Source organism: Anthonomus grandis, chromosome 2 (genome assembly GCF_022605725.1).
Source record: "Anthonomus grandis grandis chromosome 2, icAntGran1.3, whole genome shotgun sequence".
Lineage (NCBI taxonomy): Eukaryota > Metazoa > Arthropoda > Insecta > Coleoptera > Curculionidae > Anthonomus > Anthonomus grandis.
The window spans coordinates 24,494,372-24,566,460 of NC_065547.1; positions in this window are offsets into that span (position 1 = coordinate 24,494,372).

The window sequence follows — 72,089 nt, forward strand, 5'->3', positions numbered from 1 at the left end:
ACAATTTGCAAGACAATTCTTATTAGTAAAAGTAAAAGGTTGAATCGGTTACTTCAGCGACCACCCTCATACATAAATGTAATAACAAATAGTGATGAAAAATCTAAATAGTGATAGCAAAACTAAAAGCTGCTGACAGGTTATTACTAAAGAAATGGCTAGTGTGAGTCTGATAACACTCTTGAATTTTCGGGTGATCCCTGGCATGTAAGTAATTCTCTAACATAAATAACAATTCCAAAAATGCAGCACCTAAATTAGTTAAAAACCCAAATATAACAAATTTTGTTTCTAAGATTCTATTTAATAATGAAAGAATGTTTTTGTTTCCAGTTACAACTATAAAAAATTTGACCTGAAAAATAAAAATTTTAGCCAGGGATGAAATATTTGCTAAATATATTAATAAAGTTCGTGCAGCCTTCATGTAATATAATAAACATCTTTTAGAGCAGGTATTTTTCTGAACATATTAGTGCTAGCTTTGTTGAATTCTAGATTTAAAAAGGGTTAGTCAATACCTTCTGAAAGCATGGTAAATAATTAGTCTTTTGTATTCATTTACAAAAATTTTCGAAAAAGTCATGAGTACGAGTTTGATCTATTTTTATAAAGTCCCAATTTCTGATTACCAATAGGAAGAAAATTGATAAAAACAGCTGTACATACATGGTTTTCTGAGTGAAATTGTTGCTTTTGAAATAGGTGATAGTGGAATAACTTTTTCCCTTGACCTCTCAAGTTGAGAGCACTTGATAGCTTTAATATTTCTATTTTGCTTCCTAAACTTGAACGCCATGGAATAAGAAGACTCCTTTGGACTGGTTGATGTCTTACTTGTAGGAGCGTTCACAAAAGGTTGCGTCATAGTAGCACCAACAATTGAGGAGGTAATAAAGCTAGATCGGGATAGTTTGAAAGAAGCTAAGTGAGATAAATTGAGCAGCTTTTTTTAAATGCTAGTCAATGTTTTTTTTGCTATTAAAAACTCACAAATCTTCTGCACAGTGCCTTAACCAAGATGAGATTTGGTTAAAAAATTAAGTTTTCCAGTTAGCTGAAGTTTTTGGATATATATACGTTCATTGTCATCTTGACTTGGTTGTCTCGAGTTAAAAAAAGGATCTACAGTATATCACACACAAATCTCAAAACATCAAATAAGTAATAAGTGTATCTTGTTGGAAGTGACCCTTATTTCATTCAGAAGTTTTTGTCATTTTGCAACTAACTTTAATGCAATTCTTACAGAGATTTTTAAATATATGAATTTTTTTTTTAGTTTTTATATGTTTTTAGGCTTAAGATTAGATTAAGCTAGCCTTTCAGTTTTATTTTTTTTAGCTTTTAAGTTTTCTATTTTATGTTATTTTAAATATATACAGGGTGTTCATTTGAAAACTTCCCACCACGGATTTATCGAAAACCACTGTTTAAAAAAAAAAACGCCGAAATACGTCAAAGGTCAAGGTTTGTCAAGGGGGACAACCTTCTAACCTAAAATTACTTCACCCTCTTTCACCCTCTGCCCCCCAGGGTCATCCCCCTAAAAATTAAATTTAAATGGCAAGGGATATCGAATAATAGCTTGTTTAAAAGGTCTTTCGAAGTCTTTTATTTTGAATTTTGATTTTTTTAAATCGGTCGATTCGTTTTCGAGAAAATTAGAAAAATCTTTGTTTAGAAGATAACTTCGCATAGGTATGTTTTGGACCTTGTTACTAAGTTTACTGAAATTGGATCTATTGCAAATAAAAAACGTGATCATCGGCAAATTTTAGATGAAGCCGCTCAAGTTGAAGTTTTGGGTCGTTTTGGAATAAATCCTAATACTTCATTACGCAAAATTGTTGCTGCCACTGGTATTTTATTAGGCTCTGTTCACACAGTTACCAAACTTCATAAATTTCATCCATTCAAAATGAAAATATTGGAAAAGTTAACCGGAGACGATTTCGATAGGCGAGTTGAGTTTTGTGAAATAATTATTGAAGCGATTAATGATAATAATATTCATGTAAAGAATATCTACTTCAGCGATGAATGCACAATTTATCTAAATGGATTTGTTAATAAGCATAACTGTAGATATTTAAGCAATGAAAATCATCATGCATTTATAGAAGGGCATACCCAGTACCCTCAAAAAATTAATGTATGGGCAAGCATTTTAGGAAATAAAGTAATTGGGCCATTATTTATTAACGGAAATTTAAATGGAGACATTTATTTGGATATGTCGGAAAATACCATCAATCCGCTTATCACTGAATCCATTGAAAACCAAATCGATGATGATGGAAACCATATACTTGATGAGGCTGAAATATATTTCCAGCAAGACGGCGCTTCTCCTCACTATGTTCTTCCCGTTCAGCAATGGCTAGACGACAAGTTTCCAGATAAATGGATAGGGCGAAGGGAGCCTATAGAATGGCCTACTAGATCTCCTGATATAACGCCTTTAGACTTAGACTTATTTCTATGGGGTCATTTGAAATCTATTGTGTTTACTCCCCAACCTGAAAGTTTGGATTAACTTCATCAACGCATCATCGACAGCTGCCATGATATCCCACATGTTTTTGAAAATGTCCGTTAGGAATTTGAACAACGCCTATATCATTGTTTGGCCAAAAACGGGAAACATTTTGAACACTTATTGAAATAAAAACTGATACATTCATGTTTTTGTTTTCTATCTGAACAAATTAATATTTTTCTAATTTTCTCGAAAACGAATCGACCAATTTAAAAAAATCAAACGTTAAAATAAGACTTCAAAAGACCTTTTAAACAAGCTGTTACTCGATACCCCTCGCTATTTAAAATTTTAAGGAGATGACCCTGGGGGGCAATGGGTGAAAGGATATGAAGTAATTTTAGGTTAGAAAGTTGTCCCCCTTAAAAAACCTTTTGACGTATTTCGGCGTTTTTTTTAAACAGAGGTTTTCGATAAATCCATGGTGGAAAGTTTTCAAATGAACACCCTGTATACTTATTGTATATAACAACCTAATTTATCGCGCCATTTAAATGCGCACCGTGATGTATTTTTTATAATTAAAAATATAATTAATTGATTGATAAAAACTAATGACATATCTTATAAAAACCTAAACATAATTTTAAAATTCTTCGTATGGATTTGTATTGAATCTATCAAATCTTTGTAATTTCATTCAATCTTCTGACCACCAATTTTTCCATTTTCCCATATTGCTGAAATTTAGAAAATTTTGTGAGCGTACGCCTTTGAACAATTCACACAAGAAGTGGTAAATGACAAAAGCTCAATCTGGATAAAATGAGCGAAGCTGTGAATTGATGCTGGGCTCCACTTAATCGGATTGATGGTGCTTATTTCATCGCCGCCACCCCTCCATCCAGTTTAATTAATTTAAAAGACAAAGATTAGAGCCCCTGTTGCTTGATATAATTAAATATATGTATATAAGAAGATTAGACCGCATATTATATAAAGCATAAAAAGGCAAATTCGTAGTAGGTGAAATGTTTAAATTTATTTTCATTAAACCTTATGACAGGTTTTACAATACCATAAACAGGTGATTGTTCGAAACCGCAACAAACCTACGGTAACAAAGGGATTATATCTGAAATGGACCCTTCCCCACTGGTTTGTTTTGGTTTATTTTCAAAAATTTGACACACTGGATCAGTTTCAATTCTGTGTCAAGGTATTTCACGTTTAAGTTGGGTTTTAATGCATTTTTAGAAAGCTGGCAGTTTTAGAGAAAATCCATTCTCAGTTAAGGTAAATTCCTTTTAAGTGAATTTTAAAAATTGAATTATTCGATTTTTTTCCAACTTTATATTGGTATACTTTTAGCATTCAATATTTTTTTTTTACTTAGACTTTAGAGTAAAAGATGGAGTGTTCAGTATTTTTCTGAAAGGTTAAAAAATAAAATTAGTATTGTATTAGAAACTTAATACAAACATAATAAAACTTTTTTAAATAAACTGTTAAAGCAACAAAATATTATAAAATCCAAATAACAAATACACCCAAAAAACTCTACTAATCTTAACAATAATAAAAAATTAATAAACTTCTCCATAAATGATGTGGATAATATTCCTTTTAGTGCAACTTAAAAATAGCTTACTACTGAAATCAATAAAATGGCGAAAAATACAACAACGCCTGACTAGATGATATCTCCATGAAATTATTATTTTCGTATGAAAACCAAATATTTTAGTTCTCATAGCTTATGTTATAAATTTAATTTTTAAAGCAGGTATAGATCCGGATTTATTTAGACAGTCCTCATATAGTTCCAGTTCATAAGTAAAACTCATAAAAGTGATTTGGACAAGATTTTAGACCAATTAGTCCAATCAAAAATTCTGCATAATTACATTTTTTAAACGTTTAAAATCCATTAAAACAAACAGTTTGGATTTATTTAAACTGTAATACTACTGATAGTACAGCATGACATCTGAAATTATTAATAATCTAAATGAAAACAGAAAATGCTTCGATATTTTCCTCAACTTCTCAAAAACTTTTGACATTCCTTCTCATAACTGATTGATTAATTCTTTGGAACAATATGTTGTGAGAGGTCCATCGCTCGACGTTTGTGAAAATTACTTAAATAATAGGAAACAATATATCAAGATTGATCAAATAAGATTTTCACTAAATATTAAAATAAGTATTCCACAGTAAAAAATTTTAGGACCTATTAGGTTTATAACGTATATTAATTAATTCACTATTGGGGTTAAATATAAATGGTAAAATTATATGATATGCTGACGACGGATGAGGTCAGAAGGAAGGCAATAAATGGAATGGATGTGGTAAAAAATTACTGAATTTGAATCATTAAATATTACAAAAACCAATTATATTCCTTTCATTATAACAAATAATGCCAACAGGTCAAATTTTAACTGAATTAACGAAATAAGCCGAAACATTGAAATTAAAGGGAAATATCTGAGTTTTGTGATTGACCAAAATCAGAAATGGACAAAACAGGTAGATTTGACAAGTAAAATTCGAAGACTCATTCATAAATTCTATATTCTTTAAGATTTTTTCAGCAGAAAATTACTCATACAAGTTGTATATCATTAATAGAATTAATACTTAGATATGGCCTTATAATAGGGGTGGAGCCTAACAATCTATTTTGAGACTATTAAAAATAATTCAAAATTATATTTGAAAAATAACCGACAGAGAGAGATATCATTGATATATCACTGCTATATATATAATTAACATGCTGATTTATCTATAAGAACAAAATTGTTTACAGATATAAAACACAATCACAAGACAAGACAGATATCTAACAATTTTCTTGCTTTACCTGTTAACAAAATCAAACAATTCAGCTTAAGTTTTTTAATTATATAGCTTCAAAACTTTATAATTTCTTTTCAATTCTGACAAGATCAATAAAACTTAAAACTGCTTAACAAATGATCTAGAATATTTATCAATGCGCATAGCATTTCCTTTGTTCGGATATTTTCTCAATAATTGTTAAAGGATATTGCTTTAGTTTGTTAGTTTTGGCTAAGTGTGTGTAGTGTGGAGGGGAATTCCTGGTAAACCAAAAATTAAAATAAATACACACATATGCTGGTTTAAATATTATATACCCTTTGGCGTACATACAGGTATAAATTATGCACAAGGTATCTAGGTACCCCAAAAATATTTTTTGACCTATATTTTTTTTTATTTGAATTTGAAGTATGACAAGAAGTGCTTCAATCAAGAAGATCAACTTTTTTGATCAATTTAATGATATTCTCGCACCTTCTCCTGATCAAAGGATAAAGCTAGGACATAATCATTTGTATTCTTCGAGAAATAATAGGGTCAACGACTTTATCATAATTATGGCGCAGAGCAGCGTTATGAAAAAACATATATAAAAATCTCTTCAAAGACTTATGTGCTAATATTACTGGAGCTTATAGGATAGAAATAGATATAAGCACATTACCACTAAAAACCTGGAATGAGTTTAGTTGGGTTCGATGGTAGAAATAAATCCCTAAAGATTAATTTGAGGAATCTAACTAGGAAATTTTAAAAATGCTCTAGAAGAGGTTGTAGAAATGATACCTTCTATACTTGGCAGGAGTACAGATCAGATAATCAATATGTAAGCAGAATTTCTCACAAGAAGGAAAGTTTTTTAGCTGCCATATTTGATAAGTGACAATCATTGAGCTGATAAGAAACTGTAAATGAAAAACAGATTTATTTTAGTAAATTAGCCCTATAAAAGCAATTGATAAAAAATAAAGCTATCCGAATATTGACTTAAACTAAGGTTATATGTATATTTGAACTGGGGTTAGTCATACTATTATGAAGTGTGAACCAAATGTTCTGCGACCAAGACTAAGATAAAAACTACAAGTATAAAAACCATTAAGTCATGATCTTCAAAAATAAAAAAGTCATAGTTTCAGTCTTTGCACATTAATGACCAAGCTAATCTTATACTTAAAGCTAGACCGACTCTATTTGCCTAAGTATAAGTCTATAAGTTAGTTTGGGAAATATGATATAAATTAGGAACTATTTAAAATATTGCTGCTTTATTAAAATATTTTTTTCTTTCTTCTTTTTCTATATACCAATTTGTAACAAAGATACAATTTTTTAGGAAATAGATGAATGTAAGTTCCTTGGATTAATGATTGATGAAGTGGGACCTAAAAATTATCAGTAAGGATACTAGGTTTTGAAAAAATAATTTTCTTATACCTGTTTCTGAGTCACACTTTGACCATGGATCTAATGTCTAAATCGCGTAAGCTAATTATTTTTGAAACTTGTCGTCCTATACTGAACTTATTGAGCTTCTAGTTCACAAATGAATTGCGATGTACTAATGTTAACATCTTATGATGATTATGTCCATCTTAAATAAATACAGAGACATCACTCAATAGTAAATTTTAAGATAATGACTTAGTTTTGTTCAGTTTTAATAGATATTGTAAAGTTAATGTTCTAGATGTGAATAATGAATCAATTAAAGAAAAGATTGTAAAGAGGCTTTTGTATTGTGTTCATGTACATTCTCCTAACTCTTCTTCTAAAATATGTCAAATCAATTGAAAACAGTGGCAATATGAAGCACACTTTATGTGTATTGCGGAGGACTATAATTTTTCAAAAATATCTTGGTTCAATTATTTAGTAGGAAGTCGATTCGTTGCCTTGCTGCAGAAGGTGTTCTAAAAACATTTTCTTTTCTGAACTTGATGCAGCTAATTAACGAGCCCAATGCTAATAGGGTTACTCTAGATCTTGCACTACGTCATAATAGTTATGATATAGTTACTTGTCTGGCTCAATCACTGTTTAAATGTGACAGACATCGCATTTAGCCCTTAAAATAATTTAAATTGTGATGTTTTGAATGCAAAAATAATGTTTTTCATTTTAATTCTTGTAATTTTTATCTTTTGAATGATTTAGATGCAAGATGGGATGACATTTAAAGTTTAAGGATTGAGAAAGAGAATGTTGCAAATTTTCATCCAAATATTGATGATAGTTCATTCTAACTAGATTATTTCATCTCTACTAAAAATGATTCATTTTAGTAAATTACACTAGGGTGCTTAAACTTATACATATCTCCAAGGTTTTTGATACCCTTGAACCATTAACTACTGTTAAATACAATTTTTTTCAGAATCAGGATTGCAGGTTTTTCTAAATTAATGTATCATCTGCAGCACTTTAAAAGTTGGAATTTTACACACTTTTATTTCAGTGTATTTATAGATATTTATGGCACATTACCAAATATTGCTTTATGCGAAGCGAAATGCATTTTTTCGTAAAAATAGAAAATTTTTTTCTATTATAGATATAATGTTTAGTATATATTACTAAACATTATATACTTATATATTATGACATTATTATGTTTTTTATAATCTGTACAACATATTTAAGTATTTAGTGTTTAAATATGCCTGAAACATCCTGTGCGTTTCGAAGAACTTCTTCATAAATAAGCTCAAGGTAATTAAACTTTGAAAATCCCCCTAAATCGACAAAAATATTTTGGCACCTGTAAATTGATTCTTCACGCGAACAAGTCAAACTTGACAGGTGACATTGTACTTGAAAACCGCAAACTGTGCGACAAACAAAAGAGCCCAAAGGTCCTATTGAGCGCAGTTGGAAATCCAATTTAATTCAGTTTATTTACGTTTCATTTAACTTGTTTTGTTGTGACAAGGTTTAGTGTTCAAACTGATTTGGTTCGCAGTTTGAAAGGAAGTTAAATATTTTTCTTCTAACTACCCTTGATATTTAGCAAAGCAGTCTAATAAAGCAGTAACTATACGTTGAGTTATTTGCCAAGAATATCAAGTGGTAGTTACATTTAAAAAAATACAAGCTAATTTATAAAAATTTTAAAATAAAAGCACATCAGTAATTTGGCCTTTGAATTAACGCTTTACAGCTTTATTGGCTGAAATTTTAAGGCGCCTACACAAAGTCCCGGTCTCAAAAAGTTGGTTACATGTGTTTCGCCCCTCATCACACCTAAAAATTAAAAATAAAGAAACGAATTACAATAAAAGATGGTACTTGAAAAATCTTGGGACAACAAACGATACAACATGGTTTCGGGTCATATTAAACATATACACTCTAAATAAAATAAAATTTTATAAATGTGATATGTCCCAAATTTAAATAAACTATAAATAAAAAACTATAAATAATAACTATAACATTCTTTCTAATAAAATTAAAAGATTTTTGTAATATTCGCGATATTATATTTATTCTTAAGAAAAATAAATGATACCTGCTTTATTTCTTTTATGATCATTTAGGCAAGGCTATAAAGAAACTAAAAAATAATACATTCAGTATCTAAAGCAGAAGGGAATAACGAATTGGGATGATCAGCTTTAACTCCTTAAATTGTGAAACATACAGATATTTTTTTCTTTAGAATGAATGACCTTCATGATAAATTCAAGTATAAGCTTAAATTCTAAAACTTTTCAAATCATACGAGAGTAAAACTTCATTTCCACTTAAATAGATTACGTAAAAAAACCTAATTGAATAACTACAAAGATAATAAGAAAATACCATTCAATAACCACATCAGTCTAAGATCATTCGCTTCAAGAAAACAAAATTAATTGATTATTTCAGACAGAGCGTCTTCATTATAGAGTCTACCTCGCCATCTCTCAGCGTTCTCACAAACTAAATAATAAAGAACAAGGAGGGGGGCGATGGGGGGATAAAAGGGGACCATCAACGTGTGTGGTCCCTCTCAGCGCGAGCCGATTAACAAACCGCCGCGCTTCGTGAATGTTGATGATGATGATGATCGCGATGATGATGATGCGAGAGAAAAGGCAGGACCGGATTTCCAATGTTGGACAGCTAATTATCTTCTTCTTCTTCTTCGGTTATATGTCTTTTTTTTAAGTGTTTTGTATGTTTAACATTTTTGGGTGCTTGTTATGGTATTCGTTCCGATCTTATGATTACCATCGGTCAAGTTTTTTTTGTTAAGTTCTAGTATTCAATTTGTTATTTAAATTGATCAAATCATATGATTCAGTCGGAATTTGTTTTTATTATATTAAACTTTGTTAAATAGGAAAATTAGTACAGAAAATTAAATGACAAAAGGATAGTTCTAAATGGGATATTCCGTAAGTTGGAAGCAGAAAAAGTAAGGGTGGCAGTTGCCGACGCTTCTTTTTACTTATTGGGTTCTCTATACAAGACCGATCAGAACCACCCCGATAGCCGCCATGGAATACTTGGACTGACTTCTCTGTACATATACCTGTAGAAGGAAGCAATAAGAACTATTTACAGGCTACACCATGTCATAAATAGCATCTCGGCAAACAAAGTCTGGATGAAATCAAATAAACTGGTTGAGAAGGTGCGCGATCATAGCACACTTGGTATGCCATCAGACCTAATGTAAACACGAGTTCATACTCGGTGAGCCTACCAGACCAAGTGGACTGGGATCAGAAACGGATGAAACTAGAGAAAGCGGACATCCGAGTATAATCGGACAGCTCCAAAGCCAATTTTGGAGTAGGAGCTGGAATATACTGCACTAACCCAAGGAAGATCTATCTACCTTGTGAAACATTCAAAAAATGCAACTTAAAAAACAGAACCATCAAAATCTACAGTGACATTCAGGCGGCACTAAAAGCGCTAGAATCCCCGATCTGCACATCTAGAGCAATATGGAGCTGCAAAAATGAGCTCATACTGCTTAAGGAAGGGAACAAAATTACCTCAACATGGATTCCGGGACATACTGGGCTTACAGGAAACGAGGCGGCTGACAAGACAGCCAAAAAAAGAGCAGAATCCAACCTGATAGTTCCAGAACCCGCATTAGGCATTGCCTACAATATGGCAAAACACACAAATCTGGTGCACAATAAAGCAAACCACTACTGGAAAGGATTACGAGGACACAGCCAGATATCATAAGGGAACTCAACAGAAGGAACCTAAAAGTCCTAATGGGAATGTATACCGGCCACTGCAGACTGCATCATCATATTAACAGGATGGTTTGGCAAAAGTCGCCGAATGCAGACTATGCATGGAGGAAGACGAGACTGCAGAGCACATCCTATGCAGATGTCCGGCACTAGAGAGAATTCGGCAGGGAATCTTCGGCAATACCCTACCTAAGACGGAAGACTTTAAAAATGCTTCTCCCAGCTAAATTATCAAACTCTTAAAGAGGGCAGACTTGATTGGGGAAGTATAAATACCTAGGAGTAAGCCACAATAGACCTAGGGTCATAGTGGAGGGACACAAGGTGTCCCTAACCTAACCTATACTTGGGTTCTTAAGGTAAGCATACCTTATCCTGAAGTCCTGGCCTTCTGCTGAAGGCCAAAAGAAGAAAAATTACTACAACCTCATACGATTTGTAAGTTAATAATTATCTTCCATCTGATGTTGTTTTGCTCTGTCCTGAGCATAAATTTTATTGCATGTAAATTTAAGGCCGGTGGTGACTCCTTATTTTTCAAATTCCAGAAGTTTTCAACAAGATTAAGGTCTGGAAAATGTACTGCTCACTCTAATATTTTACTTATAAACGAATTCAGTAACTATCCTAGCAGTCTAGGGCCTCTATCATATTGCAAAGTAAGTTTTAGATCATTCATGTTCGCAAATAGAAATATAGCTGTATTCTGACATTCCAAAGAATTATCATTTTAAATTCACCTTTAAATATGAAAGTTGCTTTCTTGTACCAACTTTAATAAACCACCTATATAAATTATTTATCCAAGCGAGCCATATTGCTGTTTAATATATTATTTGTTGATATACTATAAAGTAGAGAATTGATGCAATGTCAATAGACTAAATAGTCTATATTTAAATGTTAATAAATGCTGTATTCTCTTATTTTCTAGAAAACTGTTGTCAATCAATTTTGACTATAGAGCAAATAATGTTGTGTTAGCCAGAGTGGATGAGGCGATTGATCTGAGAGTTACTTATGATGCGAAATTAAGTTTTGCCATTAGATGATATTGAGCGCATTCAGCGCAAGTTTATGAAGTATCTCTGGTTTAGAGACGAGGGTGTCTTTCCAGCCAGAGGTTTGGATAGTCAATTATACTTAAATAAATTTAATACTATACTCTTAGCAAAAAGAAGAGAAATTCTTTCCATAAAATTCTTATATAACCTTATTTATAATAGGATTGACTGTCCCATCCTTTTGCCTGGTTTAAATTTTCGGGTACCAAGAATAAAGTCTAGGCGTTTTAGATTATTTTATGTAAATCCCGCTAGGACTAATATTTTGTTTAAATCCCCTAATAATATAATGTGTCAGAATTATATTAATAATAAATTACATGAACGGTTCGATATTTTTGTTGACAGTTTAAGGTATATTATAGAAGGTATAAAGTAAATAGGCAATGCAGAGTCTTTCTAGTATGTATATAGATAGTCTGTTTAAGTACATAGAATGTTAAGCATTTTGATTTTTCATTTTTATACATATATTGATAATTCATTTATTTTTTATTCTTTCCTGTAACTGGGTAAAAACCCTGTTCGAAATAAATGCCTCTTTTTTCTTTTTTTTATATACTGTAATATGATCTAAAAAGATATTCTATTGCTCTCCCACTAAAAATATTTTAAATTTATAATGCTACAATGTTTCTCCTATACCGACCCGACCAACTCATGTCTTAAGTATGGGAATCAGTGTATCAACTTGAAGTAAAAAATTTAGGTCTAAATTAAAAAAAAAAATAGCATTTCTCCTACTTTTCCTCTATTTACCACTGCTTGATCCCAATTACTTTACTCTGCACCCTATGATTTCAGGGCATATTTACCTTAGACTTTTCCTGCGGAAGTTGAAGAAATATTAATCCTAAGTACTCGGGTGATTATTGAATATTTCTTGAATAACTCGAATAATGACTGAATAAATAGAGCTGTTCACTTTGCAAAAATTAATTATCCTTCTCAATGACCAGTGCTAGTGGCGAATCAGAGAGTTGCTGAAGTATTATTGTTCTGTCTTTAACTCAAAGTTTCGCAAGTTAATTCACTGTAAAATGCCAATGAATGCTCATGAGATCTGGGTTTACCGGATCCATGTATTGACTCCATAGATTCACTCACCACAAAATATTTATTCAATTAAAATAAACTGTTATTAAGTTATAATTATGCGTATATATAGGGTGATTCATTAAGAATAGGTAATTTGTGAACTGGAGATACTACACACCAAAATATGGCAACTGAGCTTAACATGTCTTATACAAATGTTGCAGGTTTACGAGATACAGGGTATTTAAAGTTAGAATTTTAATTTGAAATTTCTTAATAATTTTGTGATTTTAAGCAGTATCGTCTTGAAAATTGGCGGCTTTATGTATTATACATGAAAATTACGAATTTTGTGGTGAATTTAATTATTTATACAGGGCGTTAGTTAGACCCTGTTATTTAGGTAACTTACAACATATCTTTTTTGCCCAATCAGTTATGGCGAAAACGACTAGAAAATCTAAAAGGCAGTTCAATTTTGAATAAAAAAGGTACTTTTTTTATTTCATGTAACTCTATCAGTTTTTATTGCTTTTATTTTATTTTTGTTTTTATTACATTGACTTTTTTTCATATAGGATTGTGTCAGCACTTATCAGTTTTTCGTGTAAAGAAATTATATGATAATTTTACTGTCATTAAGTAAGAGTTTCTTATTTGTAGTAAAAATTCTAAAATAACAAAATGTCACGTCATAATGGATATTCCAACAGTGAAATGCGTGATATGATTTGCGTTTTTGCTCAGTCAAATTATAGTGTACTTGGTGCTGGAAGAAGGTATTTAGGATTATACCCAATTCGAAGACAACCCAATCACAAACTGTTCAGACGTATTTATAGCCGCCTAGGCGAAACAGGCTATTTTCGTCCTAAAACCTTAAATGGTGCTTTAAAAAAAATTTCAACGTCGATGATGAAGAAAAGATTTTAGCTCGTATTTTGGAAAATCCAGATCTCAGTACTTGTCGATTAATTACGGCAATAGGAATAAGCCAATCGTCTATCTGGAGAATTTTAAAGAAAGATAATATCCGTCCATATTACTATACTCCTGTCCAAAATTTGCTATCTCAAGATTTATCAGTTCGCCTACAGTTTACTCAATTTATGCTAAAAAAATAATCCGAAAACTAGGAATTTCTTAATGACCTTCTTTTCATCGATGAGGCGTTTACTAGACCAGGTGTTTTTAATTGCAAAAAACAATCATTTGTGGGACTCCAAAAATCCACACGCTCTAAAGGAACGACATTTCAGCGTGAAAATGTCCTTCGCAAGATGTATCACTACTCACTAGCCGTAAGGAGGAAAATGTGATTTATGCAAGACGGGCCGCCGCCACATTTTTCTCTGCCAGTACGGTGATACCTTAATGAACATTTTCCTCAGTGGTGGATTGGGCGTGGCAGTGAATTTGTTTGGCCACCTAAAAGTCCAGACTTAAACCCTCTAGACTTCTCAATACGGTCACACAAAAAGGACCTGGTTTACAAAGATACAATTAATTCTATCGAAGAATTACGACAGAAAATTCAAGAAGCTGCTAATACTATCCAAAATAATCCACAAATGTTATTTAATATTCAAAGATCTTTAAGGAGACGCCTTATAAAGTGTATTGAAGTGTAACTAACGCCCTGTATACATAATGCTAAATTCACCATAAAATTCAGTTCAGGGATTGCCCATTATTAATGAATCACCCTGTATATAGAAGTACCTTTTTTAATAAAAATTATATCTGGTGAAAGCTTGTATTTTCATCATCTTTCATATTTTAAATGCAGGAACAGTAGACTAAATTTTTCATATTTTGCTTTAATAAAGCCTGCTAAACTAAATATCCAAACATAAAAATATAACCTTTTCAATTTACGTTAAACGGGGTTTAACAAATAGCCTCGCTATATTATTTAAAAACTTTCAATAACTTACCACCAAAGGTAATTTACAAGATAATTTCCTGGATGATGATCGCTGTCAACGGTTTAACCATAACATAATAAACCTTAGCGAGCCTAAGCGGCATTATTAAATTAAAATGTACATTATTTAGCCTGACATGACCATTAGGTGCCATTGTGCTGTTGTAGTTGTACCATCGAAATTAGATACAGTACATGCATTATGCAGTACATAATGTATGATGATACCTTTAAGACCATTATTCTTACGGTAATGGCGGCCCCTAGGGAATAATTTGTTATTTGATCAATTTGTGATTTTAATTTTAAAGTGGTAATTTATTGTTATTAGTCGTAGGTTGGATAAAAGGTTATTTTCTGTTTAAGGCATAGGTAGATAATATGGCGATTTAATTCACTATGTTTATCTTACTTGACACTGCTTATAATCATATTTTAAACAAGTTTTTAGTTGTTGAGGCGTGTTATTTTATAGTGTTCAAAGCAAGGTTTTGAAACTTAGGGCATGGAATTGAGATATAAGGAACTAAAAGAAAACTGTAAAATCCAGAACGAAATAGTATTACCTCTAATACTACGTCAGAAATGGAAACTCTTGTAAAAAATTGTACTTTTTCACAAAACGCTTTGTGTACCAAATTGACTCGAACCGCAACTTTATATACAACTATGTATGAGCATCTGCCACATCTGCAGATTATGTAGAGATCAGGTTCAACAAGAGAACGAGACAAAACAATATGTTGATACCATTAGTCTACCTTGTCAAACAATAATAAATAGGTTACATGAAAACATATCTTTACACCATACGTTCCGTTAGAGGTCCAGTTTTAGTCAGTGGAAATCGTGCAAGGAGATTCGGATAAGTCGAAGATCACCAAAAATAACCAGAGCGTAAATAATAGACATGCATTCTTCTTACCGATAAATAAAGGTTTCGTTTAAGTCTCGATTCAATAAGGTCGAATATGTTAAAAACATCTAATAATGGATCTTAATTGTAGCCCATTGAAGACAGGTCCCAAGGAGAAACTTTATAGGCTTAGTCTGAAGTTTTGAAAAGTTTTTGGACTAATCTGATTTCCATTAAAAGGTTTTAAACAGAAAACCACTATTGAAATAAAATTCTGTATTCCATTCTTAATTAACGCGCTACAGAATTTAGTGAAAATTTTACACTTATAGATCACATCGGCACGAGTGATCGACGCATCGAGAAACGCTAGAAACCTTTTAAAGCTGCTTATTTAGGTACTACTTTGCACTATTTAGGTACTGCTATGACCTGCGCAACTTCCTAACTTAAATACTAGAGAAAGTTTGGGATATTTTGAAAAGGCGCATGTTAAATAAAAAAACAACTTTAACAATTAAATTCACTTTCTACTCTAATAACAATTTTTTTCCTTTTTATTAACTTTTATTTAAATTTTGATATTTCATATTATCGACATTTCCCATTAAATGTATTATACGTTATTGATTGCCAGCATTATACAATGAATTTTTGTGTTTTTAATGAATAATGTTTAGCAGTGTTTTTAAAATAAACTCAGATCTGTATCATTTCATTATTTTCTATTTTTTTTTTAAATCTCTTAGACTATTTTGATATGTGCATAATATTTTCTTTAAAATATTTGACGTTGTTGGTAAAATAGATGTTATTCCTAAGGTGTTAAATATTTTGGAAGTATTTCTTTTTGGTAGGCTATGCTAGTTTTTTAAGAGTCACGAAACTAGTTCTGTTCAATACAGGAGATTATAATTCTGATGCAAGGTTCAATAAATTGGCTTAGATTGCTTAAGCATATTTGCCGCGGTATTATTAGTGTCACAGGCATCAATTTTAATGCTATGAAGTATTTTATATAGGTAAAGTATTCTCTGAATAAAAAAAAAACACAAAATAAACTTTTCAATGGTGTAGAAATATTAGTTATTAATAATAACTTTTATTATCGATAAGAAAAATCTTTAGGATAAGAGATTTTCCTATCTAAGGAGGCTACCAAAAATGTTATAAGTCCTTGGCATATCTTTAATTTAAGTATCATTTAAACAAGGAATGACTGCGAAAAAGTTAGTTTAAGTGGAAGTTAAGCTTTGAGTTGATGACTATTTGTCAAAACTAGAACAGTCTTATAAATGTAATTAATTAAGGAATTACAAATAAGCTCTGCTTAGTTATGTCTGAAAAAGTCTTGTATATATTATTGTGAAAATGTAAATACGTAAATTATTCTTTTAGTTTTTGTACTCATTTATTCGTATTTTGTAGTTTACAGTTAATTAGTAGGGTTTATTTAGGATTCTACTTACGTTAAGCCTAATATTTAACTTTCGTAGTGTCTAGTTTTTATGAAGTTCATCTTGTTTGAGAGCCACATTTTGGCCCCAACTTAGATTATTTATAAAGATTACAAATAGGGGAAGTCTTTATCTCCAAGAAAAATGCATGTAGGTCACTTAGGTAAATGTATTATTCATTTCGGCTGTGTAAACATCCATCATCAGATACTAAAAAAAAAATTTTTAACTTCTTATAAAAACTTTTAAAAATATTTATAAACAAATGGTAAAAAGCTGGCAATAATTCAAAGAAACATTAGAAAAGCACAAATTTATTCATTAAAATTTTTCTCAATATAAAGATAATATTTCGAAAAAAGATAAATGATATTATTAGTTACAAACACAAGATTTTGCTAATTCGCCAAATATATATTTTTCCAAAGTAGGCTTGGAAAAAGTTTAGACTGAAAAAAATTAAGTGAATAGACATATAGTATTTAATGAAGTGATAGATTAATAATACTTAGTTTAAATGCAACCTATGAAAGTGAAATTAATGGCAATTTAGTTCATGTCAAGGAAAATGCTTTCCCTAAGCATGATAATGCTACAGTGCATGATTTAATTTAATAAAAGAAGGTGTGAATTGATTATTATCTTAACTGTTATTATCTAAACAGTTTAGATAATCTGAAGGTGTGAATTGATTATTATCAACTGATTATTATCTAAACGTTTTAAATGCTGGCTTGTTTTTCGAAGCATTAAAAATTTTTAAAAATGTGACTAGTTTACAAATAAAGATTAACAATATTAAAAAAAAATATAGACCTATATTTAATATGCTGATTATATTAATAAATTTTTTTCTATTAATTTGAAAAATTATTAAAAACAAAGGAAAAATAAGGGAATATTAAATCTTATTAAATACAGGGTGTCCATTTATAAACTGACACATTTTAACTGGTTATAAGTCGAGAACGAAAAATGACAACAATGTGCGGTTTTCACAGAACTTTATCAATATTTTTAAAGTTTTTTCTGACAGTGTTGCCAAGTTTTAAAATTTACCTGAAATAAGAGGAAAAAAATTGATGATTTTCAAAGTCCGATTTCTCAAGAATTTTAAATGTAACACCCTGTACTTTTTAATTTCACATGAAAGCCTGTTAAATCCCCTTTCCGAAAATGTATAAATTGTCTTAAATTATTTTTTTTTTACAGAGCCAATTTTAGTAAATGACACCTTTTTGAAAATTTTCCTTGAATACATATTCGGTGATTGATGAACATTTTCTGATAATTGCCTATGTATCGCTCTAGCATGATCATAATTAAATAATTTGCGCTATTGCCATGTCTATAAAAAGTATTTATTTTATTATTAAATGAGAAATATTTACAACAATTTTAACAACAAACAATTGAAGAAATTATTTTTAATTTATAACTAATAAATTAGCTGTTGAATATGACCCCCATTTTGCTCGGAACACAAATGTAGACGGAGAAATAAGTTGTCGAAGGCATTTTGTAGCATTCGCGGTGTAATTTGGTTGAAAACGTTTATTATGTTGTTGCGCAGTTCATCCAAATTTCTTGAGGCAACGTCTATAACATATCCCTATATACAAAAATCTGGAATGGTTAGATCGGGAGAATAAGGTGCACTCGATTGAACCTGCTCGCGCTATCCATCTGTTTCCAAAAGTAATATCTAAGGAATCCATAAGGAGACCCTGGAGAAGTGTGGTCTTGCTGGAAGTAGACCGTGTCTAAAATTCCCTCTTGCTGAAGTTGAGGATAAAAAAATGTTTCCAACATATTGGTGTAATTGTTTCCATTCACTGTTGCTTCTTGAAAAAAAAAATGGTCCATAAATTTTAGATTTCGATACTGCACACCAAACGTTCAGCTTAGGAGAATCTCTTTCAAATTCGTTATACACTCGAGGATTTTCATCTCCCTAAATTCGGCAGTTATGCTTATTTACTCGACCACTGATGTGAAATGTTGCCTCATCAGACATTATTAAATTGGTATCCGGCTCATTTCTAAAAAGATCTAGTAGTGTTTCGCACATTAAATATCTTTTTTCAAGGGCGCGATTTTCTATTTTTTGGAAAGTTTGAATTCTGTAGGGTTTCAACTTAATTATTTTTAGAATTTTATGTACTTTACTTTTTAACATATTTGTTGTTTGAGCTATCTTCCTAATAGATATTTGGTTATTGTTTAAGGACAACACTTCTTTTACCAGTAAAATATCATCCCACAGATTATCTTGTGCATTTAGGTTTGTTCTAACTTTTCTTTTAACTGTTCCCTCCTGGGAAAATTGGCGTACCCAATGAAGTATAGAATTGCGTGAAGGTGGAGCCATTCACTAAATAATAGCACACAACGTGCCTTTTCCCGAGTGGTAAACATATTAAAACCTTTCAAAATCTTAAAAAAATGCAAAAATCAAATTATCGGGACTGCCCAACGAATGACGTTAAAAAGATTTGACAGTAGCTGAAGCCCACAAAAGAAATTGTGCAACTCACAGCCTCCTTGACAAGCTACAATTGTTATTGTTGTCACTTGATACCGAGAATATTATTTAATAGGTATTTATTGTAGGAAAATTTTCAAAAAGGTGTCATTTACTAAAATTGGCTCTGTAAAAAAAATAATGAATTTAAGACAATTTATACATTTTCGGAAAGGGGATTTAACAGGCTTTCATGTGAAATTAAAAAGTACAGGGTGTTACATTTAAAACTTTTGAGAAATCGGCCTTTGAAAATCATTAATTTTTTTCCTCCTATTTCATGTAAATTTTGAAACTTAGCAACACTGTCAAAAAAAACTTTAAAAATATTGATGAAGTTCTGTGAAAACCGCATATTGTTGTCATTTTCCGTTCTCGACTTATAAGCAGTTAAAATGTGTCAGTTTATAAATGGACACCCTGTATTAAATATCAAAGTGCTACATTTAATTTAATTAAGTTTACTTTAGAGAACCAGGAAAATATTGTCATGGTAATTTTTGTTCACTTTCGAAATACTTTTAATGTGGATCTTTTGATAGGAAAGTTGAAAATATGGGACTTAAAACAATTATTATATTAAAGCTCAATACTACATTTTTGCTAACGGACGCTGTGCTGCTACACACTGGAAAAACATTAGAAGAAGTAGCAAATCTAGACATAATAATTTAACCTACTACTATTAATATTAATAACAAATACACTAATAGTGTAATAAATCATAAAAGTTAATAACATTACATTAAATAAGATATAAAACATAAAATATTTAGACTTTTTTTAGATGGGCAACTAATTTGGAAAGAATACATAAACAATAACAAAATAATAGCATTACTAGGGGCTCTTAGCAAATGTAAAATACTTCTACATACTACTAAAAAATGTATTGTGCCTTTTCCCTCCTAATAATAAGATATCCAATTCCAGTATATGGAACCTGCTACAAAGCAAATTTTATTAAAATAAACATTTTACACAACAAGGCGTACACAAAATTTCCTATTGACTATTTGACACCAATAAAAACTTCACTATTAAAAACTTTTGTCACCAAGGCCAATAGCATTTATTTTGCAAATATATCAATGTAAATTAATGTATATAATAATAAAGATTAAAATATATATTTAAATTTAATACAAAATTAAACGTTATTATTATATTTATAATAACCAAATTGACAGCCATGATTTACGAAACTGCTTAAAGATACGTTTGGGACACATCTACAAAAAATCGATTTCTAAAAGTCATGTTCATTCTCACCATCTTAAAGTTTGAGTAAATTCTCTTTTCTTAATACCAGAAGGAGAAGAAATACCTACACTTTTTTCTAAAATATTGCAGTTTTAACCTATTTAGACTATTGCATCATAGCTTCAATCTATCTTTTCGAATAAAGGTGTTTCCAGGTTTTTGAAAGGAGATCCTTATCAAACCTATCTTAAAGTCAGATGATAAAGCCTCTATAACAAATTATTTACTTGTTTGTATAAACGGGCAAAGCCCGGTAATACAGAAAATCAGTAAGTAATAATACTTAATGAGATCTAATCTATGATGATTAAAACTTGACCCAGAAATTTGTAATAAGTTTCAAAAAGGTCAATATCATCATGATGTTCGTTTACTAGTCTGATTGTTCTAGTAAGGAAATTATTAAGATTATGGTTAGTACTATGAATTGGGTAATAAAAGCTATCAATAGCTCTAGTTATTCTTAGTAGAGCATGAATACTAATTTTTTGAAGTTGCTCTGAAGCTCCATATTTCCCATGTAGGATAGTAAAAAGTAATAAGATATCTACTCTTATAGCGGATAGTGATGAGAGCCATATGAAGCATATTAAGTATATCTGCACCATTGTAATTGTCCAAGATACTCAATTTATATGCAATTTGTTCTAAAAATGTCTCTTTTACTAGTTGAAGAGTATTAATATGTATCCCATAGAAAGAAGATCACACACAGGAGGCATACTCAAATATCAGGACGGATCAGGGCGCAGTAGAGTATTTTCAAAGCGGCAATACTTGCGAAGTGTTGAGTACATCTCCCAACAAAACCAAGCATCTGGAAAGCTTCATTGATAACACTTTCTAAATGATGAGAAAACTGTAAACTTGTATCGAAAGTGACATCTAAATATTTAAAAAGAGGAGCTCCTTCAAGGGTATAGCGACCGATCTTTTAGTCGAAATTAATAGTATTTCTACTACGAGAAAAGGTCACTATTTTACATTTAGCTGAATTAAGTTCCATACAATTTCCTTTACACGAAACTACCAAATTATTTAGATCATATTGTAATTTGTCAGAATCATCAGGGGATTCGAATATACAGCTCAATTTCAGATCATCGGCAAACAACAAAAATATGCAGCTAGTGAAGCATTTATCTATATCATTGATAACAATATTAAAAAGAAGTGGCTCGAGATGAGGCTCCTTGAGGCACTCCAGATGGAATCTGAATAATTTTAGAAAGAAAATGACCAATTTTAACAATCAGTCTACGATCAGGCAAGTAGCTCTTGAACTAGGACAAAAAGAAGATTTATCAATACCAATAATTTTTAGTTTATTCAACAAAATATTGTAAGGGTATTTTGTCAAACACCTTGAAAAAATCTGTGTATATTGTATCCACTTAATATCCCTTCTTCAAGATATTCAATAAAAAGTCCACCTGACTAAGAAAGTGCAGTTCCGTACATTTGCGTGCTCTAAATCCAAACTGCTGATCAGTTAGTAGAGGTTCAAGAAGGGGAATGATGATGTGGCATACTAAGCTTTGAAATACTTTGCGAACTGCACTAATTGTACTGATAAGACGATAGTTGGTAGCACTGGTTTTGACGCCTGACTTATGAATAGGTTTTAGGAAACTCTCTTTCCAGTAGTCTGGGCACACTCCAGTTCGAAGTGAGAGATTGAAGATGAGGTATAAGGGTCTGGAGAAATTAAAGCTATATTTTTTTTTATAAATAAAGTAGGCACACCGTCTGATCCAGGACTTGTTAATATTCAAGTATAAGAGTTTAGTAAGTACATGTGATATTCTAATGTAAAGGTGAGGAATATAGGTTCGGATGCAGATAATTCGTGAGTGGGGACGTTAGCACTATCGTGTAAGTATTCTGCAGAAAAATAATCAGCAAGCCAGTTAGCAATCTCTCCAGTATAACTTGTCTTGTCTAAATATCTTAGTGAAAGAGCTATTTTTCCTTTTTTAACTAACAAATGACCAACATTTCTTTAAGTTAGAGAGAATTTGATCTGCCACTTTTTGTACCCGATCCATTATTGTTGCAACTACAAATTGGATTTTAACTTTATAGATCTAAAGAGTTAAACCTCCTTATTTACACGAACTTATACATTGAATACTTTGGAGAAGGGTTTTTAAGTCGATACACTTCATAGACTTCCCTAAGCCATTTGATGGAGTAATTTTATCAACTTTTTAAGGTATTTGATAAGATTTGAAACTTAAGCTGTTTGGGCTTAGCCGAACTTATTTATATTATCTTGGTTTAGATGCTACTTGTTCAATAAAAAGCTTATTGTTCGAATTTGCGGATTTCTGTATAGAGTAGTTTGGCTACTCAGGGATCACGTCTTAGACCACTTCTTTTCAATGTCTTCATAAATAATATATTTGAAGGTTTTACTAGCTGGAATTATTTGCTTTTTAAAGATGATTTGAAGCTATACTATTTTGTCAAATCGCTGTAGAACAGTGCACAATTATACTATAATCTAGATAACTAATTTGGATGTTCTTGGCGATCTCCTTTTTAAGATGTTTGTCTTTCTTATTTACCCAGATAATAACAATGTACTAGAACCTTCAATATATTCATTATTTTCGAGCACACAATTTTTGTGTGATCAGTTTTTTCACTATTTAAATCCATGACTCAAGGCTATAAATGTTCCATGATGAAATTTTATAATAAATAACACAAAAGAATTTTTAAACTTTGAAACCCATAGCAGGAATGATTTTATAAAATTAGATCCACTCTACCAATTTTTATTTGTTTATGTAATCTAGAAATTATATCTTCTTCTTCTTCTTCTCTAGCCTGTATCTATCCACTCCTGAATGTAGGCCTCTTCCAGTGCTTTCCATGTTTGTCTATCTAGGGCAGTTTGGAGCTAGTTTCTCCCTGCCATTCGTTGGATGTCGTCCCGCCACCGCATTAATGGTCTTCCCGCATTTCTTTTTGTGGCTCTTGGGCGTCATTGCATGATTTTGTTAGTCCATCTAGATGGGTCTTGCCTTACAACGTGACCTGCCCATCTCCATTTTAGTTCGGCTACTCTTCTCATAACATCCGTTACCTTTGTCCTTCTTCGAATCTCATCGTTTCTAATGTGATCTCTTAAGCTAATTCCCAGCATGGCGCGCTTTATGGCTCTCTGGGTTGTTCTGAGTCTTTCTGCGCTCCTCTTTGTCAGTGTTATCGTCTCGAGTCCATGCGTTGTAAGGGGCAATATGCAAGCCTCGTAGACTTATCGCTTAAGATTAATTTGGATGCTTTGGGATTTTAAAATGTATCCTAGTCTTCCGAATGCTGCCCAGCTAAGTATTGTTCTTCGGGATATTTCGGCTGTTTGGTTTTGTTTTCCCAGTCTCACAACGTGGCCCAGGTATATGTATTCCTCGACGTTTTCGAGAGCGTGGCCTTCTATAGTTATTACTGTTTGTTCGTTGGTCATTATGTTGGTTTTGTTTAGATTCATCTTGAGTGCGATTTGTTTTGATGTTTCTTGCAGTTCTTTCAACATATCTTTTAGCTCGTTGATGTCATCACTAATGACAACAATATCATCAGCAAATCGAAGGTGACTTAGTCGAGCTCCATCTACGTTGATACCTTTATTTCCCCATGGCAGCTTTTTAAACGAGCTTTCCATTGCCATCGTGAAGAGCTTAGGGGATATGGTATCTTCTTGGGGGACCCCCTTTTCTATCTTGATCTTATTTGTTGATGCTTCTTCGTTGATGGTCACTTGTAGTGTTGCGTTGTCGTAGATGTGTTTTATAAGTTTGGAGTATCTTGTGTCAATTCTTGCCTCGTCCATTGCGTTCAGGACAGCCCAGGTCTCGACAGAATCGAACGCCTTCTCGTAATCGACGAACGCCATGTGCCGAGTTATGTTATACTCGGAGCATTTCTCTATTAGAGTACGGACGGTTTGTAGATGGTCATTTGTACTAAATTCCTTCCTGAATCCTGCTTGCTCGACTGGTTGATAGAAGTCAAGTTTATTTATCAACCGGTTGGTCAAAACTTTTGTGAGAAGCTTGTGCAAGTATGAAAGAAGACTGATCGGTCGTTAGTTTGCAATATTTGTGTTGTCCCCTTTTTTGAAGATTAAAACAACCTCGGCATTTTGCTAAGATTCCGGTGTTTTCTCTTCGCTAATACATTTGTTTAAAAGGAGACAAAGGGCATGCTCAAGCGCTGCTCCTCCCATTTTTAGCATCTCAGCGGTAACGCGGTCTTCTCCAAGTGCTTTCCTATTTTTCATTTGTTTCAGAGCCTTTCTTAGTTCGCTTCTGTTTACTTCTGGTATATCTTCGGATCCAACGTTCCGAATTTCTTGCCAGGCGATGTTTGGTTTAGGCAGGGTTGATGCATACAAGTTCTTGTAGAAGTCTTGAATGACATTTATTACACCTTGTCTATCTGTATCCGTTTCCCCATTTTTATTTCTTATTTTAAAAAGTGTTTTCCTTCCTCCAGACATATTTGACCTGAGTACTTTCATGTTTGAGTTTTTTTCAATAGCTCTTTCTATTAGCTGATTATTATAAGATCTTAGGTCTTTTCGACATTTTTTGTTTATTGTTTTACATATCTCCCTGTATTCATTTGAGTCTCTGGCAGTTTTTTTCCGTTGGTCTATTAGCTTCAGTGTGTTTGGGTTTAGTTTGGATGGTTTTTTTACTTTGGACTTACAGCAAATTTTCTTTGTTGCTACCTGGATACTGCTGGTTATGGTTGTTGATAGCTCGTCCAGTTCCATTTTCTTCGGGTAATTTATGTTGTGCAGTTTGGCTTCTAGAATAGTTTGGTATTCGCCTACCTTTGACATCAATGTTTCAGTGGTTGGATAGTTTCCTTTTTGGACCATCTTTTTCCTTTCAGCTTTAGTGTTGATTAGCAATCTTGTTCGGACCAATCGGTGGTCGCTGCCTGTATCGAAAGAGTTTAAGACATACACATCTTGGCATATGTCTCGTCTATTGGAAATTATATAGTCTATTTCGTTTTATTTGTCCGTCCGGGCTTCTCCAAGTCCACTTTCTCTGGGGAGGTTTTTTGTAAAAGGTATTCAAACAGTATAGATTTTGATGTTGCAGGTATTCTAGTAGCATTTCTCCTCTGTCGTTTCGGTTTCCTATACTATATGATCCTATATTTGGTGGATCGTCTTCGTTTTTCCGGCCGATTTTCGCGTTAAAATCTCCCATAATGATTTGAAACTTGGCGTTTTCTGACCTTTGAGCTGTCTCGATGTCTTCATAAAATTGTTCGACTTCTTGGTCTGGAGAGGAGCTTGTAGGGGCGTATACTTGGATTACTTGCATGGAGCATCTTTTATTGATCTTTAATATAATGTATATTACTCTGTTTGAAGCAGCCTCCGTTTTAGTGACTAGGTGTTTTATCATGATCGCCACTCCACCAATATGTGAGTTTGTGTCAGCGTTCTTCTGATATAATAGGTGTCCAGACGTAAGGGTGGTCACACTCTCTCCTTGACATCTAGTTTCACTTAGGCCAATTATATCCCATTTGATATGCTCTAGTTCGTTTTCCAGGATCTCAAGGTGTTCCTTTGATCTTAGTGCGGGTGTTATACGTAGCAATTTTGATTTCGATCTTTGAAGCGGGGTTGATGTTTGGGTTTATTGAGTTTTTGACTCACCCAGAATCTATGAGGCGGCCTGGCCTGACTTATCAGTGCGAGATTCTGAGTTTTTCACTCTACTCGCCTGGGGTATATCTGTTTTAGAACTCAACATTGGAAGAGTTTTGGCATTAAAAGGCCACGCTTGCCTAGCGGGTTGGCCAGTTTTGGTTTCATCCGCCCACTTTGGGTCGCTCCTCTGGAGTCAGACACCCAGAAATTATATACGTACTCTTTACTTGAAAACTGCCTAAAATTACAGATTCTAGAACATAAATTTTATTGGCTTTAGTGCAACTAATTAGTCAATAGTTGCTACCGATAATAGCATCAATTAAATAGTTAATCTAACAAATTGGTCTGTAAAATCAATTCTAATTAATAACTGGCTTTTTAATTATTTCAAATTGGTTTTGCACCATAAACAATGCATAATTACCTTCATTTTTATTAAATATTCACTGCGAGTATAATTTGTTTTAAATAATGCGATAGAAAGAAAACAATAATATGAATAACACGTAACACATAAATATGAAAATCTTTGGAATAGGTTGAGTTTATTTTTAAGTGAGAATGTAGAATTGTGAATTATTTATCTGGCGAGTAAAATATCTAGAGTTCTCTAACTCGAATCTATTGCTGGTTTGAAATGAAAGTCTACAAACTTCTAAAATGTAAATGCCAGTCGTTTGCTTTTCTCTCTAAATAATGGCTTAAATAAATCACGTGGCTCGATTTTGCAAATGTATCTAAAAGCTTGCTTCTGTAGCATAAAAAAATACTGTGTAACTGTCTGGCAGTAATTGGCGTACCTAAAAACAAATGCCATAGTAGGAATTCAACAAAAGCAAAACACCTAGCAAGCATCACCAGGTAGCCTTTAAAATATAACACCTTCATTTCATGAAAGATTAAAGTCAGCTGATTGGAGTTAAACCAAGCTTTGATACTTTGAAGATCCCTTTGTAAGGTCGAATTAAAGAACCTATCAAATGTTAGGAGCATGTTAAAGAAGTACAGTGTCATTTGCAAATAGATTAGTGTATAGATTCAGATTCAGCGGATTTCTAAGCCCTGAATCTATAGGAATTAAAAAGTCTAAAGCTTGAAGAGTCGCTGATATTTCCATTTATGAATGAAATGAATCGTGTCCATTAGTCCATCTGAAAAAAAATATTTTTGAACTTTAAACTACTTTTTAGTTTAATTAAGTAAGTGGGCAGAAAAAAAGTGGAAAGGTAATACTGGAGATGCAGCCAAGAGCATGAAAGGTGTAAAATGTATTTTAAAATTTAATTTGCCATTCGGAACCTTAGGTTGTGAAACTTATCGTTAATTGCTTGTATGACGGATTTTATTTATTCTTTTCCAATATACTTTTGATCTATTTGAATTTTTAAGCAAAAAACTTTAATAATTTACCTGTTTTGCGAATGCAAAGAAAAAATCCTGTGGTGTTACGTCTGGCGACCGTGCAGGCCGTTGATCACACCTGCCAATATATATCCCTGGAAACTGTTCATTAGGCCACTCTTGAACTTAGTTTTTCAAAAGATTAGACTAATGAAGAATACATTGTATTTTCGAGACTAAATAAATTTGTCCAGTTAAATTTTCTTCCAAAAACAAATGCCCGATGATTTTGTTGCCATAAATTCCTACTCATACATTAATTTTTTCAGGACACTGATTATGATCTTCTCCAAAAAGGTGTGGATAGTTATTATCTCAGTATCTACAGCTATGCCGGCTTACCAGTCTTTTTAGAAAAAAAGTTGACTCGTCACTGAAGCAGATGTTCTTTTGCTTCAGTTTGCTTCAGTCTTTTGATAAAGTGCGGATCCTCGTCAATTCGCTGGCACATCAGTTCGCAAAATTCAGTTCTCCTATTAAAATCGACTTATCCTAGTTGTTGAAGGATTTGAATTTTGTTGAGAAAAACTTTTTTTTGTCAAAATTTCAAAATATGATTACTGATTTCCTTGCAAATAATAGACGCATATTTAAAAAAAAATATATGTGGACCCAATGAACTTTTATTACCATACATTTTTATTGATAACTTGCTTTAACTTACATCAAGTTTCTTTGCCGAGTAAGATGTGAAATTGTTTACTATTTAAAATAATGACCTACCAAAGTTTAAGTTGATAAAATACCTTTTATTACCACACATTTTTGCTTACTATTCTCTTATACCTCAACCGATTTTGTTCGATTAGATAGGATATTGTATGCCACTTAAAATGATCCCACTGTAGCCATTTGAAAAACAAAAGTTTGAGGTCAATAAAATATTCATTATTTATTCAGACATTTTGGTTTGTGCCGGTTTTCAGCATTTTTGTCTTGAGATAGTTAGTTGCGATTGATTGTCCTTGACATACAGACATGTCATGTTGCTTAAGTTTTAGGTATCGTGGTAGTTTCCAAGTTGCCAGCTTATGGCTAATCTCTCTAAAAGTGAGTCCTCTGCCTCCATCTCTTTGGGATATAGCAGCCCTATGAAACTTAATTCGCCAAAGTAGACTTTGAGATGGCGGTCATGTTAGGGTTACATGGCATTAGGAAAATTTAACAGCAGTGATGTTTGTTGACTTTTTGTATTTTTAGTCTTGGGAAAGCGTCGCCTCGTGGGTCAAGTAAAGATGGCTGAAATGATTAGCTTTCTATTTACCGTTATTTCCAGTTTTATTTATTGTGGAATTAGGGTAAAAAAAGGCATAGAATTTGGAATGGAGTAAGTTTTCTAGGCATAGGGTTCTAGAAAAGACTAGGACAAAACTATCATATAAACATTGTGTCAGAACAACTATGTTATCATCTAGAGACTTCAAATTTCATTGGTCAGTTCATTAAAAAATGGCAACAACTCTAAAGTTTATCCAACCATTTTGCTGGTTCAAATTATAATAACCCTGATATTTCTGCTTAGTCAAGGTAGGTTTTGATGTAATTTAATGGCCTCCGCTAAAACAGTTTCTGTTAGAACACAGTTATTCTTCCATTTTTCCAAAACGATGAAAATCATTTTCAGACGACCAATTTGTCGATAATAAAATTTAAGATGCAAGTTCAGACACTGTAGACACTAGTGGTATGTCCACTTCAACTATCCCATCAGGTAATAACCACTCAAATGTTTTACCTTCAATACCATCAGAAAGCTCTTGTTCCAATATTTCCACAAATTTTATTGATAAATATTCTTTTTTCTTAGAGAATGCTCAGTCCATGGCTTTACAAGTATTTAAAGAACTAGATAATTGTTGTGCCTTGATGTTTGATAAAATATAAGGTAATACTAATATAGCCACTACAAACAAATAACTATTGAGTTCACTAAAAACAAGCCAGCTCTAAATCACTTTGTTGTTAATGGGCGATTTATTACTATATAAAATAATGTTATTAAGCAACTAGTTCATCTTTTATTATTTCATGTACAACTTGCCAGCGTTAACATTCTGACACGAACCAATGCAAACTATACCAGCAACTTATTAATTGGCGGACATGGCTTATCTATAGGATTTTTATAGTATATATTTATTTCATGTAAACTATATGTATCGTTCTTATATAAATTTATTTCTATGGTGATTGATGAGATATAGTAAAATATATTTTGTTTTTCTACATTAGTAGAACATATCATAATTATATATTTTTTTATTTGCTGTTACTATAAAATATGTTTATTTTTTAAAGAATTTTGGAAAATTCAAACTTTTTTATTATTGAACTAGTATTTATTTATTGCAGTCTTTGAGATACAATCAGAATCTGTCCAAGACTATTATTATGATATAACAATTTGCAATGTATATAAGTTAAGAGTGTTAATTATATATTATAATAGAATGCTTGAAATCTTGTATTTTTTTGTGTTCCAGTTGTGTTTTATTTTTATACCTGTAATTTAAATAAACGTCATTACTGAAGAAATATTCTTTTTGCAAATAACATGTATCTCAATATTACCCGAAGACATTTTTTGAAGTAGAAAAAGTTTAAAAATTCGTTAATGGTACAAAGGTTTTTTAATTCTTTCGGATCCAAATACATATTTGCCCAAATTAAGAAACTACATCAAATTGCAGTCAGTTGGTGTTCTGTTTGGTTGAAATAGATTTGTATAAGAGACATTTGTTTTTTGTACAAATTCTTTTTATATATTTGTTTATTTAAAATTATAAAAAGAAAATGTATTGAAAAGAATAATTACTTATGACAATCAGTTTAAACCAAATGGAGTACCCTTAGGTTGTGATATTTAAGTTTTCTCAAGTTGGGCCAGGCTTAGAATTCAAATTTCCACGCTTAATTAAATTGTAATTTGGTGCTAGGTTTGACCACGCTTTCTTTTAAACCTCATTGGTTAAACGGGTTGCCAATAGAGTTATCGCTTACAAATGTCAAAATTAGTTCGAATTATTGCACCTTCAGTAGAGGGCCAAAAAGTCTTCCGGTTAACAAGGCAATCCGCACTTCTTTATATTCGTGTTTTGTGAAACGTAGTCTGTCTACACCATTGTCATGGTGTAACGTGCAGGGGTATGAAGGTTGAATATAGTGGGGCGGAATAGTCTGCGACCCAAGATGGCCGATTGATTCTCATTGAGAAATTTTTGACGTACACAAATTTGACAATAATGTCGTTAATGACATTTTAACTGTCGTATTCCATAATTGTGTTTTTTATGTTTGTGTTCCTTTGGGTGAAAAACACGCCAAGCCTCATGATTTTCTTGAAGTTTAAGGTTTTTAAGTAATTTTAAAGCTTTCTGTAGTTTTTTATGATTTTCCGGTATTATGGTTTGACAAAATATTTTACAAACGTGCCAACATCCAATCATCGTGCATCTACATAGAGCACAGGACAGATAAATTTCAATTTTGACATACCTAAACGTTTTCTAATAATGTTGAGGTGTATTTTGGATGTATTATCATTTTCCAGGGTATAATTATTATAGATTAAATCCTATTTTGAACATACCTATGTCAATGTTCTTAATTTAACAGTTTTTTCATAATTCAATTTTAATTCGTAGACCTTCACTGGGAAAATATCTTGAATTATTCGTGCAAATATCCTTTATGCACTAGTTTGCATATTAGTAATTACCACACATCATAGATTTTTCAAATTTCCATTGAATTATATGACGTCTAATGTAAGTTCTACTAAAAATTCACCAATTATTAAATTTGTTCCAAACGCATTTCTGGTTCTGATTTTAACAACCCTGATAATCATGTGCGAGTTAGATGGAACACTGTACCATGGTCACTACATAAAATTAAAATGCAAAGAAAGCATATATACTTAAAGGCCCTTTATGAAAAAAGACCTACTTCTTTGCAACCCATTCACAAAGTGTGTCTCAAGATGTATTCATTGATGTTGCTCAGATTGAGAGAGAACATCTTTACTCAGTTAATAAAGAATGTTTAAGTTCAGTTCAAGAACAAATATCCTCAGAAATTACTGTTGCAAACATTACAAGTTTTAATTCACCAAATATCTCTGCAGACCTTGCACTGTAAATCTGGATAGTACTCCAATATCTTTCAGCTCTCATTTCTCCAGTTTAAAAGCTAAGAAAGGCCATAGTGACAAATACTCTTTTCTTCTTAAGAATAAGAGGAGCATTCTTGCCAAGGAAGGACTGCCTAAATTATTGATAAGGAAGAGGGAAAAGAGAGTAACAAACATAAATTTCTAAAGGGCTGTCAAACTACATTAAGGGCAGTAATGCTTCTATGGCGAAACTTAAAAAGTAAGATGGTAAGATGTAAGTTAAAAAGTAAGATGGGTTTAAAATACCTCAAAGGATTTAGGAACTTGATTTAGGAACCTTTAATAAAGGTTTCTGAGATGTTTTTTTAAATTATTGACTAAATACAGAGGCTCTCCAGTTTTTAAGATGTTATAAAATAAAGCTGTACATATGGCATTTTCTACGATTAAAATTGTTATTTAAATATGGAGTAATATGATTCATAAATGGTATTTTGAATGCAAAACGGCTGTATGCGTTTTGCAGTTTTGGGGCTTTTGTATAGAGTAAGCAGTTGTTTCAATTAAGGAATCAGAATACAAAACATCACAGTAATCGAGCAAAGAGATAGCTAGTGAATTACATAAATAATATTTAATATTAGATGGTAAATAGTTTTTTAGACCATATAGTTTGTTTAGGCATATACCGGGTGGTGTGTCGCCGAGCGGAACATAGGAAAACCCATGTAAATTTTAAGGGGGTCAATTATTGGCTTCCCTGTACATTTTATAGAAAAAATGTAAGATAACTTTTTGAAGAGACCAATCTGGCAAACCCTTGTGCAAAGTTTCAAAAAAATTTAATAAGCAAATCTTGAATTATTCAATTAAATGTATTTGCAAAATTAGCAAATTTTCGGTTCAGGTAAAACCAAACGGGCACCAGTAAAATGAATATTATCACTGACGTGAGGAAAAGTGCCAATAAATCAGCGACAGTCGATATTTGAAAACAAGTATGAATTATTCAATCGATGAAAAAATAGCCATAATTAAGTGGCATTATGCGGGAAACAGTTTTAGAGCAGTATCTGAAATGTTTTCAGTTTATTTCCCCACCAAGCCCATTAAGTCCATTTCAATTATTAAACGTATTGTCAATAAGTTCGAGTCCAAAGGTACCGTAATAAATTTTTATAAATGTTTAACTCAGGATATCGAAAATATAGCCGAAGGAAGAGAGAACAGAGATCTTAATATTCTACTGAGTGTGAAGGAAAACAAGATGGTTAGTACGAGGGTTCTTAGGCAAGAGGTAAATAAACATCATACAACGGTATTGCGCACTTAAAAAAAAACACAAATATTATTCGTATAAATTCGAGAAACATCAAGAGCTGCAGGAAGGAGATGAAGAGCGAAGAATGGTATTTTGTTTTGAAATGATGGAAAGAGCAAATAATGATAGGATTTTTTAAGAAATATTTGTTTTACCGATGAATGTAAATTTACCCTCAACAATGAACCAAATGTTCAGAATTGCCGGTATTGGAGCCAAGAAAATGAACATCGCTTTGTTCATACTCGGACACCATATCATTGGAGCCTTTTTTATGGACTAAACCTAACCTAACAGCTGAAACCTATTTGGACTTATTTTAAAATCAAATTGGACCCGCTTTGGAAGAAATTGTTCAGGAAGATCAAATGATCTGGTACCAAAGGGATGGTTGCCCGGCCCATAATGCCTCTATGGTTAGAGAGTGCTTGGAAAGGCAATATTATTGGTCCACGGTACCGGATACTTTGGCCAGCCAGATCACCTGATCTTTCACTATTTTCGATCTTCTGAGTTAAACATTTGCAATTATTGCAATGTCTTTGGACTAGAATTTACTAACAGGTTTAATGGTTGAAATGGACCAGATAGGCTTGATGGGAAAATAAATTGCAAATATTTCAGATAAAGTCCAGTGCAACGATATATTAGAATGGTCACCCGTCAAAACACCTGCATTCCACCTGCCAAACAATGTCATCCACCTTCTATTTACATTGTTTGGAAAGTAAAATGCTGGTATTTTGACGCGTGACCATTCTAATATATCGTTGCACTGGACTTTACTGCTATTGGTTTAATTAAATTCTAAGTATGATAGAATAATTTTTTTAATAATCGATAATAATAATTGTTATTGGTTTAACTTCATCGTTATATTAAATAAAAGTTTAGATAAAAAAGTAATGTTAACGTGTCTTACTTTGAATGTATGGTTGTGAGATTGATAAAAGAAAAAAAAAAACATTTCTTGTATTCGGCTGTACGTCAGATTTGACAAAGCTTTATAACAAATTGTTTGCTGGTGGCTGGTATCTGGTTTTACCTGAACCGAAAATTTGGTAATTTTGCAATTACATTTAATTGAATAATTCAAGATTCGCTTATACAATTTTTTTTTTTTGAAACTTTGCACGAGGGTTTGCCAGATTGGTCTCTTAAAAAGTTATCCTAATTTTTTTCTGTAAAATGTACAAGGAAGCCAATAATTGACCCCTTTAAAATTTTCATGGGATTTCCTATGTTCCGCTCGGTGACGCACCACTTGGTATATGCAATTTTAAGTTTATTTTTGATATGAGTTTGAAATGTAATACCACTTTCAAAATACACGCCCAGATTTTTGACCTCATTGACTACTGGTAGCTGAACATTTCGAATCTGTGAATGAAAATTGGGAGAAACCTCAAAAGCACTTTTGCCACAACCCAGTCTTATTGTATAAGATTTGGAAGTATTCAATTTTAAGTTGTAATGCTCTGAAAAGTTATCAGTACTTTTTAAATCCTGATTCAACTGAAATTGAGCTATAGGAAGATTTTGGCGTGAAAACGAAAAATATAATTGGAATTATCCGCATATTGCTGTAATGTTGAGTGTTTTACACAAGTAGCCTATATACTGCATATAAATATATGCAGTAGCCACCATGCTACTGCATATGTGGCTGGTTATATTCTTAAATAATTGGATCTAGACAACTGTGCAACCTGTTATAAGAATATATATTCAATTGGAGTAGAAACACAATACCTATTTGTTCAGATTTCCCTAATCGACTTAATTCACCTTAAGTTATACACATTTTTAGATAATCATGGTCATTTAGTCAATTTAGGGAAAAATTTTGGGTTGGCTTATGAACATTTTTTTAAGGACTTCTCTTTTTGTGACCAGCATGACATTATAAAACAAATTGTTCAAGGTAACCCTTGCTTAATAATTTATTAATATTTAAAGGATAGAAATCAAAAACCAACTTCAAAAACCACAACGATAATCTTTAGATGTTGGTCATGCTAAAAAACAGAAAAAGTTTTGACTTTCTAAAATGCCTTCAAAAAAATAAAAATCTTGAATATCCTCATTTAATACTGATGATACACATTTAAACACAATTTGTTTTTAACTTTTTACCAAATTATACTGGTTAGTAGGAAATATCTCAGTTTTAAAAAGTATAATGGCTGAATAATATTTAAAATACCTAAGCTAAATTACCTGAAACATTTTGATAGTAAATGCTATGCTTTTTACATTCCTATTTTATTTACTGACCGATATAATTAAAATCATGTTATTTGCTTAAAGCAAAATAAAGACTAATTAAAGACTTACTTATTAAGTTCTTATACACAATATACTGCCATAATCTATTTTATTATGTTTCGTGTTCCATACTTATTAGAGTCAATCCCACTGACCTGTGACATATTTACTCTATTTTGACTAACCAAAATCATTTGGAAAATTTGGAGAATTTGGAAATTTTTATTCGTTTACACTAAGCAAAAAACAGTTTTTGTTGTTATAAGAGTTTATATTTAGTTTTCCATAATATGTGGATATATATTGCATTCGTAAAGTAGCAGATAAATTCAATAAAAATGAAATAGACCGTTTCTGAAAAAAATGCTTAAACTCTTAAACTTTTGTTTTTTTAGTTGTTGTTGTCAGTGTCAAAAAGTGAATGTATTTTGGTGCAACTATATGAAGTATTTTTACATTTGCGAGTGGTGTTTATTCTTTTTGAGAGGCAAAAGCAGTGTCATCTTGCGTTTTATTAGTAAACACACTTTATTACCTATTGTTATTGTATGAAATATGAGAAAATTAACCGAAAGTGAAAGAAAAGAAATCTTCTGCATGATTGGTTTCGTTCCGTTCAGTTGCTTAATGCAACTCATCCTGATTAGTCGCCTATTAGCCAAAGCATGGTAAGCAGAGTTGAAGCAAAGTTTCGTGATTTCGGACATGTTCGGGATACTCAAAAATCTGGTCGAGGTTCAATAACTGAAGGAGATGAGCTTAACGTTCTGTTAACGGTCCAAGATAATCCCAAAGCCATAATCACAGGCACGGCTTCTAATGTTAATTTGTCGCAATCTACTGTGCATAAAGTATTGAAAAAAGCAAAGTTCCACCCTTATAAAATATTATTACTTTAAGAGCTACTGGAAGATGATTTTGATCCCTGAAATGAATTTTGTGAAATGCAGCAATTATGTATTGATAACAATATTTTTTTAAAACGGATAATATTTTCTGACGAAGCAACGTTTACTCTAAACGGTGAGAGAGTATGAGAACAGAGAGAATTGTCAATATGGGGCGACCGAAAACCCTCATTGGTTCACAGCATGTCATACACAACATCCTCAAAAAGTCAATGTGTGGTGTGGCATAGTGGAAGGAAGAGTTTTGGAGCATTAATTTTTTGATGATACTTTCAATAGATCAGGCTTAATTTTCCCGCCACCCGCCACCCAAGATGATCACCCCCGCGTACTTGTCAACAACCTAAAGCTGTCAACAGAATTTCTGCCTGTTTATTAGGCAACACGCATTTCTCTATATTTGTATTTTGTGGCGCCGTGGATAGTCAGGTATGGTTTTGTTTGCCTATCTATTGCTTTGAATTCTGCCCGAGTCCGTTTTAATATTCCAGAATGTAATAATAATAATAATTATTATTATTATATTATTTTTAATTAATATTGTTATTATTAATAATCTTTTTTTATACCATTAAGCTCATGTGCTAAGATCTTGTTTTTGAGTGACACTGAGTGTACACCATTATACACATTCACATTCTCTGTGTTATCGTACTTTTAGCTTCTACCTCAGTAGTAACCAACAGCCTTGCTCGCTCTATTTGTAAGAGGTTGTAATTTTCTGGGACTTCTTTTAACAGTTCTGGTGTTACGTTAGAGAGAAGACTAATTGCACTGATGATAATGCATATGCATAACGTATGTTCCAAATTCTTTGTATTTATACTTGTAGATCCTGCAACTTAAATTGGTTTTCTACTTTTTTCTGGGTTATGCGAATGGAACTATTATATCGATCAGGATGTATTGTTTCTTTTTTTTTCTTTTCTTTAATTACTAGATTTGGTTGTGCTTATAGATTGCTGTGATTATTCTGCTCGTGTAAATCTGGGTGTCCCATATGATGATAACTTCGGCAGTGTCAACTACAGGATCTGAGTTGCACCAGTATGATTTGTCATGTATATACATTATATTTGCAGATGTGTTAGTAAAGATATTTTGCTACTACGTACTGTCTGTTCAGGTATTCTTTTTTGGCCAATCTGAAATGATGTGATGGATGGTTTTACTGAAGGCACAGCAGAGTCTGCATTTCCATTCACATAGTTTAAATTATTTTAACCATCGTTTAGTTTATTACGATGGCTTGATCTTCGTTTGCTGTTATCAGTGCATCTGTTTCTATCTTTAGATTTGCATATGATAGCCACGCCTACATCTGGTGTATTATTGTCTATTTTTATATCTCTCTTGCAAGCTCCTAATATAGTGGTTTGAATTTCGCAATTTGGCCATCTTTTATTACCTATTCCACGATATGATATTGTATTTGTTATCTCCATTACTATTATCCAGATTGTCGTTGAGTTGTTTGCAGATGTTTGTTTACCATACTCAAGTATTTATCTCATTCGTTTACCTTTAGATAGTCGTTAAGCCCTTTTTTCACAATTTTCTATATGGATTCTATACTAATCAATCATCTTTCTCCTTTTGTTTTGGAGATATATATTTGATCGTTATCGGCTTGCGGATATATACTACATTTTTTTATGTTTACGTGTCTGGTTTTCCTACTTCTGCTTGGATCCATCTGATGATGTTTACACTGTACTTTTCGTCAAGTGTAAGTAGTGCAAACAAACTACTACAGTTTTAAACTTGGCAATTAGCACCACATATTAATCGTCAACGCATCCACTTGTGGACCTTGACCAAAGAAATTACACTTAGTAGAAGTAAAAGTAGGATTCTCGGCACAGAATCTTACAGATGCATCTTTACAACTCTTTATTGATCCTATAATAGATAATATGGTAAGTTGAATAACTCGAAGCTATGACTATTTAGAATATATTATATTGGGAATTGGATTTTCATAATCCTATTAAATCCGAATAAATCTGTTCACTTTTAAAGATAAGTGAAATATCTTAGCAATATGTACGGTTCTATAGAAATTTTATATGAACTTAATTATAGCATAATTTCAGCAAAAGGGATAGCAATTAACTCATCAAAAATTTGTGAAAAAGATCTCTAAAAGTTATATAAAGCACTCATAAAATAACTATGTGGACATAATATATTTCGAAACTTAACTTTTAATCTGGTGAGAGTCAGCAATATGAAATCTACGATATTTGTAACCCAAAGATATAAAATAGATGATAAGGTATAATGACTAACTACCACTCACTGGCTATGTTAATAAAGTTACTTCTTACTTGTGACAGGTAAAAGTAACGTTTTAAGTTTAAAATTTTCACCCAACAACACAAAACTAACTTTAGCAACTATAACACTACTAATCTGATTTCTTTCTAATATATTGATAAGTCTATTATTACGGAAAACTCAATTTAATAGTAATTATCATGCGTAACAGTAAATAATCAAGCTGTAAGTGAGAAATTTTCAGAAGCGTATAAAACCTTTTTAATAACGGAGCAAATACTTTTCCCAGAGATGATCAGATTACAGCAGGTGATAATATAATAATATTAACATTCTCCAGTAAATAAATTCCAGTTTTATGTGCGTCTTAAAATGCCGAAATGCGTATCGCAGCCGGTCTCTCGCGTAGGGGCCGATAAATTAAGTGGCTATACGCCATTTTGGCTTTTTAGTGGGCAATTAAAAGTTTTAGTTGAAAGATTAACAAAAATGGACGATTAAGGGAAATATTAGGGTCGCTCAGAATCATTTTGAAAATAAGATCTGTGATGAGTTGTGAGAAATATGTTGAAGTGTGTTGATGAGTTGCTAGAATAAAAAATGAACACAGCTTATTCAATATTATATTATGAACATTTAACGTGACATTATTGACTCTACGAGTAAATAACTGTTTTTCCTACAACATGCGATAGATCTTCATTTCTTTGGATTGTTAAAAATAAGTGTTTTTTTTCTTATTTTCTCTTACTTTTCTCCTTTTCTTAGGAGGTCAACTAAATAAAAGAGTTTCACCACGACTTCGAAACTTTGCAACTTTACAGACTTTATAAAACTTTTACCATATATTGCACTCTGGGTTTTACTAACTAGGCTAAAAAGTTATGGTATCTTAGCATAAATTTGTATTTTCGCATCAGATTATTAGTTAGCAGGAGCCCAGTTTAACGAAAGTCCAAATTATAACCAATTTAACTAGTCTGTTTGACTACTTTTATCTATTTTTTAGCTTTATTCTGATAAAATCCTGAAAACAATCCACAATAGAAAATAATTTCACACTACATAATAAAATAATATTTGTTAAGGTCCAATGACAAAAAACTAGTAAGTTTGACCACTCGCTTTGTAAACAGATGCAAGCAGCTTTTTAAATAATAAAGAAATGGTGTGCAAACTACTCTCTATCTATCAACCTCCAAAGGAATGAGACAGTGAGAGAGGTATTATTCACTAAACAGAAACATCTCCAACGGTATATTAGAAATTGTTAGGCTCTTCGTTAAGGATGGTTATGAATTGTCATAACGTTATCTTACCCATAATGGCTGGCTTTCGCTCTGCTGAAATTAATGGAAATCCCGCGATGCACCTGCAAAGTTCTTTGCCTCTGGTAGGAAGCAACAAACTCGCTTTCTCTACTGGAATGTAGAATTGACTCTGTTTTATCAATCTATGCATTTTGAAGCTAATAACATATACACAAATAGTTCCAAAACTATGACAAGCCTACACTTCAAAGACCTCCAACTAGATATATATAATACATGCATTAAGTACTAAACCATGTGTTCTTTAAAGAAATATATAGCATAAACCGGGCGATAACAATTAATCAGTAGTAAAGTTTTTTTTATTTATTGAATGTTTGGAAAAAGTCTATTAAATGTTACAAAAGTATAAAAATATAACCAAAGTATGCCATGTATATTTAATAGTAGAAAAGAATACAAAACAAAGTATTAAATTTAAAATAAGAGAATACTAAAGAACAAAAGCATACAATAAGAAAACATATAGAATCTTAATATAACAACATAATTCAAGCTAACAAATTATCACAAGCCAAGAGATCTTTTTACCTAATGAATAAAGAAGTTATTTATAACTTAAATATCAGAATTCTCATTTAGAAAAATCATTTATAACGATTGAATTCCATAGAATGTTCTATCAAAAAAAACATTGAAATTAGGTATAGTCTAGAAAATGGCATCAAAGCCAGATAATTCTCAATAAAATCATAGTTTTGTATAACAATGGCAAAATAAGATCTATATAGCAAAATATTTTAAAAATTTTTCAGTTTAAATTTAAAAGTCTTTCAAGAGTATTAATATGAATTTGGTGATAAAGAGACCATACCACAAAACAATATTATAAGATTGATTTGGCCAGGGAATAATAAACAAGTCTGATTACTTTAACAAAATTCGTTTCTAATAACTAAGCTTAGCAGCCTTAAAGCCATCATTAGTAATATGCTCCACAAAAGACAACCTCTCATAAAAAAGACACTCAATGCTTTTATAGAAAGGACATATTTAATAGGATGTTTATTTATTGTATACTTCTTCTCGATTCAAGTCAATTTGCGAGTGAAGCTGATATAACATCGATTGCTATCTAGACAAAGCTTAATTATGTTGCACCAAGTGAAAAGGCTACCCAAGTCATCTAACACTGTACAACGTACTAACACTGCCCACCACTCTCCAAAATATCAGGACACAAATATTAGTCAATGATAAACAAGAATTCAAAGATCCTAGGCCTATAAGTATTTTATCAGGAATGTCTAAGATTTTAGAAAACCATATCTGTGAACAAATGTAGTCAGTTTTAGATACATTTTTCACTTTTCTTAGTAGCCAGTCTAGTTTCCGTAAAAATGTTGGTGCCATTACGAGTCTTATTAAACTGACTAATGACATTAAATTAAATCAAGAAAATCATAGCGTTACCTGCTTGGGGTTTTTAGCATTTGGCACTAATATAATAATATGCTTGCCCCAAAATTACATTAATTTCATTTTTCTCCCGCGTGTGTTCAATTTTTTGATTCCTATCTTAAACATCGTTCTCAGAGCGTCTTGTTACGGAACCACGATTTAAATAAAAAATTCAATTATTATTTACCAATTAGAATTATTTACCGGTGGGCAAATAAGTTCCATAAGGCTCTATCGTGAGACCCATTTTATATTCACTTTATGTGGCCGATATGGATAAAGCTAAACGATACTCTAAATTATTACAATATGCTAATGATTCACAACTTTAACCCTATTTATAGGGTTGGGGATAGTATAAGGACAATGGAATTTTATCTAAATCTAACTCTCGAATATACCATATATTTTTAGCTAACTATAGAATTATAAACACTGGAAATTAAGGGCCCTCTTTGTTTCTCGTCCATATTTCCATGTGACGAAAAATAAAGACAAATTTGTCATACAGCAGATTTTCATGGCATCTTTTCAAAAAGCTTTTAGATTTGTGCTGTTCAAATGTAGAACCACTTACCAGACGGTATTAAGGGGTTATCCTATAGGCTTTTCCAATAATATAATCTAAATAATCTGATAATAATATAATTAATATAAATACAGGGTGTTTCAGAACTATGGGATCAAACTTCTAGGGGTTGTTCAGTGCAACAGTAGAATCCATTTGAGTATAGGAACCCATGTCCGGAAAGCGTCACTACGCCACTACGGCCCTAAGATGCGTTTAAATTTATAAAAAATATTAATTACCTAAATAGGATCTGCTGCATTTATTTTTACCTTTTGTATATGATACCATCAAAACAGTTGTTCAAAATGTCTTCCTCCAACCTCAATACATCGATTTAAACGCCGCACATGATTTCGGCGGACTACACTAAAAATTTGATCCTCGTTTTGAATGATTTCAAATGCTGCTGTTATTCATCTAATTAAGTCTAGCTCTGATTCTACTGAAGTTTCGTAGACTAAAGACTCTACATGTCCCCACAAGAAAAAATCGAGCGACGTTAAATTGGGTGACCTAGGAGGCCAAGAAACTGCTCCACCTCTGGCAATCCAACGGTGCCCAAACCGCTGAACCAAATACTCGCGTACTTGTACAGCAAAGTGAGCCGGCGGTTCTTCAAATTCGACCGTTCTTATGGTTCGAGCAACACCAGTATCATGCATCTTGGTCTTACACATGCCTGTCTCACCGAGCCGCCGATGAACCGCAATAAACTTTTTGTATCCAGGATACTGTCGTTCGGGATAACGTTCCTGATACAGCCGCGATGCTGCTCGTGCATTGCAGTTTGTTGCTCCGTATGCCAAATGCATATCCACCAATTCTTAATTGGTTGTAAAAGTTTTCCATTCGCATTAAATGTTTAAAAATTGTAAGCTATAAAATTTTTAAACATGATATTGAGAATTGTCATTGATAAGCGTTGATTTTAAACAATTGTTTTTATGGTATCATGTACAAAAGGTAAAAATAAATGCAGCAGATCCTTTTTAGGTAATTAATGTTTTTTATAAATTTTAACGCGTCTTAGGGCCGTAGGGCATAGTGACGCATTTCCGAACATGGGTTCCTATACTCAAATGGATTCTTCTGTTGCACTGAACAACCCCCAGAAATTTGATCCCATAGTTCTGAAACACCCTGTATATAATCCAACAATAAAGTTGCTATTGTTGAATATTGTTGCTATGTTGAACATGTATAATGCTGATTATAGTTAGTATGCTTGGTTTGTGTAAATTGATAAGTAAATTATAATTGATTGCAGTTAGTTGATTGATTTTTTCCTAAATCTAAATTAGCACTATATCAAATTTAATTTATGCATTTTTGCGAAACCCACCGTCTCCTCCATATTTTCTCCTGCCTCTGCCCTTATCCATAATCGTAAAATATTCCTTATTTGTCTAAGTACGTTTCGTATTATGTTTTTCACTATATAATGTATTTTTTGTGTTTTGGGCAGAACAAAAAACTTTTGAATTTAAAAAGCAAAATTACAAACATTTGCTGTTTTTAAAACAAAAATATTGGAAAACAAAAAAAACGTATTCATCTTGAGAAAAACCTGAGGTAGCTGTAGTTACGACAGAGCAATCAAAATGGGCCAGCTGCCTATCTTCACTCTAAATATTCCCCTCAAATGAACTTTGAAATAATATTAATACAATAGGAAATAATAGTCTTTTCTTAAAGAAATAAGGTGTACGATCTGGTACTGTGGCAAGTTTATTAGTCTATTGAACTATATTTTCATTAATATTAGTGATAGACAAATCAATAACAATAAAATTAACTCCAGTATATGCATTCGAAATAATATTGCAGGATATACTATTAGCATAAACAATTTGAAAACACTGCTTAAATATAAGCTACTAAGAGAATAATGTATATTCACATAGCTTGCAAACAAAGAGTTTGTGCGCTCTATAGAACTCGCCCTATGTCAGAACTAGTGTAGCAATGCCACCGCATCTTTGGGGAAGCTTTTATCAAAAACAACAGTTACGAGACATAACCGCTTCAAGCATAATGGGGTCGATAATTTTGTAGACAAGAGGGCGAATGCACTTGAACAAGTAGGGTTGGACCCTTCCATGGATCTGATAATGTCAAGTCAAAAAAATACACTGATATAATTTTAAAAGGGTAGCCATAAAACCCATGGCTATAGTTTGTCTAAGAATAGCATGTAGTTTGTCTAAAAAGCCTATTAAATATCCTGATAGATCAAAGATAGTTCGCAAATTTTCTCTAACAAGAAGGGCATGATGTCGAAATACATTATTCCTAGATATAATTTTGATTCATTCTTCCGAGTTGCGTATCCAAACAAAGAAGTGGAATGACAGCGATCACAGCATCCGCAGTTCGTACATACACGAATTAAACTGATAAAGCTGAGGGATTTTAAATTTTTGGAAAAAAATAAAAACAGCTTCCAAAATACACACGTAGAAAAGTAGGTATTTGGGTTAACCGGCCACACCAAATTCATTGGACAAAAATGCAATCGGTGAGACGTCGTGTTTATTAAATTCTTCTTAATTAAAAAGCTGCCACTACTGAGATCTACTGTTCAAAAAAGATAAACAATAATAAAGTTTTGAATGGGCAATTAAGGAAGTTAAGAGATGCCTTCACAGAATTACTGAGAACTGACCTCTCGTCTTTCATCAGAATCTGTCCGACACCTAACCTCTACTTGTGGAGCAAAATCTTAAAACGAAGATACTAGACTCATAAAAACTAAAGGCACAGCACTACCGAACACAAAGTGTTAGACTGAGTCGAATACGTAGATTTTGAGGTGAACCCAGTATGACTATCACAGGCTAAGGTGCACTTCCACTTAACAATTTATTACCAAAAGCATATAATAGTCCCTCATTATATGTTAATAATTATATTATAATTTAATAATAATAAATTATATATTTATTTATTAAACAATAATTTATTAAATATTTTTATTATATTTATTATATCTATAATTAAGTAATATATTAATAAAATATTAAATAATAACTTATTTAAATTATTATATACATTAGTATATTATTCTGTGATAGTACTGGTCCTTCGAGCCGGCGCCTCAAAAAAAATTGAGTCAACTTCTGATATTAAAAAAATAATTCTCGCACGGCCGTATCAAATTTCAATAAGACCCTTTTTCCGCCTTTAAAATCCAAATGGCTTTTTAGTCGACTTTATAAGTAGTAAAGTCGATGTTTTATTGGGTAGGCTTTTCTTTTAATAGCCGCTGATAAACGGTTATAATTAGTATTTCGGAGATAGGGCGGGATGTTTATGTTAATAAGACATTCCGGAGGCCGAAACCTAAGATGGCGCTCAGCTTAAGAAACGTGACACTTTTTACGAGAACCGTTTTTGTATAAATTAAACATACTGTAAGTGGTTTATATCTTTTGCAATATATCCATGGCTATTTGGAATTTATTGTATCGTAAAAGGAAACCTGACTTAATTGCACGAAAATTAACACGACCTTATTAATATATTTCCACATAATAAATTATTATAAGGTTTGGAAAGCGTACAAGAAGATATTCTCGCTTCTGTATACCTAACATAACTCAAGATGTCTTCTTAATTATACTTTGGTATAATTGTGCCATAATTACCCCAAGTTGGCGATTTTATTACGACAAAATAAGATGCCTTTATCCGTCTTAATCTATTTGAAGAATTTCGACTTTTATGTGTGCAAATTGGTCTAATGGACGCCCGTTAAAGTTTATTATTATATTGAAGGTAACCTGCGCGGAATGGATATTGGCGTAGTTAAGTCGATATGGGCATGGTTTATATCGTCTAATTACACGCCAAGAGGTTGTTTAGTAGAAGCGGACTAAAGGAAAGACATTTTTAATTTTTCTGTTAAAGGAAAATTGAAAAATTCCTATTGCAGTTGTCGAGATGATCCGTTGATTCTCGTTGTAATGGTCTTGATCAAGAATAAAAAATACCCTGGAGACATTAAGAAATGTTTTTTAAAATGGCCTTAATGATACATTAAATTAACATTATAAGAGGGATACAAAATGATGTACTCGTAATTAGAAATAATCTTCAGTAATCGGTAAATCAAGAATTATATTTAAAATGTTTTCATATATATTTATTCCTATAATGATTTAATTTTAATTTAATAAATAAAAAATTACTTAAAATTATCATTCTTGATATAATTTGCTTTTGATTGCGCCTGACTAGTATTATCTATGTCATATTTTTCAATTTTTTTATAGTAGGTATATCTGGTCTCTCTCTGTTATCTTTCGCTCAATGTGTGAATTTGGTATTGAAAATAATAACGACGATACCGGAGTATTATATGCATTATCATTAAATTATAACTTTTTTATTACACTTCTTTTTATGGATGTACTAGCCCACTATTTATGACTGCTCTAATATTTATTTATTTAGTTTTAATAGTTGCTAATCTAAGTTATTGTTAATCTTTTTAATTTAACAAAAATTAATGGCCTTAAGGGTCATATATTTTTCTCTATTGGATGTTGGATCAGTAACTCATTATAATTTTATTATTAATTTAAATTTAGATAGCTATCTACGTGTCTGAATTACAATTTTAATCAATACTTATCCGAATAAATAAACATTGACTTGCATCAGTATAGCTTTTTTATCGACTTTGCCTGTGAAAATTATTTTATAATTTTATGGCGCATACCGCGGTAAGTCAGTATATTTTTTTATTATTTCTTAAATAACTTTTTTTTGTTTAATCTGCTTAAAAAATTTTATAACAAAAAAAATCTTGATTTTTTCAGCAAATTCCATAAATGGTGTGAGTTTCCTATTAAAAGATAAGTAATTATTTACGTTGTGCGAATATTTATTTACTCATAGTTATTGCATTTTTTAATTATTAAATAAAAATAGTTTTGAACCGTAAATTAATAAAGTTATTTAGGATACACAACAACCAGCAATATATTTGTCTCTGATAAATAGTTTATTTATAAGTTAATCTCAGTTTTAGTAAAAGTTATATTCCTAAAAAAGTTTTCATAACATTTTAGTTTATATCTCATTTTTTTTCTACCAATTATTGAATTTTTATTAATTATGAAGAATTAAATACTACAGGAGTCATATAATTTATTTTTTAATTTTTGCATCATAAAACCTTTATAATCTTTCCTCTAGATTATTTTATAAATTTTAGATGTGGAACGGTAGGTTTAAATCATAATTTCCTAGCTAATTTGTAGCCAGTAATATATAAGTTTGTTTACCTGGTTAATAATAGTTTTATTTTTAATTTACTATATATTTTATGATTTGAATTATAAAATTAATATTAATACGATTAGATTAATATTAGATTTCGTTAAAGCTTTTGATAAAATGAAACATGAACTTCTTGCTCAGAAACTTAGCAAATGCTTTATGCTGTATAACAGATGTTTATACAGCCTTTATCGGCGCTCCTTTATGCAGCAATGTTGCTCCTTTTTTATTTTCGATTTTTATGAATGACATCTCTGTTAATATTTTAAGCAGTTATCTTCTATTAGCTGACGACCTAAAGCTATTTCAGTTTGTAACTAATTGGGAAGATTGTTTGCTTCTTCAAAACAATCTTAATATAATTATGTTAATAGACTTTTTCTTCATATTAAAAAGTGTAAAAAGATGAAAATGAAATTAAGTTCAACTATATATTAAATAATTCTTTCTAACTATAATTATGTGTTACTATTGACAAGAGCCTTAATTTTTTTTTTAATTAGATAACATTATAGAGTAATCTTCAAAGTCAATTGGTTTTATTATAAGAGCTTCATCAGACTTCACTAATATATTAAGTAAAATCATCTTCATTAGTTTCCTAATAAAATCATGATTTCTTTATGTAGCTCCACTCTCACATCCAAACTATATTCTTCATATCATTAGACTTCAATCTGTTTATTTCTCTAATATGTCGCTTTTAAAACTGATTAAAGTTTACTTCAAACAAGGATACGATAAGCACTTGTTACTCAGCAGATTCAATATGCTTTCCCTTCATCAGGAAGCTATTTGCGCTGGTTTGCTTTTTCTTTTTCATCATATAATGTTCATATTAACTGCCCGGAATTGCTAGCAGCTTCACACTTTATTGTGCCTTATATTAGACATAACTCTAGAAGACAAAACATTTTTTATTTACAAATATATAGCACAAAGTTTAATAAAAAAGAACCTTTATACAGAGCATACTGTTGGTTTAACTTTGTCCATTTGAATCTGGATCAACTCTTTAACATATCTCCTCGTCATTTAAAAAAAATATATTCAAAAAATATTGTAAGTCTATTAAGACCAGTTTATGTACGTACATACCTCTTGTGCTTTCTTTGTACATTTTTTATGTTTCTATATACCATTATTGTTATTCTTCATTACATATGCATTATTATTGCTCATATTTTCATATATTTTCTAAGTGATTGGGATTAGATTCCTGGTAGCTAATTAATATATTTGAATTTGAATCACTTAAATATTTAAGTCAACAAAGCAAAGAAACGCAGGTTTGTTAAATTCTCTGGACTTTTCGACGATTTGTCGCAGTATGATTACACCGTCAATTGTTGATCTGTTTTGCCTAAAGCCTGATCTACTCTTCAATTTATTTATTATTATTTTGTTTATAATATTGTTGTCGATGGTCCTGGGCATGGCCCATAGATCCGTTTGTTCTTCAGTACAGACTCTTAAGATAGTTTGTCCATTCCTTAGCGGTAATATTGACTATGTTTTGTTTATTAGGCGGCCTTTTCTGCGATCTAATTAGGTTCCATATTCTCCGTTGTCCTCCATACAGATCGTGTCGCATGTCGCTGGTAAACTTTCCCCAATAATCTTTTTTTTCTGTATTCTTTTAGCATCGTTTCCTAAATGGATTTCCTGTTATTTTTTTTAACCGTGATTTGTTTTAAGTGATAAGTTTTTAATGCTGTTGTTTTCAAAGGATTTTATGTTGACTTTTTCACGGATTACTGATGGTTTTTATGGATTAGTTATACTTCCAGTCTCATCTTATATAGCACCATGAGTTCTTTTGTCAGAGTATGGTATTTAGTAGCTTTAGTTTAAGCTGGTTGCAGAACTTTTCTCATTTGACATTGGCTTTACTTATTTCGCGTGCGTATTTACAATGTTGCCTGTATTAGTGAATCAGTTAAGTAAGCGATGCTCGTCATGTATTGTTTATATTTCTCGCGTATCAGAAGTCCTACTGCTTTCTCGTTTCTTTCTTTTTCACTATAGGTAAGTATGTAATTGGGTGGAATGCATAAAAAGTAGTAGATGCTAATGCTTCGCTAAAAAGTATTTACTTTGTAGCATTTGCTTTTACATAAAAGTATCTACTTTGTCTATGAAGTAAATACTACACTGTACGGCCCAACAGAAGTACCTACTACTTAAGAGAAAAGTATCTACTAGTGTCGCAGTAAGCGCGTGTCAAAGTTCTCAAAATTGACAAGACACTTGTCAAAACTCGTTTTTCTATCAGTGCGTCTATTAGTATTAAGTGTGTTCGTGTAATTCGGTTCGGATTCAAACTTTTTAAAACTTCAGTGATTATAATACTGGTTTAACTATGAGTGATTCTTCAAATTCCGATGCAACAAAAGAGCTAGGACAAGATAAAAACGAACAAGTATTATTTGTTACTCTACTTGAAAGTTATCAAATTTTATTTGATAAAAAGATGACACCAAAAATTAAAAACAAAAAAGAATATGCACTAAAAAAATGAACAACTGGTTTTAATAAAATAATAGGAAAAAACTTAGACACAAAACAAATTTTGAAAAAGTTTAATAACATGAAAACAAAAGTTAAGAAAATAGTTGACTTGAAAAAACTGGAAATAAAAGAATTGTACTGACGGAATGGCAAAAAAAATTCTACGACTTATGGAATGTAGGAGAAAACCCAGTTCTACACAGAGTACTAGGTGCATGTCAGGCCGGTGTAAGCAATGACATTGATGTTTCCTTCCAAAACAGTGAAGATGACTTTCTCAGTTCTAAATCTGGCTCCAAACAAGTTAAAGTCATGACACCTAAAGGTTCTAAAGCAGCTGATAAGGAGGAGACACTTATTCAACTACAAAAGACCTGTCTACGAAACTAAATTGAAGCAGCCGAAGCCCAAATTTCTGCTTCTCGAGCTCAACAGTCTTCAGCCGAAGCTCAGGAATGGGCCGCGATTGCATTGGTAAATTTTGCCAAAGCTGGTGGGCAGTTAGTTGACCATTTAATTAGGCGGGACATGTTGGACTATTAACAGGAATATAAGATCTACATATGAACCCGTAATTTAAATATAATATGAGGTGTAGTATCGATTTATTTCTTTTATAGTTTGATATTTTGTCACAAACTTAAAATTGAAATAATTATTAGGTATGTTAGTTATCATTACGAAATAAAAACTCAGCAACTTCATTTCTGCGCTGTGTACCTTTATTTCAAATTTGTGCTTGATTACCCTCTGGCATAAATTCATTGGAATGCTGAACTTCTATCTCAATTCGATTAAAATCATGGTATGGATCTTGTAGATATTTAGCTATATTGTGAAGTACAAATGCACTCACAATATGTTCCGGAATGTTTTTAGTTTTTAGGCGAAAAGTATACTGGAGCATTGGAAAACGCCGTTTTAAGTGACCAAAGCAGCGCTCTATGAAACATCGTTCCTTTGCATGGATTAAATTATAATTTGCTTGCATTGGTGTAGTTGGATTTTTATATGGTGTCCTTCATCACCTAATAAAGCTGCTTCATGCACATTATTATACATAATTCCATGCACTATGGAGTTTCGCCAAATTCGACTATCGTGTACCGAGCCTGGCCAAGATGCATCCACACTTGTAAACATTTCTCGGGCATTACAAGTAGCTTGAACATTTATTGAGCCTACCCCTTTTCTGTTCACGTATTCATGACCGTGAATAGATGGTTTTGTTATTTTTACATGGGTACAGTCAATAACACCTATAACCCTGGGCATTCGCTCACCACGTGCTCCCTCATTAATAGCAACTCTAAGCAATTCGTTAGTGTTGGGGAACTTTATCCAATTGTTTCTTTTTGAATAAATTGCTTTAGACATCGTGGCTAAGGTTCTGGAAACAGTGCTTGGATTGACGTCTAGATCAACACCAACTCCTTGCTGAAATCCAGGATGTCCTGTAAGAAAAGTTATTTACATTTTTCAAATTACAAAGTTAATTTACTAGAAACACCTAAACTTCTCAAAGAAACCTCCATTTTCCGAGTCGGTGACAGGGCTCCACCCCTTGTTTCCACCGGTTCATTATCATCTTGGAGAAAATAATGTCCAAGCCACTCTACATTTTCTCTGTTCAATCTAAAATACCAAAGCGTGATTAGATGATTGGGATAGAAAAATCTATTAAATTTATGGTAATTACCTAAATAATTTTCGATATAATTCGTCATTATTGTATTCTCTTCTTTGTTTGTATACTTGATGATGCACATCCATAAAAACTGGCATTTGTTACTAAAACACTTTGATTGCTGGGACCGAAGTTTGTCAAACACCAACTTCATTTAAACTGTAGTAAATACTACTATAACTAGTAGATACTTCCAAAGCATAGCACCTTCTTCTATGTATCGCGTACATAGTAGTATATGCTACAGAGAGTAGTAAATGCTTCATTAGTGTAGTATAAACTTTAGAAATGTAGTACATACTTGAAGGATTAGCATATACTACTTTTTATGCAGTCCACCCATTATCTTATATGTTTTTGCTCCATTCTGTGCACTTTCATGAGGATTTCCTGTTATTTTGAATTTAATGGGTTGATGTTTTAACATCCCACTCTTAATATGTTCGTTTTCCATTCTCTTTTCTTCCGTAGTTGCGCCGATTTATTCCATTGTATCCATTTATCTTGCGAAGCTGTGTATTGGTTCTGTAAGCGATTCTATTTTTTTGCCTGAAGTAGGTTACTAATCTGATCCCAGAACCTTTCTCTTTTACCTGGGACCGGTTGACCTCAGAATTGAGGAACTCGACCTATTTAACTCCTTCAAAGCAAAATTTTTTGGCTCGATAAAAAATAATGCTGAAAGAGAGAAGTTTTTCCAAAAGGTACTATTTTCCATTTTCTAAAAATCTTGTAGGAGGTAGCAACTTCCCAAAACTTTATTTTTAAACGGAGATAGATTTAACTTCTAAACTCGTGAAATGTTACTACTATTTTTTATTTATTTTCACGAGTAATGCATTTCGATGAGATAACTTATCATCATCGGGCTCTAAAGTATATGTATATTAAAATTAATTTATAATTAAAAAGTCCGTACAAACGTAGAATTTAAAATGAAAGCAGCAGAACCGCAACATTTTAGAAAACTTATCAACACGTAATTTTGCTAAATATAAACAATCAAAAATATTAAAATAATGCAAAAGAAAGGAATCTAGTAATATATAGTTCCTGCAGAGAAATAAACGTCAAGCTCGAACCACTGTCGACTAATTAGATTATAATAATTAGTCTAGATGTTAAGGGGGGGATAAATTTATTATCCCCTTTAATTCTAATTAAAGAAAATTTTTATTTTTTTTTAATTAGATTTTATTTTCGTTTTATCTTAAAACGCAATATTTCTTTAGTATCCAAAATGGTATTTTCCCCTTTTAGTATCCAAAAAAGTTTTTTATTTAAGAATCTATTTTGATGTATTAAATATACTTTATTGATGGTGTTGTCGTCGATAAATTGTATCTTTCTTAAAAATTCTCTCTGAAAGTTTGGAAAAAATGAAATGTTAAAGACTGTAAAACAATAAATCAAAGGCTACAAATTTTGGGTTAATAGGATGGTTGGAAAAAAAGTGAATTACGTCATAAGTGAGTGTAGGTTTCCTATAAATCCTAAATTCAAGTGAATTAGTACTTGACATTTTAATAAATAAATTAAGAAATGGTTATAAACCCCTATTTTCTTTTTCTTAAGTAAACTTAATAAAGCTGTGAAGAGTTGAAATTTTTGACAAAATCCTGCAAGTCCTTCTTAGATCCGGTAGAGATTGCAAAAATATCATCTACACTTGTACCATTTAATGAACTTTTTAAAAAAAACGCTCGGAGATCTTTTCTCTCAAAAAAGACAAAGCAAATTTCTAAAACGATACGGGTATATAAATTGGGATTAAAAAAAGCAATTCTTAGATATGGAATAAGCAATCAGAAATGCTAGGAAAACGGTTAGAAACATCAAATAAAATGAGGAAAAAGTGAGGAGGTATTGTCGTACTATACGTGTACTATATGTCGCTATAGATAAATTATGAAATAATTCAAATGAGTTTTTTATATAGAAAGCATTAGAAAACTTAGGTATTGTGACAAAATTGATGTTATCAAAGAGAACAGTTTCGAAGTCACTACAGGAAACCACAGGTCTGAAAAGAAAATTATTCTCTTGATGAATTTTGGAAAAGCAATAGAGTAATAAAGTTATTGAGTCAATGGGAATGAGCCTATATGACTGTACAAAAAATGTTGAAATGTTAAGGCACCAGTTTTATAAAGATGCTTGATATAATAGACATTTCTACGTGTTGGATTGTGAGGTAACACTTGAAAATCATCTGAAATAATTTTTTAATGACTAGATTTAGTCCTATAAGCATAATACAATTAATTACCCTTGTCGGCTTAAGTTAAAACGAGTCCGTTTTGTAAGACTTTGTCTTTAAACTTTAAGTTTTGTATTTTGTCTGGCTCTTAGGCTCTGATGATAAATAATAATAATAATAATAATAATAATAATAATAATTTTTATTATTATTATTATTATTATTAGTATAATCTTTAGTCAAGTATAAATATATTATCAAATCAAATCAAATCAAAAATGGTTTATTTGTCAAAATGTACAGTTTTAGAGGTCAATAAAAATTACAAAGAAAAAAAATTACATTGACAAATAGGACTATTCTCTCGATTATAAAACCATTTTCCCTTGTTAGCACAAGCAAAGAAGGGATGAAAAAGCCCTTTACAATTTACAGAAACAATTTTACAAAAATAAAAATAACTTTTTTATATAGGAATGCAAAGTAAGATATAGAATTAATTAACCTAAGATTTTAAGACAGGCAGCGGCAGTGCGACAACGGACGAGCGCAAGGAGAGAGGACAGACGAGGCGAAAAAAGACCCCAAAAAATAACCCCAAGATGCGTGCATCGGCCTAGGCTATTAAAAAATATACGTATGTATGTTGCGGAAAAAGAAAGAATAAAACTAAAAACGGGATTTTAAAATATAATCTCCGAACATTCCACTGAATTAGCATATTATATACACATGTATATCTTCTGTTACATGTTACTATTTCTTGTATTATGTTATTATACGCATTATCACATTTTATATATTACCCTACTTGAATTAATTGCCAATTATTTGTTCCATAAGTAGTTTAAATTTTATTTGACCAGAGAAAGCTCCCAAGGGCATTTGCTTTATGTCATTGTTTAAGCTATTCCACATTTGAACAGCTACATACTTAAAAGAACGTTGAAATGCTGCGCTTCTATGCAATGGTACGATAAAAACGTTATTTCGTGTGGCATGCGCATGTTCGAATTCTTGAAACTGACTTCTTAAATTAAATGGTTGATTATTATTTACTATGCGATATACAAAATTATACATATGTAGCTTTCTTCTATTGTTCATATTTAATATTTTATTATTATTGAGATAAGGCGATATATGGTTTCTGTAGGGGATACTATAAGAGAATCTCATACAGGAATTTTGGACTTTTTGTGTAATTTTTTTATTTTGTGAAGATAAAGAATTTCCATAGACTACGTCACCATAATCAAACAATGACAAAATAAGACTATCGCACAATAAGTACTTTTGTTTTGCCGATAAATTTCGCTTAAACTTAAAAGTTTTTTTAAACGTAAATAAGCAGTTTTCGTTTTATTTTTTATGTGTAATTCAAAAGAGAGAGAGCTGTCAAATATAACGCCTAAATTTTTTGCCTCGGAAACAACAGGAATTGAAGTATTATCAATAGATATAGGATTTAAGGATAAGTTGTGTTCGAGCCTTTGCCTTATATTAAAGTTGGAGCACATAATAAGAATTTTAGATTTTGTGGCATTAAGCTTAAGATTATGATTTTCTGCGTATTTATGTAGACTAATTAAATCACTATTAAAATTTTGATAGAATAGATTTATATTATTAAGGTGAATTGGAATATAAACTTGGGAATCATCGGCATATTGTTGCAAAGTGGCGTGTTTTATTACTTTGTACATATCAGCCACGTAAATAGAGAAAAGTAACGGCGATACTATAGAGCCTTGAGGTACTCCCTGGTTAAAAGGTGTAAATTCTGTAAATTATATATATATATATATATATATATATATATATATATATATATATATATATATATATACAGGGTGTCCTGGTTCATGTGGGAAATGTCTCGGATCCGTGTAGGACATCGATCTACAGGCCTTCTTTACGAAGATACAGCCTCCTATAATAGGACGCTGCTGGAAATTGGTTTCTCATAAATTATTTTTAAACTACCCGGTAGAATTTAATAAAAATTTTAGGTGATGAACACTATTAGGGACCTCTTAAAATGACATCCTTAAAATACATTTACCTTGTTTACTTTACCAAATTTTTTTTTTTTTAAATAAAAAAAAAACATTGGCTCGTTTATTATTTTTTTTCTCCAAAACGGTTTATTTTATCGATAATGAACAAGAGTACCTTTTTTTTAGCCTAGGGTTCAAGGTATCCGAATTTATTTTTTTTAGACTTTAACATACAGGGTGTTAAAAATATACGCATTAAAGTGTACAACCCAGTCCGCCCCTGGTAAAGTAAACAAGGTAAATGTATTTTAAAAATGTCATTTTATCGTTCATCACCTAAAATTTTTATAAAATTCTACCGGGTAGTTCAAAAGTAATTTATGAAAAACTAATTTCTAGCAGCGTCCTTTAGGAGGCTGTATCTTCGTAAAGAAGGCCTGTAGGAATTTTTTTTATAGAAACGTTCGGTATTATTTTTCGATGTTCTACCTGAATCCGAGAGATTTCCCGCATGAACCGGGACACCCTATATAGTATATATAATGAAAAAGCAAGAATGCAGTTGAACATTATTTATTCAGCTGATTTATACACTTATCCCTAAGGAGAAGATACACTCCTATAGTAAAATAAAAAAAGATCATAAAGCTAACAAATTCAAGAAGAAAAATTTTTTTTTTATAATCTATCATAAAATTAGATGATGTGTGGGTACAAGATTTAATTATTGAAGAAATTAGCTATTAAATCAAGAAGACTGAAGCAAGGACGAGACATAGTTTTTAATATGGTTAGATAGAAAGCTGAGATAAAGCAGACTTCTAGAGCAGAGGGTAGACTATTAAAGACTTTAGCCAGGTCATATGTAAAAGATCTCTCGAATTTTGCGGATTGATGTCAAACTAAGGGTATTAACATCTGTCCTGAATGTGATTTTTTGAAACAAGTATTAAGGAGACTTTAACTTTATTATTTTATGATACAATACACATCTATGAATAAAACGTCTCTGTTTCATATTTACCCACCCGGTGGCCTCCAGTTTATGACTTGTTGGTAGTCTACGGCGAATACCATGAATAAATCTTAATGAATATTTTTTAACTCGTTCTATTTTCTCACAATACTCTGCAGTTAAGCAAGGTCCATAAACAGCATCACAATGATTAAAAACAGAGAGAACCATTAAATCACATAAAACTTTTTCAGTTTTGATTAAGGAAATGTCTGAAGTTATATAAGGCACGTAGATTCCCTATGAATTTTTAAATGCACATAGAAATATGTTTTTTAGTTAACTTAATTCGTTATCGAAAATAATCTCCAAGTTTCTGCATTTTGTTTTTATAGGAAGAATCTCATCGCTAATCTTTAAGATAACTCTTTTAGTCACATGTTTTACATCATTAGGCCTGTCAAAAAACATCATAAAGGATTTACTTGGGTTCAATTAGTAGAGAGCATGGTCTTTAGAAATTTTATATAGTATGTTTAGATTTTGAGTTACAGAGAGACTATGTAACTATGAGCCAGTAACAAATCTGTATAATTTTTTTATTTTAAAATAATTATTAGCATTCACAGTAATTTAATTTTTTATATTGGTTGATCTTAAAACTCGTGCACAGTGTACTAAAGTGGGTGTAGATACCTCAAGTCTATCAGAACGATGCAAGTTAAATTTAGGTTTCAATTTATGTCCATAATCTTGTGAGATACTGATTTTTCATCATCAGATCAAAATAAACACTCTAAATCTACAATATCAGTGTCTTTAATGTAGTGTTAAGGTAACATGTTTCTCTTTAAGGGCTTCATCAGACCGGACGTTCAATAAAATAATATTTTAACCTGGATTAGGTCTCAAATTTAAAACTTTAGAAAAATTACTATAAAAACGAAATAATAAAACTTAATTTTTTTTGAAAGTTCGATATTGAAGTTGATAAATCAAATATGTAATGTTTGTAGAATTTATGACTTGATCCATTAGTATAATATGTGGAGTTGATAAAGAATATGAATTATTATTAGAAGTAACCTTCTGTGCAATATAATTATTTATGTTTTTGATTGTTTGTAATCAGCGAAACTAAGCGTCAGTTTTTTAAAATTTATTTGTAGTTCCAGTACTTTATATTTTTAAATCTTTCATATTTATCTCCGTATAACAATCTCTTTTACTTACTAAGTTAAAATTACTAGTTAATTTAAGATAATTGAAGGTTTTATTTTTAGGTTTCGAGTTTACTTTGTTCATATCAAAACTGCAAACAAGGCATCTTTTTCAAGCCTCTAACTATCAAAAATCAGTAGCCCGCTATTGTTGCAATTCACATAATCAAAAACAGTTTCATTGCCCTACCTAGGCAGTTTTATAACGCCATAATTACCCAGTTGTTGGTTTTATTGTTTCAAAACCGAGCACGAGCGAGTACTTTATCAAATCCCCGGTGTGCACTTTCAGTCCCGTTTAATTGCGTCAACGCTCGCACCTTGTCTAGTTTATGTTTATTTTTATTGTTCCTGTTTTTATGTCTATAACTATTCTATCGCTGTACACGCCACTGAACCAATCTAACAAATGTTTGAAATGGTTCCGTAGCAAATTATGTCGGAACCCCAGGCACCCAAGGCTGTCTCACCATTATCATCATCATCGTCGAAGAAGAACCCAAAAAACATTCCGGGGTCCACCCATTTTTTTTTCTCCTTTTATTTTTTCATTTAATGAGAAAAACATCATCAGCCATCTTGCATGGGCAGCTGTTCGAGGCCCCGTTTTCTAAATTATGATTGGACGGCCGGAATAAATTAAAATGTCAGATGGGACATGGGTTTATTAATTTATTGGAATTTTTTCGGGCAGGGGGCTTCGATGCGGAAGGTTAATGGACATGTTATCCTTAAAACTTTTAAATTATTAAAGTATTTTGGCTTAGGATATTTAAAAGAGCAGTTCAGTAAACTCAGATAAAACATATTATGATATTTAAGAATACTAAGGTGAATTCAAACTTTTGGCTTATTTAATTTGCCCTGCTAACGTATAATTAAATATTTTTTCAGAAAAAAGAAGGTTAATAAGGTGTATTTTGGGGAGTTAATGAGCCATCCTAATGGCAGGAAATGATATAATATAATAATATAATGATGCAATGTAAAAAAAACGAGATTTTAAGATCTTGAGGAAATCATTATTTGATATTTTTTTAAGAGAATAACAATCAACGCTTCCAACATTTCAAAAAACATTTAATTTTGATATTCTCTTAACTATTTATAAAATGTTAAAGTATCAATGATGAATATACTAACGTCGTCCTAAAAAGTTTTTACAACTTATATCAATTTAAAAAAAAATATGTTGATGATGATGACATATTTGATTCATAGTTTCTCTTTGAGTGACGTTTTCTTAGAATTTTTTAGGACATATTTAGCGTACATCGAGAATAACCTGTTTAGTTTAATCAGAAAATTTCCTTTACAATAAAGTGCTTACTTTACACACCCTGGAAAGTTTGTTCAAATAAAATATAACCTAAAATGTGGGCCTAATCTACACTAATTAAAATCAAAAATTTTAGCGAGGCACATTATTATGACACACATCAACCTTCAAATTTTATTTTAATACATACATCATGTCTAATTCTAATAAAATGCTCAATTCTGGATTTTTTCGATTTTAATATGTTACCAAATTTTATTAAAAAATGTCTTACTCTGCATACTTTTTAAAAAGTTAGTGAGAATCCATTTGTTGTTGTAGTGTCATTTATGTCTTTTTATTATTGTATGTTAATTGTTTTTAGATTTAAGTATCTTATTTTTTTTATTTCTGAAGCAAAAGGAGAAAATTTATTTTTATAGTTTTATATTGAATTTTTTAATTAATATAATTTTTTTTTGTTATTCATTCTTATTATATTATTTCTTCACATTTCGGTTGTGAGCTGACTCCTTAACTAAATTTCTGGAAGACCGGGAGGCTGTAAATATCCATGGAATACTGAGACGATGCACCTAGAAAACTCGAGCTGGAAATGAGATGCAACTTCAGTACCATCGATTATTGATATTTCACCAAGGAAGTAAATACCGATGTTTAGCAACTTAACTGTGTTGTCTGTATGTCAATGATTTATATGTTCTGTTTATCTGTGTAGCATGTTTGCTAAATTAATAAATAATAGTATTATTATTTAGAACATTTTAAATAATAATATTAAAAATAATAATATAGATACTAAACGTAAAAAGTATACTAATAATGTATAATAAAGAATAGTACAAAAATGTTATTAATATTTTAAAATTCATAAAAAAATTATAAAATTTTTAAATTTATAGAACATAAAGGTATTTTATAACTGTTGTAGAAAAAAACGATATTCAAAAACAAAATAAAATGAAATACATAATTTATGGTAATGCAAAAAAAAATCAATCAATAAAAAAAAGAGTTTAATTACTTAAATGTGTATTCTTTTATTTTTCAAATACGCATATCCTAAATGGATACGATTGGCGTCAGAATTTAGGATACAAACAGAACAAAATCCAAAAATAGCATCGTGATATTACAGCTACGGTAGCTTAAATTAATAATTAAAATATTATTTTAATGAATATTTAGAATAAAATACCTTAAATCAATTTACAGTTATAAACTATATCAAATCGCAACTGAATATCAAACTGCGAGGTTTGATTTTGGGGAAGATGTAAAAATCGGAAAAATTATTATTAATAATCCTATATAAAGTTAAAATACTAAACCAAGTTCTTTCCTTATTCAGTACAAAAATGCTAAAATTTTAACGAAATAGAGAATACTCATGATTAGAAACCCGAAAACTAGATTTTTATCTAAAATTGACATGTTGTAGCATTTATTTAGGTACTAATATTACGGTTAGTAGACTTGGATATAATATTAATAATGGATATAAATCACTTATCATATATACATATTCATCATATTTTAGACGGCTTTATGAATCCAAATAGCAAAATGGGCTAAAGGTAATTTATTAATTTTCTTGTATCCTACAAAACAAGTGTGACATTAAATCACTCGCTGTATTCTTTTAACCTTTTAACTTAGGATCTAGCACTTCCCTTCATTTTATCTTTTTTACACTGTGCTTATGTCCAGTAGTATTTGGTCTTTAAGCCCGACTTTTGCGCTTGAGCATTTAATTCATCTTTGCTAAACTGTCTCAGTTATTATTTTTTTTAGTGTCAAATTTTAACATGACTTTTCATAGTCGTAATATAGTGACGACGTGAACATCACGCCTTCTTTATTTAGCACGCATACCGATTTAAGGAAAGCTCAATCCGAGGTTGCGCTAACGTTGGTCTGTCAAATTCGCTGCTCACTATTCCGCTTTTAACGTTTGTCAGTCTACAACCCTGTGAATTTTTTTTCTGGCATCATTGCCTGCATCTACAATGAGTTAGTTATTTATAGAGAAATTCACTAGATTTGAACCGTTTACTTTAAAGTTTTCTTCAATCCATTTTTGTTCAGAAAACTTTTAATTTTTAATTCCCAAAACTTCATGTAGAAACTTGTTTTGTAGAAAAAAAGTTTTTTTTAAATGCCCAAATCATTTAATTTTTAGTATTTTCCATACTTGATTAGTTTTAAATTATCCTTAATTTATTTAGATTATATTTAGATATAAGTGGTAACCAGGTATACCAACCAATACATTTAATTTTGATGTAAACTATATTTCCCTATAGGATTAACTTAGAAAACAATTAACAAAAGAAAATATGATTATAGAATTTTACTTTAGTTTTAAAAATCATCAGATTTCTTTTTAAATCAAATGCTTTAAATGCACCATGGCTGTCAATACAAGCATGCAATCTTGCCATCGATTGTCGCACACACTGGAATATTACTGGAATGTTGCGTACGACATTAAAAAAATCTATAATTCTATTTCTTAAATCATTTTCATCCACAACTTATGTCGCATAAACAAGCGATTTTAGATATCTCCAAAAGAAATATCCTCGACCAATCCATTGCTAAGGAAAAGTATTCTTAAGATAGTTTCGAGCGACAAGACTAAAATGAGCAGGAGAGGTGCATCGTCGTGCATAAGCCATATTGTATTTCTTATTGCTAGTGGTACTTCTTCCAACAGACCTGCTAATGTTTAATTTTTTCTAGAAACTGTCTGCGTCACCATTTAGCCGAGGAGGCCCAATTCTCAAAGTTCAAAATTCCTGCCCAAATATTCACCGAAAACTGCAGTTGGAATCCACTTTCTCCAATGGCCTGGGGATTTTCGTAGTCCCAAAAATAATTATTGTGGTTTATTATTGTGGTATTAGTACAAGTTTTTGATGGCTTCTTGTGAAAAACTTGCCTCGCCTGTGAATAGAATTTTGCACGTAAAGTTTGGATTCTGCGTATTTTTTTGAAGAAACCACCGGCCATCTCTTGGCAATAGTACTTACACCCGTTGTATGTGGTATGGATAAATAAATTTAAGTGCAAAACCTAAAAGTGCAAAACCTAAAACTTAAAAGCTACAAGACGCGTGCTTAAGTGTGCTCAGAAATGTATTGAATAAGATGGCGATAAAAACTCACATGAAATTAAGTAGATTTATTTTATGTGAACTTTATATTGCCAACCCAACTTGCCTAAATTTTATAAAATTAATAATATCGCTATTAGTGTCGTGTCAATAAACTTTTATTAAGAAAATTATTATCTCTTGATTTATGTACAAATATACAAGAAATTCCATTTCACAAATGTGCATTTTTTACATTTTCCCGAAAACCCCCCCCCATGTTTAAGTTTTTCTATTTTCATCATTTCAAGTAACAGATAAAATCCTACTAGTTTGTTTATTTAACCGACTTTATATATTATTATCAAAGATACCAATAGTGTCGACTTAGTCAGGGTCACCCTGTATACGGAGAGGTATAACTTTTTTGGTTTCATAAGATCAGCAACAAAAAAGTATATATGAATGAAATAGATATTTATTTTATGAAGATATCTCTATTTAACTATTCTTTAGATAACAAAAAATACACATAAAGATACCTAATAGATGGCTTAGAACGCAACATCCCGTTTTTTGGGCTCAGGTTTATAGAAATCCAAGATATCAAAAGACAATTATCAACTGTGATCAAAATAAATGGCATTATTAAGAAGGCAAATGGTCCAGAGAAATACCCATTTGTGAAGCAAAATAGGTTATAACACCTACAATAGCTAATGCATTTCAAATTGAAGTGGAGAACGGAAGATAGTATTGACTCTCTTTCTAATATAGATAAAAAGGTAGTAATCATATTGCATCTTAATATTCTATTATTCCAACTTTCATTGCCTGTATTTTAAATTTGGCACGACGTTTAGCTTGAAAATTATCTCTGATCGGTATCAAGCGTAAACCATACAACAACAATTCCATAGGCTTGCAGTGTCCTGATAGTAGAGGTCTCCAGGTGTTGGAAATATCAACACTGGGCTGGCTGAAGATTTATTGGTCTATGCTTCCGTCCAATATATGTTGTGGTTATTCGACGAAGCGAGTTATTACTATTGGTAATTTGGAAATATCTTTTCGAGACCAGTTTCGAAGTTTCTTTGTCCTGTCTTCCAGTGGTCGCTTTGTCTCGCCTATGTATGATTCCACATTGACAGGGAATTGATATACGTAGTTGTTGGTATCCAGTAAGTATTCTGGCGTAATATTCGATATTAAATGTCGTATGATTGTCTTCGAAGTGCAAGTGAGTCTTGATGTTGAATTTTCTGAACATTCTACTGATTTTCTCCGAAGTTCTCTTGATATAAGGAACAGTTAAAATTCCTGTAGATTTTTCCAGTTTCTGTGGCTCTTTTCTTGTAACCTCTGCTGCTTTCCTAATAGTTGGTTTTACCACTTTTACCAAAGTCTACTTTCAAAACGATATTGTATTGCTCATTTGAGGAAAGCGTTTTTTTATTTATAGGTTAGCCACATAAAATTTTTATCATTAAATTTAATGATTTTTCTTATCTATACAAAAAAACATTAACCACTTTTAAGCTTTATCATATAGCAAGATTTAAAACACACGTTTACAAACCTCATTTACCCTTAGTTAAAATAACACATAGCTCGGCTCATCAATAGGGTCCTTAATGGGCAGTTCGTGCCCTATCAGCATTGCGGTTTCGCAGCGCTCTTGTCAAAGAGATAATTTATAAAATGGCGAATTACAATACGACTTCGAACGCGTGTGTAGGATTTAATTTAAAAATATAACTGGAACAAGATAAAAACCGTATTTTTTTAATAAATTATAAAATGACTGGCTAAAGGCGTTGTTATGTTTGCTATGTTAATTTATATTAGAAGTTTTTTTTTATGTTTTGCAAATTGTACTTCAAGCTTACTCAGGTCTAATTAAAGCTTAAAAGTAAAACTTTTTTTAAGTAATTTGTATGATGAATAAAGATTTAAAAATAAGATTGTCGTTTTAAAAAAGAAGAAGCAGAAAAATTTTTAAATTATATCTGAATCAAGAAGAGACAAACAGTTTTTATGGATAATATTATACTTACTACTAATGTAACTAATAATGTCAATAAAAATATCTCAAATGTCATAGAGCTATTTTGGTAATTAATCAAACGTTACAAAATGACTCAATCATAAAAGTTGTGCTTCAGGAAACTAATAAGGAGATTGCTTCAGTTGGTAAGGCTGATTAGATATTAAGTAGTTTATAAACTTATTATCGATAATAATTGTTTAATTAATGATCAATAATAATGATGGAAAAAGAATTTAATATATAATGATAATCTCCTAGGCAATCTGGATGTTTCATCGATTTGATAAATTCAATACCTGAAAACATCTTGTCGAACTTGCATTGTCTTATTTATTTAATGTAACACTAGATAAATTAACGTAACTAGATAATTAAAATAACTAGATAAAATTAAAATTAATGTAACTCTAAATACTGCGAGAGACAAGAGACGCCAATGTCATTCCTACTGGTCTACGTCTCAAAACCGCTATACCAGGTAGAAGATCAGAACGTATTCTTGAACGTGCTAGTACGGAGCTGCTGCGATCTCAACTTAGCTACCACCGTTAACCGTTGGAAGAAAGCAAAAATAGAAATCGAATGCATTCAGCGATTCGAAGAAATCAAAGAAGTTACATTGGAGGAAGACTATCAACCAATCTTTGACAAAATAGACTTCACTTGCCAGAAACTAAGAGAATTGTTAAGAGCAGGCCACCTTTCAAAACTCCAAAACCTTAAATCCAGACGAGCCAACAGGACTCAACCAGCACCAACCTCTAACCTCCCCGCCACCATCATTAATGTGTCAAAAAGAACCCTTACCGATGCTGAACAAAAGGTGTTAAACAGAGGACTAAACTTCGCCATATCCTCAAAACCATCCTTTATAGACATAGTGTCTTCAGTAGAATCAATCCACCTACCACGTCCTGAGGCCGATGAATTTCGACACGAGGTAAGGGTTGCTCTAGACTCACTTAAAAAACAGAAACCTTCGCAGAACATCAGCAAAGTTGAGAAAACAGCTCTCAGGAATCTCAGAAGTGAAAAGAACATCAAAATTCTTCCTGCAGATAAGGGCAGTGCAACTGTGATTATGGACCTGGAAACCTACGAAAACAAGGTTGAGGAAGTTTTGAACAAAGGCGAATACAGGCGACTATCTAAGGATCCGACGACAACCATAGAAGGTCGAATTTACAGAGCACTTAAAAAGTACTCCTCAACATTATCGGATGCGGTACGCTTTAGGCTGACACCACATTATAGCAAACGTCCACACCTATACGGACTACCCAAGATTCATAAGGAGCAAATGCCTCTGCGGCCCATCACGAGCTCTAGAAATTCGCCGACATCAGAACTCTCGAAATTCCGTTTGGAGATCATTAGACCGATCCAGGGAAATGCAGTGTCTTTCGTGCGAAACTCTGCCCACTTTGTAGACCTTCTTGGAGGAATCGAAGTCGAGACCAATGACAGGTTGGTGAGTTTTGATGTCGAAAATCTCTACACCAATGTACCCATAGGAGAGTCTCTTAACATCATCCGAGACAAACTAAGCAAGGATGCAGCTTTCTTAACTCGGACCACACTGCCTCTGAACGGGGTGATGGAACTTTTGGAGATCTGTCTTCGTAATTCTTACTTTCAGATCAAGGATAGATTCTACGCCCAAGACGAAGGACTTCCGATGGGTTCATCTCTTTCCCCAGTAATAGCAAACATCTTCATGGAATGGTTCGAGGAACATGCAATAGATGCCTCCCATTGCAAACCCAAGCTCTGGCTTCGATATGTGGACGACACCTTCATCATCTGGGACAAAGAAGAAAAAGCACTTCAAGAGTTTCTGCTTCACCTCAACAGTTTCAGACCAACAATCAAGTTCACGATGGAGACAGAGAAGGACTCAGCTCTACCTTTCCTAGATGTCCTAGTTAAAAAGGTCGGCGGAAATCTACGAACTTCAGTTTATAGAAAACCAACACACACGGGCCAGTATCTGCACTATGAGTCCAACCATCCTGCAACCACCAAAGTAGGCATCATAAGATCCCTCCACAATAGAGCTCGAACCATCTGTAGAAACGACGAGGATCTCAAGACTGAAGTGGATACCATCTACAAAGACCTACAACAGAATGGATATCCAAAGAAGCTAATAAGTAGGACCATCCAAAGGACGCGTCCAAATCAAATCAGAGACGAGGCCACCACGACAACCAGACTTCTACCCATACCTTACATTAGGGGTACATCGGAACAAATCTGACGCATTGCCAGCAAGTACAATATTAAAACTGCCTTTAGATCTAGCACCACTATCAGAAGCGTGGTATCAAAGACCAAACCAGATGGCATGTTGGATACCAAAAATTGCGTCTACCGGATCCCATGTGAGTGCGGTGACTCATACATAGGTGAAACGAAGCGCCCCCTAGAAATCAGAGCGAAGGAACATCGCAGCTGGACCCAAAGAGGAGAGGTTTCCAAATCCGGAATAGCAGAGCACGCGTGGCAAAATGGACACAATATCCATTGGTCAGAAGCTAAGATTCTGCACAAGGAACAGCACTGGCGGAAGAGGAAGTTCGTAGAGGCAGCTTTCATTTCACAGAATCAGAGGATCTTCAGCCAGCCAAGCGTCGATATACCCAACATCTGGAAGCCTCTACTCTCAGGACAGTGTAGGATCTAGAGAGAGGCATGTCCTCCCCCCCCTCAACTCTTTTCACGGATGACTTTCCCTTCCACATCGCTGCACACATCGAGTATATAAGCCTATAGAATAGTAGTTTGCTGTCAGTTTACACTTGATAACGGTTGGAGAAACTTACCAACCGAAACGTCGTGTTACATTAAATTAATAAGACAATGCAAGTTCGACAAGATGTTTTCACTATACCATTGTCTACCACCTTCAAAAACAAATTCAATACCTGTTATGTATCTCAATGAATTACAAGAGTTTAAATTTTTGAGAAAAATATTATTATGCAAAAATAAAATATATACTTGGTATGATACGGAGTGTTCGATATTGCAGAAGCTGTAAATTCTAGCAAGAGTACCATAAAAAAGTTGTGGCAGAGATTTGAAAAGACTGGTGACATGAGAAAAAGCCATATTGGTCCAAAAAGAGTAACAAAATAATTAATAACAGTTATAACAAATTTTTAGACTAATCTAGTTCCTGTTTAAGAATTTTTACACTAAATGCATATCGGGACTAAAATCTGGAATCCGTTGTTCATCTATGTGCTACAGACTTCAAATAAAATTTTGTACTTATACACGACAATGTTATAAAAGCCTTTAAAAACTTCTTGGAGATATGTTGTATAACTTTACTATGGTATTAACTTTTCTTTAAATTTTATTATTTCTGATTTTCGAAATTTTACTTCTCTAAATGTTAATACATTCTCAATATTCTCACATATACAGGGAGTATCATGATATACATACTTAATATGGCGAAACATGAAACTTGAAATCTTGAACACGTAGGTATTCTCTCTAGGTATTCAAGAATAGAGCACTTAAATTGGCTAATACGACTCTGTTGTCAACATACACGATGGTTATGTTATTTATGCACAAATAAAATGCCATTTTCAAATAGCCTTTAAATTTTTTAAGAAAAAAAAATCGGTTTCGCTCTACTAATATTCTCGTTGAGCAAACGCCAAATAAAGATCTTATTTATTTACGGTGTCGCAAATGGAAACTCGCGGGAGGCAGCAAGGGAGTATGCGCTTCGTTTTCCTAATAGACGGCAACCCCATAGAAGTACAGTTGCAGAAGTGTTCAGACGCTGTGGGAAAACTGGTTTTGCGAGGTTTGCGGATTAGAGAAGGTGGTGAAAATGGTCAACACTGGAGACAAGAACCTGCGATTATAAGAGCTGTTAGAGAAGATAGATCTAGAAGTACTCGCCGCATTAGTGCTGCATTAAGGATTTACCATTCCACTGTACATAGAGTTCTTAAAAAAAATAATTTGCATCCATTTCATTTGAAAAAAGTCCAGGATTTATTGCCAGTGTATGGTGAGGTAAGGCTTTAATTCTGTAGGTGGTACTTGAATAAGTTGCAAGAGTGGGGAACAGATCAAATATTTTGGACAGATGAAGCAACATTTATAAGAGCCGGAATAATGAATTTAAGAAATAACCATAATTATATGGCGTACAGAAAATCCTCGTGCGACTGTTGTTTCACATTTTCAGCATGAGATAAGGGTCAACGTATGGATAGGATTAATGGGAAGTCGCCTTTTCGGGCCTGTAATACTTCCTGATCGGCTCAATTCCAATGAGTTTTCAAATTTATTAAATAATGACCTTGTTGACTTTATGGAAGAAATCTCCTTAGCCGCTAGACAGGAACTTTGGTATCAAATGAACGCATGCCCAGCCCATAATGGCAGAATTGTGCAAAATTTCTTGAATCAATGCCTTGGGGAGAAATGGAGCGGAAAATACGGTCCGGTAAGATGGCCGTCCAGAAGCCCTAACCTTACGCCCCTTGACTTTTATGTTTCAGGCACATTAAAATCTAATGTTTATAGTATTAACATTATTACTCGAGACGAACTTATTAATCGAATTAGTGTGTATCGCAATGAAATGCGACAAAAACGCGTTGAACTTGAACGGGTTGTTGATAGTGTCAGAAGAAGATGCATCAAATGTATTGAACAAGAGGAAATACATTTTAAATAATTGTTATAATTTTAGGTTTGTTTAATGAAATTTTGGTTTTTTAATTTTGGTCAATCAAGAAATATAAAATTTGAAAATTTTCAATTTTTGTGGTTTTCTTTCTTTGGCATATGATATTGCTGTGAAAACAAATAGCTATCACAAAAGTAAGTATATCATTGTAAAGTATATTAAATGCAGTAGTTTTTGCTAAAAGAAAAAACATGTCTCTATTTACCAAATTTTGGAAAAACGACAACGAAGAAGATACCACTAATTTTGCACATTTCCCAAATGTTACATTTAACTTCTGATAACACCCAGTATAAAAATCAGTCAAACTCAACTTAAATATACCCATCTTACAGCAAATTTAATTCTCTTTCAGATGGTATATCTAAATTTTATGTGATGGTAAGATATACCTTATAGCGATTTTTTGTCATATCTTTATGTAGAAAAGGATTATGCTTATAAGAAAAGTCTTTGGTAGTGCAGCGGCTTAGAGGTGGCTTATTGAGCTTAGCAACTTCTTTATCTATTATTAGTTCCAACGTGCTAGAATCTTTTTATTTTCGTATATCGGGATAAGTACAATTTACCGATAGTGGAAACCATGACCATCCCCAGCACACCTAGGAGTGTTAAGCACCATTATTCTTTGTGGGGGTTGGTGGCCTCCCTGGAGCCTTATATATCGGTGATCTTGTTTTATTTAAAAACTATTGTTTTTAAATGGTCAACTTGCAAGTGCTGAATCTCCATTATTAAAATTATATTTATTAAAATTAGGTATATAGTACATATGTATATTGACGCCTTAATTTCATTTGGATAGTTATAACTATGCCCTGAAGGTACTAGTTTTTCATTAATTTTAAAGCAAATCTCGCATGGTTTTATCAATATTTTTAGACTATACTATACTTATAATATACATATCGCCAGTCTTAAAAATCGGTTTAACGTTGGCGATTTTTAAATGTCCTGGACAGATTTCGGCTTTAGATAGATTATTAGTTACAAAACAAAAATTACTTTTTTAATTAAGAAAGATATAATATTATCTACTGCATGTCCTTTATCGGAATGTGCCATTATTTTTAATAATTTATCCTCACTAATAGGGTGACAAGACATATAAGATTTGTGTGTTCTTAACTTTTTATCAAGTTTCTTTAAATATTCATTCTCATTCAATGTCTAAATTATAAAAATGGACGTCTTTATTTGCAATGCAATCTTATATTGAAACAATATTAGTGTTGAGAAATCTGATACGGTTAATAAATTTCTCAGTATTATAAGGGTTTTTAAAATCTAAAGGCTATCAAGTTAAATATTTTTAATATGAAGCACTTAAATATAAAATAAATTAAACAAACACACATTTCTAGATTGGAAATTGCTGATGCATCAGATATGAGAAACTCGTTCTAATGGCCCCTTTAATTCTATTTATTTTATTAAGTAATATTTTATGTAAAAAAGCCAGTCATTAGTCCGATGGCATGGCGTCCGCACCACAGTAATATTTCTTCGAATTTTGACAGAACAGGTGAATTCATTAATATACAAAAATAAAACTAGGTATATATGCACCTGCCCTAGGAGCTGATTTGTTATGGTAAAGATGATGGAAGAAATTTAAGTTCTTGGGCGGGGTTCTACAGTAGAGTTTGACAGCTCATAAATATTTTGGAGATTCATTATTTTTGTATGTTATAGTTAATGGAGCCCTATAATTATATTTTACATTTTTGATAAATAGAGTAGAGCTGGTGTTTTTGACTGGATTATTATAAGCTGTACAGAATAGATTCAATTAACCCTATAGCAGTACAATACCTCAATATTTACCTAATATGTTAGGAATAAGCCGTTACTATGTTGTTTATACAACATAAAATTGTCATGACTCTTTTTTATTTATTTATTTACTGATTACAAGCCTTACAGGTAAAAACCCAATTTACAAAGCAGGAAAAAACGTACTTACTATAAAATACAAATGAAACAAACAGAACAAATTTAAAAAACAGTAAAAAAAGTACACTTAAAATAAAAAAAGCGCCTACATACAAAGATGAAAGTTACTAAAAATAAAATAAAAGAATTAGCCTAAAATAATAATAATAATAATAAGCCTTTATTTCCAACAGGCAACTTGCCCAATAACAGGAAACAGTTGCAAAACAATGAAAAATATAATTTAAAAAAAAACACACACAAACAAACTTAAAAGAATGAAAAGAAAAGGAAAAAAGTAAAGCAAAGTCACAATCTCAAAAGTTATCCAAAAAATTAGAACAAATAACTATTAATATGATATAAAAACCCAATTATAAAAGTTTAACAAGATAATCACATATTCAACAAAATTAAATTAAATTAACTGCAATATACCTACTAACTATAACTTAAACACATGGGTCTTAATCCCAAGAGTAATGATCCACCAAGATATCGACAATCACATGAACCGGAGAGAAATTTATATCGCACGTGTGACAGATCCGATTAAATATAGCGCATATTGTATATAGTGGCGATTTCAACAGGATGTTAGTATGAGGCATTGGCAGAAAGAATGTTAGGGGATGTCTATCATTAAGCCTAGGTACCATGAAACGTACACCAGAAAGAAGTACAGGACTATCAATGAATCCATTCAGTAACCCATGCAGGAATTTTACAGAGAAGATCATTCTTCTGAGCTGTAATGGATGTAGATTGAAGCGTTCCAATAGTTACCGATGATCAAACCCTCTTACCGGATATATGCCATCCTGCCTAAAGGCCAAAAACTTAGCAAATCTACGCTGAACAGATTCAAGGAGACCAACATGATTCTGATAGAGCGGGTTCCATATAATGCAGCCAAACTCCAGTTTTGATCTCACAAAGCAACAGAAAAGCAGTCTTAATGTAGATTCCAAAGTAAAACGTTGAGAACTTCTAATTATGAACCCAAGCGTTCAGGGCTGACTTGACTAATCACGACAAATAATACATGACAAATCACGTCACAATCCAAAAAAAAAAGAAAAATAAACTGTCACAAGAAAGAGAAAAGAGAAAAAAAGAATGGGAATACAACTGCTAATTATTTATAGGAATAGGCAACATTGAATTAAAATGTTTTTTAATTTT